The following is a 67,052-nucleotide window of genomic DNA, read 5'->3' as shown; positions in this document are numbered from 1 at the left end:
GTTTGGGCTTTTTAGTCACGAGCTCATGGCCTGACTTGGGCCGAATTCAGCTTTGTAGTCCTGAGCCCATGACCTGCCTTGGGCCGAATTTGGCTAATTCTTCTTGGGAAACTTACATAAATATACAATATTAAGAAAATATTTACCATTTATAGCAATAAAAAAATAATTTCACTGAACACTTATAATACATTTATAATACAGTTTTAATACATATTACAGAGAACTATTTATAAAAAATATATAATACAAGTTTTATAGATGGATAATACATTTATCACATATTTTAATAGACTTATAATACATTATGTTAGTTTCTTACTACACAAACATAATATATATTTTAAAACACTTATAATACATTTATATTATATGCATAATTCACTTTTAATACAAGTGTAGATTTATCATAATATTGCTATATATTGCTATAAATGGTAATAAATAAAAAATATCGCTAAAATCAGTAATTAATTTTTAAAAAGCACTCAATCAAGTAATTTTTCCAATTTTTTTTTGTAAATAAAAACATGACTATATTTATTATAAAGTAATTACTTTATTGTATATATTTGAAACTAGCCCTTAAATCTATTCTTGAAAAACAAGTATGTAGAGCAAGTACAATAGTAAATAATCCACATTGGAAATAATAAAGAAACGAATAGTAGCAATAACAAAAAATATGATAATTGAATCCAAGAAGACAATAGTACAAGTGTAATAAAATATTCGACCTCCAAATTCGACTATTTAGGTTCATATCCTCAATAAGTTGCATGTGTGACATGTTCTATCTAATCACTTCTTATCACTATTTGTTCGATCTACCTCTCCTCATACCCACTATAGCCAATTCCTCTTACACCTCCACACTAAAGTGCTTGCTTTTGTAGAAAGATGTGGTCCTTTTTATTTCTCGGGGCCAAAGATGATTGATGTTTTATTAAATAGGAGCAAACAAAAATAGGAAAACACCAAACTTGTCATTTTCTTATCACCTCAAAATTGATTGTCACCTTCAAATTGAGATAAAAGGACTCACTAGAGCCATAAATTTATATAAACGACTATTTAAATGGTCTAAATCTTAAATTCATGTTCCATAATGTGACTTGATCATTCAATTAGATTTTATATTATGTAGATATATCACATGAAATCTAAATCAAACAATATAATTTGGAAAGAAATTTTTGCTTTTTAACAAATTAATGGAGGGGAAAGCAAGATGATAATCCCATGTTCGATGATTAATATCCTTTCATTATCGTAAGTTCTTTTGTGATGTGACTGAAGTAGAGGTGACAAATGGGTGGATTGAAATGAATTTGACAGGTTATTGAGGTGCTCAAAAGTTATTTGGACTGAAATGAATTAAAAAGTGAGTAAAAAACCTCAACTCGTCCAATTTTTTTTAAGTTTTAATCATTTCATTTGTTCTTTTATAATCTTTTAATACCTAATTAAAAAAATATTTTTTTAATTATATCTATATATAACATATTTATCTTTTTATAAATATTTTGATAAAAAATTTCATGGACCAATTTAAGCTAGATATCAATCCAAACTAAAATGAATTGTATTAAGTTAATGAATGAATGGATAAATAATGTACCCACATTTGGACGGTAAAACAAATGAAGAAGCAGAACTTTTGTTGTGACAACTGACAAGTATAAGCAAATACTTAAAAGGACGAAAAGGATAGTGATTATAAACTACAAGTCAAAACCGATTTAGCTAAGGTTGTATAAATCTATCCTATGGCATTATCAACCTAAAATTTAGGACTTACTCCACTAATATGTCATTTCAATTTCAACTCATAAACCCTTTATCTCAGTAGCAAGAGATAAATATTTCAAGACCACAGAAATGTGCTTATATCCTCTTTCTTAAGGCAGACATTTTGTTTTCTAATTAAAGTCCCTGAAATATAACTTTGTTGACTATTAAAAAAACAAAAACAAGATTCAACCTTACTTAACAGTTTCGTTTAAGCGTTACGTTATCACTCTATTTTTGTTTTGAGTGAATTGTGTGAAGTTGTTTTATTTGATATTGTGTACTCTCCTTTTATATAATGGATTGTTTATCTCCTGTTATGAATGTAGATCAGTTGACCGAACTATGTTAAATGTTTGCGTCTCTTTTGCTATATTTCTTGTTTGTCTTTCGAGGTCTGCATTGTTAGATTTCGCATGACACCTAATTATTCGGTCCTACCATTCTTTCATCTATATTCTCTTTATTTGAATGAACGTTAATTCTTAATTTCTCAAAATACGTTAATTGATATATACAAGAAATAGGCTAATTCAGTTGTCTTTTGTTTAATTTCTTTCTCATCAGTAGTAGGGGAGATAAGAATTTTCTTCTTTTTACATAGTTGTATGAAATTAATAAAAAAGTTTGTTCTTTGATTCCTCCCAAATTTGAATCTAAAAAAATATTGAGAGGTCTCCTAAAGAATCGTCAACCTAATTTTCTGGAGGAATCAAATGATCCAATTTAAGTTTTATTTTGCTAAATAATTATAAACCTAGGAATATGTATTATTTATGTTTTTTTTTCAAAAGAAAAAATTAATTGAGGATGTAACCCAGGACGCGATAGCAGCGATCTTATTTTCTTTCTATGTTGGCGTACGTGTTTAATTGCTACTTCTTGTTTGCGTCAATCTATCAATTTCTACATTAAATAAAAGTCTTAATAATGCTAATACATAGTAGTATATTAAAAAATTGGTATGTTATTTTTAGAAGAAAAATGACATTTGTAAAGAATTATAAAATTAGTCGACACAAAACGTTGTTACGTATGTTTATTTCATCGAGAGTTTTCACAGCCACCTTTCATTCTTCATTTTGTACTTAACAAATGAAAAATTCAACTGCTGTTGTTGTTGTTGTTATTATTATATTATAGTGCAAGTGAAAGTGTTCCATACTTTAAATTAAAAGGAACTAATAAATGATATGATGCACATATATGTCCAAGTTGGATGACATTGATTCCCAATAAGGTCCCATATTGGTTTAAGAAATTGACAGTTGGAATTGACAAAAATAACTTGCATCCCCTTTTGAATACCTTATAAATGTGGCCTTTTATATTATACACATTGTTTGAATAGGAAGTGGGCTCTTCGATTATCTATAATTCACTGCCCAAAATTCGTAAGATGAACATGGACTTTAGACTTTACCTTTAGATATACGTAAGATGATGAAAATGCAAAAGCCACAAAATCCCCTAAATTATTGGGTGGGCTTCAATCACACCACTGTAAAGCACAGCGATATGGTAGGCCCTTGCCCTTATCAATTTCAATCGAATCCAAAATTTCTAATTAAGAATGAAAAAATACTTATCACTCTATCATATTTTTTAATCGTTATGTTTTCAGTACTAGTTTTTGTATCAAACATCAAATAAGTAACGGACTACTTAAGCCACTAAAAACTACTAAGTAAACTTCAAGAGTTCAATTTTTCTTCCGGAGTAATGACCAAATCCTGACGATATAAACTTTTAATGTACTTTTGACATTTTCTTTTTTTATTAACTATTACATTATTTTATAATTTAAAAGACATAAAATTAAAGATTATAATCAAGCTTGTGTCTCATGTATTAAGATTAGAGTAGAGAATTAGTAGATAATGGAATGATTTTTTTCTTTTCTTCGAGAGAGCATAATTATAGTTTAGAACACCGTATTTGTTCCCTCTTATCTTACCACTTACCAATATCATTATTATTGTTCTATTATTAGTATCTTTTTTTACAATTGTATTACTAATGTTATTTCTTTTACGTAACTATTTTTGTTGTTTGTACTTTTCTTTCATGCAATATATTTTTTGCCCATAACTTTTACTCGTTTCATTGTCAAATTTGTTTTTAAAAATGATTTTCTTATGTTGAAATCGAAAACAGTCTTTTTATCTCACAAGATAATAAAAGTAAGATTTGCATACACTCTCCATTCTCTCCGAACTCTACTTATAAAATTGCACCAAATATTGAATATGTCATTGCTATTATCTCATAGTTTATGCATCATTCTATATTCAGTAAAATGTCTCGCTTAAACTGTCGCATTTATACCATGGAATAGATCCATTGTGCATTATAGGCTCGCGAGTCTAAATACTGCATTTTCGTATCTCAAATAAAAAATTATTTTGTTTTTTTTATTCTAATTATTCTACATACGCTCAAAATTTGGACGATATGGTTTGAAACAGTGAAAGTATTTCAGAGAATCAAATACCTTTGCAAAACAAGAAGTCGTTTTTTTTTTGACGATATGGTTTGAAACAGTGAAAGTATTTCAGAGAATCAAATACCTTTGCAAAATAAGAAGTCATTAATTATTTAGTTTTTTCAAAAATCAAATTGCTCTGCTAAATTTTATTGAAATTAGTTTTATTTTATTTTAGCAAAATAGGAATAAAATTGTGTACACATTTTCCTCCGACTTTAATGTTTAGTTCATGGAAATACATTAGATATATTATTGTTGTTGTTGACTTGCTCTGCTAAATTGAGTGTTTAAATGAAAGATAATTAGTTTTATTAAGTAAATATTCTATAATTAATGCTACAATTATAATATAAAATATCTTTTTTTAAACGTGAATTTAAAGTTTGGAAATGTAGTTAGAGTCGTCATTATTTAGTTTTTATATATGTTATCCTTTTGGAATTTGTTTTCATTTTGTTGGGTACTTGGAACAAAAGTACAAAAGTTTGCGTCTCCATTAAATTTTCACGCGCTTTACCGAAAACAAGAGAGACAGCGATGGCACTTTATTTCGATATTTCTCTTCTGTGCTTGTGACGTGCCCACCATAAGTTCCTTCTACTTTCCGCCAGAAAGTACGAGCGTTTATCTCACGCCATCAAACTAGCGAGTGTACTTTTTATTTAAGTGATATTTCCTTTCAATTTAGCCAAGTGTTTCCTTGAGATAGAAATCATGATTTGAAATTTGAAATTATAAAAGATAAAATTGAAATTTTATTTTTAATATGTAATTTAAAATTTAAAATTTTATTTTTGCTCATAAATATAAAAAGCATACATTGTAAAGATTATTTCAATTTTTTATATAATATTATTAAATAAGTAAAAGTTCATAACAAATGTATAATATATTATCACATAGTTATTTTTAAAAATAATATAATATTTATTGATTGAATTTTAGTTTAATAAAAAGGTAAAAATTTGAACATTAATTATAGTTTAATAAAATTGAACATGATCATTATCATTAGTAGTTATATCTTCATATTCATATTTAGTGAATATTTCATTATTTTTTTGATATCCTCGCAAAAAAATATGTAAATATGAAATGATGGATCCTTTTTACAACATATAAACTTATGGTCAATTTTTGTATTTGAAAAATATGAAATCATGATTTAAAATTTAAAATCAAGTTTTTTAAAAAAATTTAAAACTTCGTCTCATGATTTAAAATTATGTGATAAAATCACATGTTTAAATATTGATTTCATCTCATGATTTGAGCATTTAGATATGTAATTTTGTCTCATAATTTGAAATTATGTCAAATTAAACTGACTCATATAAATTATTATTTTAAAAAAAAATTATTGCCGCATAAATAATACACTACTCTAGTCTAGCATATTAAATAGACGAAGTAGAAAGGTGGCATGACCTTAACATGGGCCCCACTTTACATATCTTCCCTCTATCTCGCGATACATGAGAAATTATCCTAAAAGTGATATGATACTTTTATTCATATCTCATTAATTTGTTTCCACAAGAAAATTATTTATTTAGTATTTGTTTTTACTTTTAAAATAGAGGAAAAGTACAAGAGACGTATTCATGAGAAATTATCTGCTGCGAACCGGGCTTACGTTCTTAAGGACTGTTGGCCACTGTGAAGCTGAGAAACAACATGTCTAGGGTACGAGGTTGTTCCTTTACTATGGGGTGCGTAGTACATAATTCAAACTATTACAACTCCTTGTTCGATTGCTAGAACTAACATAATAATTTCAAAATAAAATAGGAGATTATTTTATTATATATTTGAAAAATGTAAAATTAAAATCTAAATAAAATTAATCTATTTGATTGATTTAATTTATTTTTTAATCTTTATCCAAAACGTAAAACACCTCTATTTACACTAAAAGGACGAAATTAGCTAATCATCTGGGATATGTCAATATGTGGCGTCACACTTAGGAGTGTGCAGGGTTCGATTTGAATCGGTTATTGATTAAAATTAAAATTAAAATCAAACCAATTTAGTCAATTATTAAATTTTTAAAATCAAACCAAACCGAAAAAAAATATTGATTTGTTCATTATCGGTTTGGTTCCATTTTTGTTTTTTTTATTTTATTTTAAAAGAATAAATTTGTTGAGAACATACATATCTCGATAAATATAAATATCTACTACATGAACAATCCACAAAAACATTATTGTGAATTCAATTAAGCAATACAAGAATTATAATTACACGAACAAAGTAATTTAGTTAAGTAATTAATATTAAAGTAATTATACATCAAATATCAAATCTTTATAGCAATAAAATAACTCCAAGCTCAACAATTGAGGAACTACCTATAGAGTGGGTTATAAGAAAATTATATAACAACATTTAAGTGTTAAGATTGAGAAAATGGTAAAGTTAAAGACTTAAGATAATTAAGATTTTACAAAATATCTATATTTTATTTATGAATAATATATAAATAATTATAAAATTTTTATATATAATTTCTTGGTTCGATTGGGTTATTTTTGTGGATTGTTTTTAGTAAAATCAAAACCAAACCAAACCAAGTATCGATTTTCAAAATTTAAAATCAAAACTAACCAAATCAAATCAAATATTATTTTTTAATCAGTCTGATTTATATTGGGGAACAAGTTATATTAGAATTAATATACCAAATTAGGATGTAAAATTAAATAACAATAATATATTTAATAAAAATACTTTTTATTGATGTTTAGTTTATTGGATTAAAAATGAGATCAATAATAGATGGTGCAATTTATATGTTCAACTTTACCTTAGATAAACTTTAAAAATATTTATTTTAAATTTTAACCTTAGCCCTCTTTAAAAAATTACGAGAGAAGTGCTTCGGTCAAGGGTAATATTGTCAATGTATTATTTTACCGTGGGATTAGCAAATTTGAAATTGTCATTTCACATTAAATGCTATGTAAAATAGGGTATGAGATATTAGAAAAAAAATGAATTCCGTAAGTATCCTTATCCCTCCAATTAAATTCCGTAGGTAACGTTCGCCAAATTTGAATATCGAATTATATCATTGTTGTAGGACTTTAATCATTATTTTTGGATTTATAATGTTTTTCTTACTTTTACTTATTATAAGTGGATCAGAAAAATATAGTGTGTACGTAGATCTTATCCTAATATTTTAATTAAAAGTTGTAGGATGTTATTATACTTCTTATAATAGAAAACTAAACTAATTATTTCAAAATATACATTTAATTCCAGATGAAGAGGTAATTAACAATAATGTCCATCGAATAGAAAAGGAAAGTTGTAGCATTATCATCACATCTTTGACTGAATGGTGGCTTTCACATGGAAAAGCCAAGCTTTGTGAAAAGTTCCAGAGGAATAATGATCTAAAAAAATTTCTACCAAGTTTTGGTAGCTCAAGGGCCAATTTTTATTGTTTTTATTTTATGTCAACTCCTTATATTTTCTTTTTTCAATTTTCCTAAAAGCGGCAAAAGTAACAACGCATACAACCTTTTTTCGAACTAATTCCCTAAATCATCATTTAAATATTGAAAATTACCTTCAAATATCATTTTTATTTTATTTAAGATCAAAATATCACTCAACTATCACTATTTTTCTCAAAATATACTTAACGCTTTAAAAGCCTTCTTCTCTCCTAGTTGGCATACCATGTCATTAAAGTCATTTTTTTTAATAATAAACTTATTTAATTCATCAAACTCATTTAACTAAAATTATAATATTATTTTTTAAAAAATACATTAATTTATTAAGAATTAAATCTTAAGAATCATTTATCATACTTAAACTTTATATTTTTTCTATTGTGAAGAATAGCTTTTTAACACTTACTATATATAATTCTATCAATTTTGTATAATTATAAACATATATATTCAAAAAAAATATTACAGTTTTAAAAAAATCAATTGAAGTTAAACTAAACTATGATGTACAAATCATTTCATGAACGTTAACTTATATTATTTAATCATTATTGTATAATAAATCAATAATATTAAAGGTCAATTAACCACTGGAAAAAAATTAAGTACTTTGAAATTCATACTTACAATCTCTTTTTAAGAAAAAAAATAGAAAGTGAAACAATATTTATAGTAGAAAATAAAATTTGAACCTTTATTAATGAGCATATTTATCTCATATAACCTGTGTAATATTAACTTAAAATAAGCAACCCAACTAATTAATTGTGTTTCATGAATTCGGGATGAGTTAAGGATATATATTGGTGATTAATTGTATGATTCGATAAAATATAATATAATAGTCATAAAAGAATAAAATAAAAGTAAATTATAAATAAAAGTTAAATAATAAATTTCTCTTTTTTACCAACTTTTCTCTATGTCAACCTTACAAATATATTTGAATATTTTTATGAAAAATTACTTGCTTAAAATTTTTAGAAAATTTACTTAGGGATTTCAAAATCCTTATATAGTAATTACTTGCAAATATTTTTTCATTGAATTTTGTTTGATAGAAAAATCTGCAGGAAATTAGATTATCTGTGACCTTTTTTTGTATAATCTCCATAAATTCCTACACGATTTATAATTTTTTTTTGTAGAGACATAAGTTTGATTAGTTAAATAGCTCTATTATTTTTTTTAAATGATGGTTTAATGATATGACATGTCTACAAGAATAGAAGGAGATTTTTGCGGTATTTTGTATTTTTTTGAGGAAAAAAAATAGTAATAGATCTTTAAAAAAATAAAAGTGATTTGTATAGGCAATTTTCAAAAAATGAATAACTATTTAGGAAAATAATATAAATTTTAAGTACCTAAAAAGTTTCCTAAGCTTGCAAATTTCTTCTTAATAAACTAATCTATTTTTTTACAAAAAATGAAGAATTAAATTAAAATTTTGTTAAATAAATTAAATAAGTCTATTATTAAAAAAAATGAGGCTATAATGACATGGCATGACATTTAGGAGAGAAGGAGGCTTTTAAAGTGTAAAGTATTTTTGGAGGAAAATAGTAATAGTTGAGTGATATTTTGAGAAAAATAGTGGTAGTTGAGTGATATTTTAGTCCTAAAGAAAACAAAAATGATATTTGAAGGCAATTCCAAAACTTGGATGGCCATTTAAGGAATTGACTCCCTTTTTTTCTTCCCATTTTGTATGGTTGCTTTTCGGGTTCGTAATACAAATTATGTTGGAAATAATTGTATTGGGATTACTTATCGTGATATTATTTTTTATTAATTATTTGATTTTGTATTGAAAATAATATGTATTATATAATTTTTAAGAGATTATTTGTTTATAAAAATATCCTTTATCTTATTAGTAGCATGAAAATTGAGGGATCTCTCAGGAATATTTTGCTATTTTTGTTATTTTATTTTAAAATAACTAATTCGATATCATTATTCCATTCTCTGAAAGAAATAACTTATGTCCGATACTAATTACTAATCTTGTCATAACTTATTTCATAATTAGTAATCAAACAAGAGATAACAACAATGCTAAATTTTTAGTAAATTTTACCTAAATTTCATAGTGATTCTTCCCAATTACACTCTATCCTTATTCTTTTGAAAATTACCCGAAATCCCTTTTTTTGGTGTATTTATCGCGTAAAGTGATGTATCCAACCAATACATAGCATAAAGTGATGTATCTGACGTCCTGATATATCACGTAAAGTGATATATCTGATCGATATATCTCGTACAGTGATATATTAGATAATAGGAAAAAGTAGGATTTTTTGAATTTTTTTCAAATGGTAGAGAATTTTAGAGAATATGATTAAATAAATTGTGTATTTAGATAATTTTTTCAAATTTATTTATATCCCAAAATTATTTATGCTTGTCCAACATGCCAAAAAATTGAGGTATCTACTTTTAAAAAAATAAATAAAAAATGAAGGTAGAAAAAGGAGAAATAAGGAAGAGGAATTATAAAATAAAAAACCAATCCAATTTTAAATTAAATTACAAAGATTTCCCAATATTGAGGTATCTACATTCTAATATTGAGTTCATTCTTTGTTTAAATCAACTTTGTACGGAAGAACCTCTTATGCAATACAAAGTTTCGATTCTCAAGCAGAATTCTTTTTGACCTTATATACTATAAAGAATGGAGTATATTTAATTTAATTAATCAACAAGTTTGAAATAATATTGTGTTTATCTCGAGCTTCTTGTGCCTCATAATTTAATCATTTTTTTTTTTAAAAAAAAGAACCAATGCAAAGTGTCCAAGTCATGTGCCTGACGCAGTGTGTGTGGACAGCTATCCCCACCAAGGCGGCTATAATATAATAATATAAAGACTCCCATCACTCATCAGTCTTCATATATTTTTTAATTTGATATCACATATTTGTATTGAAGTCAATTATATTCGATCGGTGGATTTAAAATTTTGAATTTTTCTGTCATGCTGCTTTGAATTTTATCAGCAAATTTATATACAAAATTTAGATTGTTTTATTAGTTTAGTCAACATTTTACTTACAAGAAGTCTAATGTTCTAATCTCTTTATTCACGGTTTTTTTACAATAAATATTTGCATCCCTATAGTAGTAAACTTGAGCTTTGACCATTGACACCACAAACTCATTATTTCTAAGGGTGTCACATTTAATATTTATATTTTTTTTATAAATATATATACAAATATACATGTATATATAAATTTTCAGTTGAGACCGTTAAATGGCGTGACACCCCCTCCCATCAATGTAAATCTGCTCCTAATTATATTTGAATTTCGTATATTATATGATTTATTTTTTAAGGAAATACTTCGAATAAAAACTTCTCAGAAGCTTAAAATAAAAACTTCTTATTGAAAAGGGATGAATTCTAACCGTCCACAACATCTCACATTGGTGATAACTCCCATCCGTTTTGCAAATTAAATTATAGCATTAATGAAAATTGATTAAAAATTGTCGTTTCCTATTAAATAGTAGTTTCAAAACTATTAGATAGTTTTATGTACTTTATGACTGGTATAAAAATAAACTAAAAAAGAATATAGGAACTGAAACCGATCATTTCTCTATTCCGTCAGATCTTTTATTCAAGAAATATATATATATATATATATATATATATATATACTATATTTGTAATATTTCTAATATATGAATTCAATTAAATTTATATATTTATTAAAATTTTAGTGATTTTTCACTCGGAAAAATGTGGTATTTGAATGAACTCATTACTAAAGAGTTGCATCCATTCCACGTTTGACACATTGAAGGTGAAAGGTATTTACCATCCGAACTCTTGAATAACTTGCTTCATTATTAGCTATCAAACAACGTCTTACTTCATCAGATCACATGTTTTAAACACCTACACTTGAACGTAATACTCAATTATGCTGACAAGAATAATTAACGAGCACATACACAATGATAAAATAAAATTGATGATGCACCAAAGATAGTATAGAAAGATATTGTATTCACGAATAGTTATCAAACATAAATTTCTTCTTGGCTAAAGTCAAAATATAAAGATTTGATGATATGATTTTCTGAGACCTAAAATAAGAAGTAAATGTGATCTTAGAGTTAAATTTGTTAATCTCAAAGTTTACGAAAGGAAAAAGATATGAAATTTGATTTGAGATGATTAATAAAGAACTTGCAGCTCCTTGATTAATACTTAATTGAACATAATTATTGATTACTTCTCTCTAATATAATCGTTTGTCTCAAAAAATTAAACTAGGTCATATCTCGAATAACTATAGCTCGATGATTCTAGAAACACATTAAGAATTCAATGTGAAGTGCATGTTAATAAGATGACAACTTCAACAATATCAATTTTTTTCTTAAATATTTCAATTTAGTGATACTTGTACAAGAAATTCAAACGTAATCTCTAACTTCAAATAAAAAATCACATCAGATATAGTCATAAAACTCTACAAATATGTAACCATCAACAACCCGTCACATGATAAGACTTTTATGATTTGACATGTGTATTTTTTAGGCTATATTTTATTTATCAAAGGTATTACACATAAATATATCCGATCTTTTAAATTGATTTTTGGTATTTATGCTTTTTAATTTTGGGTGTGTGAATAGATACTTAAACTTGCATAAGTTGAACAAGTAGATATATATATTCTACGTAGTATAACAAAAGTAGGACGTAATGCAGGATGCAAATTGCCACGTACGTAGGACGTTTGTGTCTACTTATTTAACTTTATACAAATTTACGTGTTTACTTGTACACACCTAAAATTGAAAGATATAAATATTATATGAAACCTAATTAAAAAGCATATTTATGTATTATACCTATATCAAATTTGCTTTAAAAAGTCATCTTCCTTGTTTTCTTCCCTTATCTTTTTCCAAAAGCCTCATATTTGGGTCTCTTGTTCAACAAATCCAATACCACCGTTGTACTACCATAATGCCACCGATGCTTAAGATGATAAAATTAGCCTATAAAATCATAATTTGCAGTTGATTATTAATTCGTCCATTAATCCAATTCAACTTATTTCAGCTCATCAAAATTTGGTCTAACATCTAGATCAAATTGATTTATGAGAAAACTTGGCTCACTTGAACAAAAGATGAGATAATTCCATGATATTGAAATGTTTAGTTTTCAACACAGGAGTTGTATTGTCAATTCTTATTTATGCTCATTAAATAAAAGCTTAATAGTAAATTGATTATATACTTGCACGATTTTGTATGACAGCCTCTTACTTGGATATAGCCGGGGAATTTCTTCAACCTTCAAAAAGATAACAGTGAAATTTGTCTTTCCTCAATTAAACACTTTCTCTTCATTTCGTCAAGTACACGTCTAAAAGAGAGATATGTGTCTTATTTAAAGTTTAAAGATCAAGATTATCTTATATTAACATGAATCATAACCATAGTTAAGTCAATCAATCTTGGAAAACTACTTCCAAATTTGATATGATCCATTAACATCATTAATTTCTATCTTATATTTTTATATTCAAATATTAAAATTGTAGAACATGAATTTAATAATGATTTTTATTTAACATGATAAATAATAATCTTCAAAAATATTTTGCCTTTAAAACAATGTTTTCTTTTATTTCACAAAAAAAGAAGATAAAAGAATATTTTTTAAAAGCATATTTCTTTTTTCCCCTTCAAACACAATATCCACACTTCAACTTTGGAATAGTTTTGATATTTCACATTTAATTATGATAACTCTCATCTTTCTATTTTGTATTTTTCTTTCCTATTCTTTTATTTTATGTTTTTTGTCTAACATTGGTAATTCTTCACCTTTTTTTTTCTCAACATATATAATTTCATCTTATATTTTTATATTCAAGTATTAAATTGAACATTACGTTATCTCTCGGTTAGATGTGCACTTGACAAAATGGAGACAAGCAATAATGGAGAGGAGTCGGATCCTAAAAAGTATTGATGAAAACCTTATAAATTTCAGTTGAAAAATAAAATGAATAAAAATATATTTAAATTGATACGTGATCTCATTTTCTTTAAGGAGATTTAAGTCTATTATGTTGCAATCATCACCTATTAAGCATGAATATTCTTGACTTTTCTCCTCCTGAATAAACGCCGTGTAACTCAACAAACTCTAGACAAGATATTGAGTTCAAAGTTCTACCAAAAGAAAACCTTCATTCAATATAAAATTACTACTCTCTTTTTATAGTGAATCAGTTGAAACTTAATTATAATATTTTTCTTTCTCACAATTATCTTTCACTACTTCAACATAACTGCAATATTTTTCACACTTTTCATCCTTCTCATACTCCAGCACAAAAGAAAAAGCACAATTATTTATAAGTGTAAGATTCCTCCATAGATTTAATACTTGTAGAATATGGATTGGTTAGGGGTAATTAATGATAGATCATGACATTAATTATTATAAAAGTTACACCAAGTATAATTGATCACTTTCTTGCTAATTTATACCTACAAATATAATACACTTTGATATTAGTCTAATATTAAAATGTCAATTTTAACATACTGTGCATGTTTATATATGATTATATATAAATTCAAGTAAGCATTTTTTCTCCTTTTTCTATAATGTAAACAAAAATAATCCATGTAAATAAAATATTAATAAATAAAACGAAAAAAAAGAGATAATAGACCCCCCTTCTAGGATGATAGCTTTAATTCCTTATTTGTGCATGCTTTAAAAGTTAAATAGAAAATTCTAATACTTCTAAAGTCAAATAAGGGGCGTAAACAGCTATATAAAATCTTTGAGTGTTTTTCCTTCAAACACCAATTAAGGCAATTTTAATTGAATGTGAAATTCCACTATTGATTTAGGTTGAACATAATGCATTTATTTACGCTTATAATTAAAAACGTAAAATTAGATTAAATAATATCTTTAATATAGCGGTTAAAATTAAACAAAAAATATAAATAATCATTTCTATCGAACATTAAGTTAAAAGCAACAACACATAAAGAGGTCAGAGATGATATATACTTAATGATGTTGAACATTTTAAGTATATGATTTATCTCAACAGGATGAGATTTTTAGTGAGTTGACATTCTTGCAATTGAATTATTATATGTGCAGTAAAACAATGTCACTATCAAATTTGCATGTAATATAGATAAATGGTACATATAGAGACAAAATAAATTATCTTTTAAAGTGTGAATAAAGATAGGCAATACGATGACCCTCAAATTCCATGATCTTCTATTGTGTCACATGAATAATTCTTGAATTGTGCAATACTTGTGGGAGAAAATACTTTTCTCTTAGAAATGATTTGTCTTCTCGATGAAAAAGAAACCCTTTATATAGACATCCAATTTAGGTTTTAAAATTATTTTTCAATTGTAATAATTTTTCAACCGCAAACGTTTCAAAAACGTAACTGTTTCCTAACATATATGTTTCTAAAACATATCAGGTCTTCTTTTCATAAAAGAAACTCCTAATTATTTCATTAAATTCTACTTATTCGTGCACAATAGAGACCATATAATTAATTAACGTGGCCCTCTATTAAAACATTAATTTATTTCTTGATGAATTAATCTTGTCATGATAGATCATAAATTATTCCACTAAAAAAATTATTATTCCATTAAGTTCAATTTCAATTTTTTCTATTAAATGTTATTTAACCCCTGATGTTAAGATTCATATACTAATCAATCAAATTAAATTATGAATAATTTAATTTATTTATTATTTTTTAAAAATTTCACTTAACTTATTTCATGTGCAAGATATAAAATTCACATGCGGGATTTGCCATGAAAATTTATAAGTTTTTATAAGAAGTGTCATCAATTTCTAGATCAACACATGGATTTCATCAACTAACTACTACTTCACCAATGTATATTATTATCATCGAATTCCTCAGATATATTGACCCACAAAACAATATCACATTTTAATAAATTAAAATAAATAATGATATACACAACTAATAATAATTGTATCAAAATTAAGAGAATAAATATATTTAATGAACTAGTGAATTTATTTTATTAGTCGGTATAAAAGACTTGTCTCTACATGGTCTATTCAATACATATTAAATGCAATAGTACAAAAATTTAACGTTATATTGCTCTCATAATCAAAAATAAATTATACTTAGTCTTCGGTTATAGTCATACCGATAATTTGTCCAATTTATATCTTAGATCGTATACATAAATTTTATAATTATAAAAATTAATAATTTAATCATCCTTGTATAAACTAAATTATGTACACTAAATCATCTAATATATAAGTAAATGATATACAAACAAATACATGATATATTTAAATCTTTATTAAAATTAAATAATTAATTATTTATAATAAATATTATTACCATTGCCAAACTAACATTAGATGTTGCTTCAATCATATATAGGTGATAGTAGCTAGTACATAATAAATTCATAAGAAATCTAATCATGTTGAGATAAATCAATTGTGTATAAATTAATTCTCTTTATGATTATTGTGTTTACCTTAACGTTTGATAAAAAAAAGTTTTATTGGATATTATTTCACCTAATTTATGTTTCTTATAAGTGAAGAGACATGCATTTTGTACATTTTAGACCTACGTCATGTTGGCATAATCAACATCAAAAGCATTTAAACTTTATATTTTGTTCAAGATCAAGTGTCTAGTTCATAACCAAATTTAAAGGGCTATCATATATAAAATCAACCACATACTGGGCCCCAGACCCCTCTTGGTGGGATTATACTGGGCTTGTTGTTGTTGTTGTATTATTCCCAATGCACATTATGGCTATTTTTTTAATTTTTTTTTGTGTTGCTTAGCTTGAAATTTGATACACTTGTGAAGACAACATCCCATTCTCTTTTATCGATTTCAAAAATCATGCTGCCATTGATAGAAGGTTCCCAAATATCTGCAGAATTATCTGTCTGGGTCCAGCAAACTCTCTCCGATGAATTTGCTGAATCAAAGTAAAAAGGAATAGTAATTTTCTTTGTTTTCGAGATGGTCTTCTTCTTCTTTTTGCTTTTGGGGGCCTCAGATGGTGTACCATCAGCACTGCTGCTCTCAATGCTTTCCTTCTTGCGCTTGCCATCCGTTTCTAGAAAATAAAGCACCTCATTCTTTGATCGAAATTTATCTTCGGAGATTGGTTCATAATAGTATTTATCAATAATTTCAGTAGTGACACCAGCGGTGCGAAGTATCGCTTGGAACGTCCAGTCCTCTGGCAACCAACTTGGCCTCTTAGCCATCAGATGAAGTTACTAGTGAGGAAAGTATTGAAAGAATCTATTTAAGTATTTTTTATTTATCTGAGTTACTTGAAAAATTATATTTATAGTCAAGTATTATACGAATAAAAAAAATCTGGACAATGCAATTTATTTTTATTTTATAGACAATCAACTTAATTTATCATTATTGTTTAAAAAATACGATGAATGTAGTCACTTTGAATTGAATTTCTTACGAAATTCATCTTATTTTATAATTTTTCTTTTCTTTTCTCCTGAAATTATAGATTATTTAAAAAAAATCTAAATTAATAAAATCTGGTCAACGGAGAGCCATTTCTTTCAAGGTGCCTTTAACTCTCCTTATCCTAGTCCTTCTTCCAAGACTTAGATTTTCAAAGTTGGTTTACTTTTAATGACTTTTCTGTTGGGATTGCATTCATCTTTTCCTAGACTTGTTGTTTATTTAGAGTTTTGGTACTCCGACTTTCAGGTCCTAGGTGTTAAACTTTCATTTGAGTTGTTGACTAGCTTTTGCTGAGTTATGGGGACTCAACCTTATTTCTTTAATTAAACTACTTCCACATCTCTAAATCGCTTATCTATTGTGAATGTTGTTATTTTGAGCTTTAAAAATGATTCTTCCAATGTAGGGTTAGTGCGGGTGTCAGTTACGGCAGATCGGGATTGTGATATTAACATATCTTATTAATACTCTTATTAAGAGATATAACGTTCGGTGATTTTATACCCTATAAAAGAGATGATTCTCATCCTGTCATAGACATAAGAAAGAAGTAAGAATGACATTCTTCTCATAACTTTTGTCTATACATTTTATTTTATATTTTAATTATTTAAAACACATTTGAGTTTGCTTAAATCTGCCTCACAAATCAATCACTTTACCTATTGTACATCTCTTTAAAATTTTATTTTTCTTCTAGTTGAGCCTCGCTTCATTTGTTCACTTTATACATGTTGTGTTGGCTTTAGGCCTATAGAAAGCTAGCTGTGTCTTTCATCAAAAAATTATTGTGGTTACTGACTTGTTGAGTGTTAGGGTACTTAATTAAGTCATATTCAATTATCTATGATGGTTCATACTTATAGACAAAAGTGTGGCAACCTCGATGATATTTACAATGTTGAATGTATTTCTTAGCACGATTCATTTCATCATCTATATAAAAATCTTGTGGTAGGTGTTGGTTTAATTTCACAATGGCTAATTAGGCCGGCTATACTTTTTTGATTGTCAAATAATGGTATTTTAATATCTCTATATAGTGGTAAAAGTTTATAGATTTACTATGACCCATAAGTATATGGCTTTATAAACTTTAATTCTTAAATACAAGATCTCACATGAAGTCTGTAACAACCTTTTCTATTGTTATAGATGAGCCAACCGTAAAAGAAATTGAGTGAGAAAACTTTTGGATTGAGGAGTTGAAAATCATAGGCTAGGCTAAATTCGAACAAAATCTGAGTAAGGTAAAACCTATAACAATCCAAAAAAGTATTAGGTAAAATTTCTTAAGTTGAGGCTAGTTTTCCTTTTAGCTAAACGTTAAAGAGTCCATAGAATTTTCAGAAGTGAATTTGGATGAGTAGAACTTCCGATATCGAACTTGATGTAAAAGGGTTGGTCTGGGATGTGTAAGCTTGAAGGTGTGTTGCGAAATAAATAATTTTGAGAGAATTTTTGAAGTTCTTTCCTATATCAATCGCTATCGCGGTTGACACACTATTATAACGGTCAGAAAAATATCGGCTATAGCGAGCAGTTTTTGCTAAGACAGAGCCACTATAGGGGAATTTTGCTCCTATGGCTAGATAAGTCACAATAAATGCAAAAAATCTTTAAAAACCGCTCATTCTTACTCAAGATTTTTTGGGGAAAGTATAGAGGCGACTTGGGGTGAATTTCATCAATTTTTCATCAGGATTCTTTGTACGGTAAGTATTTCATTTTTGCAACTTGGTACTTTGATTCCTATGCTTTGGAAGCAGTAATTGTGACCCTAAGGGAGAATTTGGCTTAACCTAAGGTGAAAAACATTCAGTGTAATAAGAATTGTGGGGTGTAAAGCCTTGAATTTTGATTAAAAATTGTTTATTCATGATCTTATTACCATAATTCATTAAAGTAGTCATAGAATTAATAGTACTAGGTAAATTATTGATGGAAAAGCCCTAGATTGGGTGGGAAGATCATGAAGTTGGTCTAGAATTTGGAATTAAACTATAATCCGGGGATTTTAGGTCATTTAAGACTGAATGGATGTTGGATTATTGCTTTTAGACCAAGATTAACGCTTCACAAATGGGGTAGGCTAAGGTTCAATAAAGTATTTAGGCTAGATTCGAGGTAGGTGATAGTTGAATTGTTTTCCAATTTATGTGATGTTGGCATGTTAACTACTTTTTAGTATATATGCAATCTGAGTTAGGTGAGGTTTAGGCCAATCCGATTATGTATTAGGGTTGATTTTCACATGTTTTTTGATAAATTACCCTAGTTTATGAGAACCCAACATTAAACTATATTTAAACTGTTTCTGCACTTATTAAATGCTTGTGTCTATTAATATCATGTTGTTGTTAGATTAGTATTAGTTCTCCCACTGAATGATTTGTGTGGGTGGCACTCACAACAAGTTAGGATCGTGACAAATGTGTGTTTAGAAAACATAAGTGATGAGTGTGAAATAATATCTTGCCGTCAATCTCATGCAATGAACTTGTCTTAATTGTTTGTGGTCTTGCAAGTGTGGTTGTATTTATTGTGATTGCGATTGTGTGATATATGTGATTCATTGATTGCCTTGAGTACCAACCTGGTACAGATCATCGATTGCCACACTTGGTACAAAATATCTATTGATTGACTCAATATAACATCTGATACATATTCTATTATGATTGGCTCGGATATCACGTCTGATAAAGGTTACTATATGATTGGTTGGCCATCATGCTTGGTATAAATTTGATTGTGCTTTTGTATGTTGATTCATTAGTGTCTAGATTGTTGTCTTTGAATGTTGGAGTGATTTTTGTGTAAATTGAAATTACATGTTAAACACTATAGATAATGTCTTAGGGATCGTTGGATGGTCCGAATTATTTGAAAAGTGTGTGAGGTCATATATATTGTTGTTGTGGTGGGTTAGAACATGTATCATATGGTTGTTAAGTCAGGTTGATGATTGAGAGTGTGGTTTATAATATTTTATTATGTGATACAAAGTTATAGTTATATATTCATATTCGTATCTTTGGATCTGGTCGATGATCCTATCAGTACACTATAATTTTGTGTAATAATACTACACTTGGTCTTTCTTTATTCGTACATGGCATATTCAGGTGGTTGTTGCGCTACCTCAGTTGTGACTCACACATTATTCGAATCTAAGGATGAACTACTTTACCGGACTGTCATATATTTGTCTTTTCTTTCTAGTCTATTTTCAAACTTAGACTTTCTATTTTTGCGATTCCATCTCTGTATTCTAGCTATGTACATGTTTTGATACATGACTTTTAGATTCTAAGGAGACTATTTCTGCCGATGTTGTTAATGATGATTCTTAGTTTTAATATTTGACTTGATTCATGAAATTGATTTTTTTATAAGGGTTAAAATGTTGACTTGGGTAATTGATTCTCCTACCAGAAATTTTATATGGGTACCTTTTACAACGATTTAAATCATGACAAAGTTTCTTTTAGTGTAGATTAATTTATAAACAAAATTTAAGAAAATTAATCGTTGTTTAAATTAAAATCAAAGTGATAAACATAAAAGATATATCTTTTTATTTAATGATTTTGTCACAATCCAAAAATTGAGTGTGATGACACCTGTCCTATCACGCCTAATTAGGTAAAAGCCTAAACAATATTCAACAAGAGTAAATGCAAAAATATGAAAGGAAGTAAAGAACTAAGGACAACATTGCGCATTAATCTATATATATCCCAAAAACCTAATGTCATATGTACAAGCACTAATAAATAATACATATTTTTTAAAAATATCAGTCTGAATGTCTTAACTTCTGAAATGGATTAAAGACATAAATAAAGGCATGTGATGTTTTCGAATCAACTAGCAACTACCTCATGTACACATCAAGCCACCAAGATTGGAGTCAGGAACCAAATAATTCTCATCTAAAAATTTGATTGTGCGATGCAAGATTCAATTGCCCCATCACAATGCACAAAGATAGATCTAAAATTAGAATTATTGATTAATATTAGAAAATCTAACATTAGAGGGATAAATGGTTAGCAACTGAAAATTATGTGTGGGATGAATTATGTATATCCTCGTAAAAATGAACTTGAAGTTCAAGAGACAATTCATTTGCAAATTATTATAAATCAGTTGTAGATGTATTTGTTGATTCTATATTGTGATTCAACTGCAAATGCTTCAACGAAAAGTCTTTAAAGGACGGAATCTATGACACGCCTAAAGTGTGATAAACAGATCAATTTGAAATATAAAATTTCCTTAGAAAAATAGGAGAAAATGATCATAATAATGAGCAAATGCTTTGAAAGAGCACAACAACATAACACTTCATAAAATCTTGATAAAGATTCAGGTACATGAAAACAATAAAAATAAAGTGATCTCAATAAATTATGTTGCATTGAAATCAATATCAAAATGACCATCGACGGTTTGTGATATAATATAATGCATAATATTATAAATGATAACAAGCATCTTGAATTTAAATCTGTCAAAAATATTGAACGGATAAATGATAGGCCAAATAAAGTTATCAAATTTTAGTACTTTGTTCCACTTGAAAAAGTAAAATTTAAACTTATAATCCAAAAATCAACGTATAATGCCAAAGAAGGCATACAATAAATTGGCCTACAATAAATCATCGTTCAAAAACTAAATTGCAATATGTAAATCATTTCTTGTGCCTTAAGCGTAAATTTTTTCTCAGTATTCCTGATATTATTGCATAGAGAATGTATTCTCATGTGATAGATGCAACAAGATTTTATTTAATCTAGTAATACATGAAAATTTAAATGCGTATAATAAATTTATTACTATGTTTGATTAGTTATTGAAATTTAGATAGATCTTTGAAGGAGATTTGGATTGTTATGAAGCATATAGAGGTTTTCAAGACTTTATTATATAAAGATTTAATAATTTTTTATATGGATTAAAGTGATTCTATTAAGTGTCATAATAAATATATTTCACTGCTAGATATAAAATAAAGATCTATTATGATCTTAAGAAAAGGATGAATTATTTTTTGGTGATGAAATTTCATATTTGAGTGCTATCGAGGCATTATTGTATCTTGCCAACCACATCGATCAGATATTTATTTTACAGTAAATTATTTGCGAAATTCAACTCCTCTTCAATAAAAAGACACTGAAAAGGTGTTAAAAATATATTCATATATCTTTGAGGAATAACTGATACTTGATCAGAATCAAATACTAGTTATATGGGATTCACTAAAGGGACACTTCCTTTTAGGTATCTTAGTGTGCCACTAACCACTGAGAGGCTCTCTATTATGAAAACAGACAACTACTTGAGAAGATGTTAGGTAGGATAACCAATTGGACTGCAAAGTTGTTGTCTTACGCTGGTAGAGTTCAGCTGATTATAACAATTCTATTCTCTATCCAAGCGTTTTGGTCATAAGTATTTGTGTTACCTAAGAAGATAGTGAAATTGATTAAAGTTACTTGTCGAACTTTCCTATGGACAGGTGGCACTGAGCTGAGCAAGAAAGCTTTAATAGCTTGGGATAAACAATGCTATCCAAAGATGTCTGGTGGTCTGAATATTCTGGATGTGACGGTGTGAAATCGTGCAACCATTATCAAACTACTATAGAATATCTTCTCTAAGAAGGACAAATTATGGGTGAAATAGGTGCACATTTATTATGTGAAGAGAAGAAATGTATGGAACATAGACCCAAAGCAGGCTTCATGGATGGTACGAAAGATCTTCAAAATGCATAAATATGCAGAGTAGGTGGGCATACGAGAAGATGAACTTCAACGGATAGACCAATTCTCAATCAAACACATATACCAAACCATGAGAGGTGATTTCCCTAAAGTTCGGTGGAGAAAACTGGTTTGTAATAACTATAGACACCCCAAATGAATTTTCATCATGAGACTAAAAACTTATAGTCGATTATTAACGAGGGATAGATTGAGCAAATGGGGAGTACAAACCTCACTGGATTATCCTTTATGCAGCATCGAATTGGAGAGCATTGATCATTTACTGTTTAAATGTAAATACACTGGCAAAATATGAAAGAGTGTTCTTAACTGGCTTGGCATAGATAGAGGACCACTAGTTTGGCGAGAGGAACTACTATGGGCAAGCAGACATGGTAAAACCAATAACCCATAGGCCAAACTATATAGGATTTCCTTAACAGGGTGTGTATATCATATATGATTGGCAAGGAATGAGAGGATCTACCAATAAAAACTACAACAGTGGACAAGTATAGTAAGAACAATTATCAAAGAAGTGCACATTAGGGGATCTACGAGGCCACGACTTCGATCACATTTAGATAAGTTGAATTTCTATCCTAGAATGTAACAACCTGGTAGAGAAAGGATAGCTTGTAGACTGATATGTAGTACTGTGTTTGGGTCTGTCCAACACAGTCTATTATGTACATAACGTCCATTGGTATTAATAATATGTTTATTTTTACCAAAAAAATAAAAATAATAATTGAGACTTATTATTTTATTCTAATGTATTTAAGTCATAAATGATCAGTTGTGCAAATGCGGGTTATTGATTAACCCATATAAAGTTCAATCTCAGACTAACTATTTATTCACATATAGAGATACAACTATATCTTGATGTTCAATGAAACAAACAATTAACATCACTTTTACAAATCATGCATAAACAATAGCTCTTCATAAAATGAGTCGATAGTGTGTTTGTTTGAGATCAATAACATAACATATTTAGAAAATGTTGCATATATAGCCCGATTAAAGAAAGAACACATCAAAAAGATAAACAAAACATATTCACAAACGTTCCTTTTCACTCATCATCTTGAGAAGAAAGGTATGGTTAGATGTTCAACAAATTCACTCGGCTGGTAATTTGACGAAACTGTTCACTAAAACATTACCAACCTCCATATTTGAGAAATTGATATACAAGATCGAAATGTGTCGTTTCTAAAAAAATAAATAATATTTATATCAAGGAGGGTAAAATATATTTTATACTCATTTTTTTATAATAAAATTTTAACGAGACACATTATTTTTTAAAGGACATTAATCATTATACTTATTTGTTATGCATATACAATATTAATACTTGTTTAATATATCTTATTAACACTCTTATTACGAGATATAACATTAGATGACTATACCCTCTAAAAAAATATTTCTCATCCTATAATAGGCATAGAAAAAAACATAATTAAAAATGACATTTTCTTTCATTTTTAAAATCTATATATCTTTTCTTACATTATTCTATATTCTAATACTCTCTCTGTTTCTATTTATATATCATCATTTTAAATTTCACGTACATTAAAAAATTAAATAAATTTTTTATTATACTCTAATTTAATATCTTTTTGAAGTCAAGTTTTCTATCAATGAACATGAATTAATTTATTTTGATTAACTAATTTGACAAATTGACATGAATTATTTATTTAGTTTTTCTTCAAATATATATCTTCAAGGCTAATAACTTATAAAAGTAAAATAGAAATAATAATATCATGCATTAATTTTATAAAATGACAAATATTAAGGACCATCTATTCCTCGTAAGAATAATATATATAGATAAAACTGGATGAAGTTATTTAAAAGTTACAAGAAATAAAAAGGTAAAAAAGAAAAAAAAAAGGATTGAAAAGAGAAAGGACAAGTTAAAGTTGCTGTGGTGGGACCCATAAGGCACATAATAATTTCAATTAAAAAATTTCCTTACACAACCATAATAAAAATTTTCTTATTGTAGTCCCTTTAAATTGGATTTTATATTAATTTGTTTTTCTCTCCTACAATAATTATAAAAAAAACAAAAAAGAAAGAAAAGCCTAAAAAAACCTTTAAGAGATCACGCGCCTTGCTTGTTAGAAAGAACCACGTCTAAGTGAGACAAAAATACAAATGGACCCACCTTATCTCACTAAATGCGTGAACACGCGCTGTTTCTCTGAATTCATTCATTTTCAAAAACAAACTTTTTTTTTCCCTCTGACATGACCAAAGTTCATTCCCATTCGTGATACAAAAAGGAGAAATCAATATATCGCGATAGATTAGACGAGTAAATTAAATGCCGCCGAAAACCAAAGAGTACCATTCTTATCAAATAGCACACGTAACCCACGACGAAAATCGTAATTCAACCGGAATATTCAACTCTATTTGAATTCCCCATTTCAAATCCGCAAGTCCAGTCACATCCTACTTATCGATAAGGAAAGCCAACTTCCTTAATAAGGGAACTTCCTTTTTACAACGAACTTATCCACGAAAGTGATAAGTAAGTTAACTTATCAATGATAGGTCAGTATAAAAAAGATAGGCTACTGCTTAACGCATCGAAGATAGCGAGACCAAGTCCTCCCCCACCCACCCTATTTTCCATTCTTCTTTACTCTTCTCTTTCCCCCACTACAAATACACCCATCCTCCCCTTTTCTCTCTCTCTCTCTCTCTCTCTCTAAACCTATTCTTTCTTTCTCTCTCTAAATATATATAACTTCTCTTTCTCTTCGGCTTTGGAAATCAAGCACTGTTTTTTTTTTATTGTTTTTGTGGGAGAGGAGGAGCTGAAACCCTAGAAATCGTAGCGCGTGTGGATATCTAGGGCTTGGATCTGTTCAGTTCTGGAATCGGAGATTGTTGGATTTGGGGGTTTTTCTAATTGTTGGAAAAAATGTCTTCTCTAAGCAGAGAATTGGTGTTCCTCATACTCCAGTTTCTCGAAGAGGAAAAATTTAAGGAGTCCGTTCACAAGTATGTTTTTTATTTTTTTAATTTTTTATATGTTCATTTTTCTCTCACACACATATGTATGTGTTAATTTTTTATTTTGGATTTTATTGTCATGTTATTTGTGAGTAGTTTACTATTTTTACTTGGTTGTTGAAAGTGAAAAACTTTTTTATTTCTTGAAGGTGAAATAAGCTGTGTTTAGTTTTAGGGTTGTTCTGGTAATTTATCTAAAAAAGGAAATGAAAAACCACTTGATGTAGCTACTTTTGCTGTGCTTTTTATATCCTTTGCTTTTTTTCATTTTTTTTGTATTTTTGTAAATTCTGGTGCAGAGTTAATGAGATGCATTTAATGTGTCTTAAATGATACTAATAATCTGTAAAGAAAAAATGACCAATTTTTAATTATTTATTTAGTGCTTCTATGAATGAGAAGTCATTAAAAGATGAGGTTTAAAGTATGTAAAGAGATTAATTTGCGGAATGAAAACTTTCTGGCATCATTTATTTATAAGTGTTTGAATAGTATAAACTTTCCTATTTTTAGTTGACATGAATTAATCAGTTTGTGAGGAATGAAAACTTAGGTAAGTATCAAGTGCAATTGAGTGTGTCCAAAGCTTTCTTTTCATTTTAGTGTTGACATCAATTATCAGTGTGTGGGGAATGAAAACTTTGATGGAGTAGTATCAAGTTTAAGCGAGGGTGTTTTGAATCTCTCTCTCATTCTTTTTCTGTTGACATCAATTTTTCCAGTGTGGGGTGAGTGAAAACTTTTGTAATATTAAAACATCTTATTTCCTTCTTATTGTTGATTTGTAAATGTAAGACTAGAATTTAGAGTTTTCTTGCATTCAACCGTCTGTTTATCTCTGCTTGAAAATGATTAACCAAAAAAATGTGTCATTTTGTTTGCAGGCTAGAGCAAGAATCAGGATTTTTCTTCAATATGAAGTACTTTGAGGAGAAAGTACATGCAGGTGAATGGGACGAAGTTGAGAAGTACCTGTCTGGATTTACTAAAGTTGATGACAACAGATACTCCATGAAAATCTTTTTCGAGATAAGAAAGCAGAAATATCTTGAAGCTCTTGATAAGTATGTCCATGTTGTTACTTTACAATGCCATTGATACATTTCTGCAGTAGGGCTCTGATTTGAACTTTTTTTCTTCTGTGTGCCATGTTGTTTGTTATTTCAGGCAAGACAAAGCAAAGGCAGTTGAGATTCTTGTGAGTGATTTAAAAGTGTTCTCTACATTCAATGAGGACCTTTACAAAGAAATCACTCAGCTCTTGACACTTACCAATTTCAGGTAGCTATTTTCTCATGTTATGTGAAAGGAATATCCATGCATAGCCACATTGAAAGAAGAACCAACTTTTGCATTGTTAAAGGACATATAATTAGACAATGAGAGAGAATAAACCAAATAGCTTTTTCATTCTTAAGAGGCTTGTTATTGCATAAGTAGACTCCAAATTCTCATTGGTGTCAGTTCTGTGATTCTGGCAATCTTGAGGGAACTATTTACTGGTTTCAGTGTTTCTCTTACAGTCTTAGGTAAATCGTGAGAATAGTAGAATGCTGTTTAATAGTAGTTGATATCTGCCTAAAACTTTCATTGCAGTAGAACAAAGAAATAGAAATCCTGTTTAGAAGACAAAGTAAATTCTCTTTAGAACTATTATTTCAGTCCTAATGTTGTAGATAAGAGTAAAATTTTGAAAATTGGTCTGTTAGGTGGAAGCTAAAATGTTGCTTCGTGTAGTCGAATATCCTTCTTTTCTAAAGCCATGGTATGACTGGTTAACGCCCTCGACAAGGCTTGCAGACCCCTCGAGAAGGACCAAATCCAAGTCCATTTATTGCTGTTTTGATCATGTTCTTTGACTCATGGACTGTCCTCTCTGCAAGAAATCTAGACAAGTTGACTATTTCTTTATAGTGTTGGAAGTTCATATACTTCAACTTGAACCAGATTGGGAAATTAATTGTACGATTTAATTTCATTTTAATGCAAACCTAATGACTAAGAGCCCGTTTGGATTGGCTTTAAGTTGGTCAAAAACCAACTTAAAACCCCTTTTCAGCTTTTGGACGTGTTTGCCTAATGCTAACTTTAAGCCAGAAAGTTCTTAAAGTCAGTCAAAAATGAAAAGTTAGGATTCCTAACTTTTTTTTTTCTAAGTGCTTAAAGTCATTTTCTTTAACCATGGAAATTACTTTTATATCCCTTATATTTTAACTAAATTCCCAAACTACCCTTTTTATTCTTTTAACCCTAAAATTCACATAATTTTCCTCATTTAAGCACTTTTATCCAAACACTCAACTGTTTATTTATAAAAATAACTTTCAGCACTTTAAAGTTCTAAAAACACTTCATACATAGAAGTTACTTTTTAAAAGCCCATCCAAACGGGCTCTAAATGCATTTTAGTAGTAGCTCAACTGGCAAATATTTCAGAATAAAACAATTAGGCTTTTATATTGGGAGGAAAAGGCGAGAAGATAAATATATGCCAAAAAAGCTCATCATGGAGTTGGAGGAGACTAAATGCACAGTGGTATATTTTCTCCCTTTGCTTCCTTTAGGAATACTAATAAATGAACTGTAGTTGCAATAATTCGCCTCATAATATAGTACTGTGATAAAGTTGTAATATATGAGGTAATTTACTTATGGGCTTTACAGGGATTCTTTTTTTGGTCTCTTTTTTCTTTTCTTTTCTGGTTTCTGGTTGTGAACCAAATAGGAAGTAAATTTAGACTAAATTTTTTAGATGGAAGGAGGCAAAATGCAGAATTTGGTATCTGCATGCTTAGTAGTAGATTGTCTGAGATCCAAGGCTTCTATAAGTTGCATATTTCGAATTATTGAGTTGCTGGAATTTCTTGTGAGCCAATAGGTTTTCTGTGAATGACAATTCTGCGGTGAATGCTTGTAGAATGACTGTTTTTCTTTTTCCATGCTTGATATTTATCTTTCCTGAAATGTGATTTAACAATTCAATGTAAGTCAAGTAATGGCCTTCTAAATTACTTGGTTATTTGGTTTCAGAGAGAACGAGCAGCTTTCGAAGTATGGTGACACCAAGACAGCACGTAGCATAATGTTGATAGAGCTGAAGAAGTTGATTGAAGCAAATCCTCTTTTCCGTGAAAAGCTTGTCTTCCCGACTCTGAGATCTTCGAGATTGCGTACATTAATCAATCAAAGGTGAAGAATCTCTTATGTTTTTTCTGATACTAATCTATCAAGAAGGATAATATCAGTTCTTATATTTGGTGCCCATTTCTTTAGTTTCTTTACGTCACGGGAAAAAAGAAGATATTTTAGTGCTGACTGCTTGGTTAACGTACTGGCATTTGTGAACTTTGTATTGGCTCTATTGGCTTTACAGCTCCTTTCCTCGGCAGAGGAATGAATCATTCTAATTTTGTCCATATTCGAGTCAACAAACATGCATGGGGGGATGTCATTGGTCTTGACCTTCACTTGTCTTTGTTCCCTGTTAACAAGAAAATTGTCAATTACCTTGTTACTTTTTTGGCTTTCGAGTTCCTTAATTCTTAAGTACAATGAGCGGAAGTGAGTGCTAGTTTATAAAATGGTCTGTTTTCCCACGACTTGACTTAGTTCATAGATTGCAAGATAACCTAGATGTGTTGTCTTCTCAGATGTGTACTTCTCGTGATTAATACCTTTTTTGCGTTGTCTAAAGATTAACTGTATACTTGGAATTGAACATGATGCTGTTTATGTTGGCAGTTAAACTTGGAATCATGTCTTTTGATTTGATCTTTCACTTTGGCATTTTCTGCAGTCTCAATTGGCAGCACCAGCTTTGCAAGAACCCAAGGCCAAACCCTGACATTAAGACGCTGTTCACAGATCATACATGTACTATTCCAAATGGAGCTGTTGCACCCACACCCGTTAATCTTCCTCCTGCAGCGATTGCAAAACCTGCCACTTTTACAGCACTTGGGGCGCATGGGGTATGATTCTTTGTGGTTACTCTAGTTATGATACTTTTGGTGATTTAACTTATTTATTACTTAATGTCCAGTGACCACGTCTTTGCTTGGCTCACTTGGTCAAATCATGTATTTTAATTTGTTGCTTGTAGCCCTTTCCACCCGCTGCAGCAGCAGCTGCAAATGCTAATGCTTTAGCAGGCTGGATGGCAAACGCCGCTGCTTCTTCATCTGTCCAAGCAGCTGTTGTTACAGCATCATCCCTGCCTGTTCAACCAAATCAAGGTGAGTTTTAACTAGTTTTCTTCGAACAACTAGGGGCCTGGCTTCTGGTGGACACCATCGATTATGCTTCAAATATTTGTTAAAACTTAAAAAGAACAACTCATATTTTGAGAGGTCAAAGAAATCCATGAACATACTGTGTAATTATATTAGCAAATTTCTCAATGTTTATTCTAGAATGCATGTCAATAGTATTCTGGTAAAGAAGCACCAAATAACTAGGCCGGAAGAAAGCATACTAAGAGCCCATTTGGATTGACTTATTGCTTTTGGCTTATAAGCCAAAAGCCACAAGTTAGGATTTCTAACTTATGGTTTTTGGCTTATTTTTGCTATTTTGACTTAAAAATAAGTGCTTTAAAGCACTTCTTTAATTTTCAAACTCTATAAAAGTTCTTAAAAGCCATTTTAGCTTAAAAGCATCTAAAATCAGCCAATCCAAGCAGCCTGTAACTCTTGTTTTCACCTACTCTATAAAAAGAAAGAACAGTAGCTCTTATTTACTTGAGGATCAAAATGCCTCATCAGTACTCCGGTACCATTAAATAGGGTCCAAAATTGATGTGTTCAAGAATAAGATTGCTCGCCTTCTGACTAAAAAGATCTAGATCTTGCAAAATATAACTTTGAACACTTCGGGTTAGTTAGCTTGAACATGATGCAATCAAGCAGACAATTGATACTACTGTGAGTATTTGGTCCAGAGATGATATTCTCCACTTCTATTGACTATGTTTTTCTCTTGAACAGTTTCAATTTTGAAGCGCCCCCTCACACCTCCAGCTACATTAGGTATGCTTGACTATCAGAGTGCTGATCATGATCAATTAATGAAACGTTTACGACCTGCACAGTCTGTTGAGGAGGTATTACTGAAGATGGATCTTTCTTAAATGATATATTTTCTTTTTCTTTCCTCCTGCAGAATTCACCCTCAAATATATTATCATCACATCAGATCATATCAAATTTATGAAATGTGTTTCATCTTTTTTCCTTTTCAGGTTACGTATCCTACGGTTCGTCATCCAACCTCTTGGTCCATTGATGACTTACCAAGGACAGTAGCTTTTACTTTACCTCAGGGATCCTCGGTCACCAGCATGGACTTTCATCCTTCTCATCATACATATCTACTCGGTATATTACTGTTTAAGATCTTCTGTCCATGTATGCTATTGTTGCTGTGTCCTTGTGCCTATTCTGCATGGACTAGCAGTGATAGAAGAGTCATAGCTGTTAAGATATCTTCTTCTTCTTAACTTTATGGAGTGTGCTGAACAGTTGGATCCACCAATGGTGAAATAACGCTCTGGGAAGTAGCAACACGAGAGAAGTTGGTTGCGAAGGCATTTAAAATATGGGATATTCAAGCGTGTACTCTGACATTTCAGGTTAATCAATACAAATTCATTAAAAATTGATTCGCTGGAAGTGAGAGCGAACATTCAAGTTTTGATTTTTAATTTGTTTCTTCAATATGGTTGCTTTTTTATCTGGCATATAGTTGTAAATTCAAATAAAATCTTCAGTTGTATAATTTGGGAGATTGGTCTCTTTACCAATATGCACTTCTGTGGGTGAGTCTCTGGTTTGATGTCTTTTAAGATTTTTCGAATGGTAGTACAGTGCACTATTTTTCTTTACTGACAACTGAAAGTTTCCACAGGCTTCTGCTTCCAAAGATGCACCATTTTCTGTAAGCCGTGTTGCATGGAGTCCAGATGGGACCTTCGTTGGTGTGTGCCCTTCTTTAATTTTGTTATTATACAGTTTCTTGTGGATGTTCATAACTGTACTTTGTATTGCAGGTGTTGCATTCTCTAAGCATTTGGTCCATCTGTATGCCACTGTTGGAACAAATGACTTGCGCCAGCATTTGGAGGTAGATTTTTCTGTTGTTTCTTTCTTTTTCTTTGAACAAGTTGAACCGTATGTTGTGGCTAACTTAAAAGCTATTTTCATAACTCAATCTTACCTGCACCCTTGTGATTTAAGATGGATGCCCATGCTGGGAGTGTCAATGACTTAGCATTCGCTTATCCAAACAAGCAGTTATGTATAGTAACATGTGGAGATGATAAGTTGATAAAGGTAACATCTGAAGCTTCATTATTTCAGTTGGAACTGCAAACTCATTTAGGGAAATGCTGAATGAAAAATTTGAAACAGGTGTGGGATATAACAGGAAGAAAGCTGTTTAATTTTGAAGGACATGAAGCTCCTGTATATTCCATATGCCCTCATCAAAAGGAGAGCATTCAGGTATTTCCAGACATGGAAGAACTTGCATATGTTGCTTGTCATTGCTTCAGGATTGAATAACGCTTGACTAATCCCCTCCACTGGTAGTTGGAAAGTTTTACAAAATGTAGGTGCAGAGTTCTGCTTAGTGTTGCTAGTGCTAGGAAAAATTCAATAACTACTACAAAATAGGATAAGAATTAATTATCTACTGTTGCTAGTGCTAGGGAACATTCATTGGCATTCTTCTTACCTTTTACAGTGTCATTACAATTGGGTGTCAGTTGTGATTACTCAGTTATCACCATCATGCAACCTTTGACATTCTATCTAGATTCATCCTTCTCGGAAATAGCATAAATAGTTATTATTTGTGGAAAGAAGGGGAGCCTTGGAGTAACTGGTAAAGTTGCTGCCATGTGACCAGGAGGTCACGGGTTCAAGCTTTGGAAACAGTCTCTGGCAGAAATGCAAGGTAAGGCTGCGTACAATAGACCCTTGTGGTCGGGCCCTTCCCCGAACCCTACGCATAGCGGGAGCTTTTAGTGCACAGGGCTTCCCCTTTTTTTTAGTTATTATTGGTGGAAACTGGGAGGGTTTTGGTTGATCACTTTGTAAAAATTTGCAAGAAAGTCCAAGGAGGACATAATCATCTTCTGAAAGCCAGACCACTTGTGGGATTCTGCATGCATTTATCCAACCATATTCTTCTATGCACAAATTGATCCATGAAATTAGTTAAATGTTAATTATCTTAGTGCTGATGGTCCACTGTACCATCTGAGAAGCTATTGCCTACCTCAATTGTAGGCATTTGGAGATTCTGTCATGATTTGTACGGTTGTTGACGATTCTGAAAATGTAGATAACATATTAGCTTTTAGTTTTATGTTTAGACAGAAATGCTTTGAACTCGATGCAACTCTATTGAGAATGAAAGGACGTTAAGGCATTATTGATGCATTTTCAGGAGTTTACATGCCTTGTAATGGTGTTTGCCACCCTCAAATAACATCTTGTTTTGTATTCTATGTGCAGTTCATTTTTTCTACTGCTATAGATGGGAAAATAAAAGCTTGGCTCTATGACAATATGGGTTCTCGAGTTGACTATGATGCTCCTGGTCATTGGTGTACCACCATGCTTTATAGTGCTGACGGAACTAGGTAGGGTTGCATGAGAATCCATTATTTACTGTATATTGGTCTTTACAAGTATTGCTGCCTCCACTGACTTTTATTAACTCTTTGATGTTGATTTTTATGCTTATAGATTGTTCTCTTGCGGAACTGGTAAAGAAGGTGATTCTTTTCTTGTGGAATGGAATGAAAGTGAAGGAGCCATAAAGAGGACTTATTCTGGGTTTAGAAAGAAATCAGCTGGTGTCGTGCAGTTTGACACCACTCAAAATCACTTCTTGGCTGTGGGTGAAGATAGCCAGATAAAATTTTGGGACATGGACAATTTAAACATTCTTACAACTGTAGATGCTGATGGTGGTCTCCCGGTCAGTGCTTATCTTAGTTCTAGTATCATTTGAGCAACCATCCCCACAATATACCAAAAAAGAAAAGGAATTGGAAAAAAAAAAGAAATATTAAAATTATCAAACCAATCGGAACCTTCTGTATATTTTGAAGATGGCTTTAAATGTGGTTGTTGTTGCAGAGTCTTCCACGCTTGAGATTCAACAAGGAGGGGAATCTTCTTGCTGTTACTTCTTCTGACAATGGGATTAAGATACTGGCAAATGTTGCTGGTATGAGATCCTTGAGAACAGTTGAAGCCCCACCTTTTGAAGCACTAAGATCACCCATTGAAGCAGCTGCTATTAAGGTATTGGTGGTTGTTTGCTTCTCCCACTTATTCTGAGCGTAGTTTATTATGTTAAAAAGTAAAAAAGATCTCCCTGTGCTTTTTTTAGCAGGGTTCTGGCTCTTCTATTCCAAATGCTACTCCTGTCAATTGTAAAGTTGAAAGGAGCTCTCCTATCAGGCCGTCTCCTATCCTTGTATGTTGTATTTCAATTTTTTTCTTTCTCAGTTTAATCTTCCACAATCTGTTAAATAAGCGCATATTTTAGCTTCAAACATCGTCTGTATTTCAGTTCAGTGAATTTATCCTCTTGTATTACCTCCTTGCAGAATGGAGTTGATTCTGTGCCCAGAAGCATGGAGAAACCAAGAATATTAGAGGAAGTTTCAGATAAGGCCAAACCCTGGCAGTTGACTGAAATTTTAGATCAAGCTCAATGCAGGCTGGTTACCATGCCTGAGAGCTCAGATTCGAATAATAAGGTGTGTTGTCTAATTTGTGTGCACTTATTCTATATTGTGATTCACATGTAACTGGATCATTTAAATGACACTTCTATATAGGTTGCAAGGCTTCTTTATACAAATTCCGGTGTTGGTATCCTGGCACTTGGTTCGAATGGTATTCAAAAGCTGTGGAAGTGGATCCGCAATGAACAAAATCCAAGTGGCAAGGTAAAATGTTAACTGATAATTGTCTCAGCTACATGTTTATTTTCAAAAATGTTATACAAACTAACTTCTGAAATGTCTGGTGTCTTATAAAAGGCCACTGCTAATGTTGTTCCACAATATTGGCAACCGAACAGTGGTCTTCTTATGACTAATGATGTCGTAGGTATCAATTTGGAAGAGGCTGTTCCTTGCATCGCTCTATCAAAGAATGACTCTTATGTAATGTCAGCTGCTGGTGGAAAAGTGTCACTATTCAATATGATGACGTTTAAGGTAAATCTATAGAAGAGGGTCCTGTTCTTTTAACATACTATTTGAGTGGTTTGCTTTGTGGATATGATAATAACTGAGATGTATAGGTAATGACAACATTTATGCCACCTCCGCCGGCTTCAACTTTCTTAGCGTTCCATCCTCAAGATAACAACATTATAGCCATTGGCATGGAGGACTCAACAATCCACATTTACAATGTTAGAGTTGATGAGGTAATTTATAAAACTACTTCAATATTCAACGATATCTGTGAGTTGGTTAATTGACCCATTTTTCATGTTTACTGCATTTGATCTATAGGTAAAATCTAAGTTGAAGGGCCATCAGAAGCGCATAACTGGTCTTGCTTTCTCCACCAACCTCAACATATTGGTTTCATCAGGTGCTGATGCTCAGGTAAGTCACTGTTCTATTTCTTTTACATATTCCTTGTGATGCCTTGTCTTATTTCTTTTGAACTGTAAAAGGATAAAGGAACAGATATAGAACCTACATTTTATTCAATTAGCTTTCTGCTAAAGGAGAACGCAACACGAAGACTTCCCAAGTAGCTTTCTCGTAGTGCCAGCCTCAACCTTCATTTTTTTTTTGGGGTGGGGAGAGGGGGTGGGGAGGGTGTCTATTGCTTGTTACTTCTTATTTTGTATGAGGAAAAATACACCAGGTGTAGCAGTCCTGATTGAATTGTGATTGTGAACATCATGATAAGTTGTCAATCTATAGAATTCGTACATTATTGCCCCTTTGGAACTTGATAATGAACAGATCCATGGCCTGAAGCCTGGAATTGAATGCACCTGCCAATTATGTTTCTGTATTTTGTTTTCATTTATGGCAGCATGTGCATATCTACTAATTCTTTGACATGCTATAGATACCTTATTTCATATGTATTAACATGGAATTTAACCATTGCAGCTCTGTTTATGGAGCATTGATTCATGGGACAAGAGAAAATCAGTTCCCATTCAGCTGCCTGCTGGTAAAGCACCTAGTGGTGACACTCGAGTACAATTTCACGCGGACCAAATCCGCTTGCTAGTATGCCATGAAACACAGTTAGCAATTTATGATGTATCAAAGATGGAAAGAATTCGCCAGGTAAAACAAATCCCTAAACATCTTCAAATTATAGACACGTAAAAGTTTGTTTTCTTATTGATTCTGTTTCTTGCAGTGGGTCCCTCAAGATGCACTTTCTGCACCAATAGCTTATGCGGCGTACTCCTGCAACAGTCAACTAGTTTATGCTTCCTTTTCTGATGGCAACATTGGTGTATTTGACGCCGATACCCTAAGACTCAGATGTCGTGTTGCTCCCTCGGCTTATTTGTCCCAGGCAGTGTTGACTGGGTAAGAACAGATATAGCATCCGTCTTTTGAATCTGACTTGTATTTATTCACTTCTGCAAATCCATTTTTTTATTTTCATTCAGCTAACATGTTAAAATATGTTATCGTGCACTTTGTAAGATGTTGATTCATGTACTAATTTTACTTGTTCCAATCTCATTATCTTGTGATGGTTCTTTGATCTAAAAAAGTCGTGGCTTAATGCATGTGTCGTATGTCTCAGGAGTCAAGCTGTGTATCCGCTTGTAGTTGCAGCACATCCACAGGAACCCAGCCAATTTGCAGTTGGGTTGACAGATGGAACTGTTAAAGTGATTGAACCCCTGGAATCTGAAGGGAAGTGGGGCGTAAGTCCACCTGTTGATAACGGGATGTTAAATGGCAGGGTGGCCTCCTCTTCAACCGCTAACAACCATGTTGCCGACCAAGTTCAAAGATGAAACATACTGTATTCTGTCAGTGACATTCTTTTTGTGTATCTTATCCATATAGGTTTTAGTCCACATCTCCTCTCCCTTTTCAAAGTTATGATGGCACACCTCTACACTTTTAGAGAGAATCTTAAACTTTGTTATATGTGCTTTTTTTTTTCATTTTTATCATTTTTTTTTCTCAATAGTCGAAATATTTAGGGGATGTTCTTCTTTCGGCCATTGGCTCTTGGTTGAAGGTCTTGAATGTCACAGGAAATAGCTCAGTTTAAAGGATCAGTTAATGGATGTCAATACTCTACCCTCTCTCTCAGTAGCTCGGTGTTTCTCTTTTAATGATATAATCCTTGTCCTGTATTTGCATTGTAGATTTCGATTTCATACTAATAGCGTTTGTAATAAGGTTTCTTTTATTTGGTCATCTATATGGTAAGTTTGAAATTTTAGCACTTGCTGTATCAAATCTCATCATTTTTATGGTAGGTGGTCCATTAATGGTAATTCTCGTCTCTCTTAGATGCATTTGTATTGATTACTTGATAGTTGACTGAGATATTATCTTTTAATTAATACTGCTGTAGTGCAATAAATGGAGGTATCCAACTTAAAATATTGACGCATATAATTGCTGTGTTGGAACAGATTTACCTGGAATGTTGATCAATGTAGTCTTTTGCTGGTCAAGCCTTTCTAACGAGAAGCTTGAGGGAAGTTATTTCGTATCTAGTCAAATAATAAAAAGACAGCTATTTACATATTCTTTCTCGTGTTTGTTTTGTTTATTCTTTTATGTTTTTTTTGGTCATTTGAAGAACAAGCAGGTACAGCAGCTCTGAGGCATTCGAATAAATGATGTGTCAAATATGTAGGACCAAGTTAAAATTTGGGAGTGAAGCTTTGATAGTACATCTGCTATTTTTCTAGAAGTGGTTTATTTTCAGCTCAAAATTTAATCAAAAGAGGTCGTACAACTTCAATTTAACTTTGTTATATAAGAAGCTTTTTCATACATACGTTTCAATTACTTGAAGTGAGAGCGGCATCCAACAATTCCAGAAGAATGTTCGGTGTTGATTGAAACTTCAAGTGCCAATGCACCAGTTACATTAGAAGAAAAAACAACAATAAGATGCCTAATATAATTTCACAAGTAGAAAAAACAACAATAAGAGATCTTCTATAATTTCGCACATGGGGATTATTTCTTGGTTTCGTCCAGTTATTAATAACTTGATTATTTTTAGATAATAGTAGATAGAAACAACGCTTGTAAGAAATTATATTAAAATCAAGAATTATAGGCCTGTCTGCCATCCACACCAGAATAAATAAAGTTTTTCGAAAAAACTTGCTAGTGGAGGAAGACCTCCTAGGAATAAGATACATAGGGCTAAAGAGAGACAAAAAAGAATCTTTATAATCCTACATAGAGAATGTGTTATCAGTTCCGGTAAGTAGACCAAATAATACAATGTAAGCAAAAGTTTCTAGATTCCTAATATAATTTTATAAGTGGAGTCTAGAAGGGTGATATGTACGCAAACTTATCCCTACCTTGCGAAGGAAGAGAGAATGATTCTGATAGATTTACGACTCAAATAAAACACATCAAAAAAATCAAGTAGGTAAAGCAAATACATTATGAAAAGTAACTAGTTACATTAGAAAAATACAAAAAAAGTATCAAGTTTCGCTTAAAAAAAGTAGGCTTATATTTCCTCAAATGAGTGGATACCCTTTCTTAGAGTACTGTTCTATATATAGCTTTCATTCTAAACAAAACTAGTTGATCCATCTCATCATTTTAAAGGGTGGCTCTCCCGTGAAAATTTAACAAAAGTTGCTTTCAAGCCTTGTTTTTAATATTGATGACTTTGATTTGGTCAAATAAGATTAAATGAAAAGTAGGCTTGATTAGAGCAATTAAAAACTTTGGGAGGTATATTAACATTTTAAAAAAATTGAAAAGTTTTCCCTCCCTTTTTAAATTTTGAAATTTCCCTCTTCATTTCTCTTTTCTTCTTTATCTTTTCAGATTTCTCTCTCCCTAGTCTTTTTCTTTTTTCTCTTTCTCTCTTCCTCTATTTTCTTCTTCGTCTTCTTCTTCTTTTTTGTGGTCTTTGTTGCCGTCTTATCGCCGTCATCGTTCATCGTTTTTCATTGCTCTTTTTTTGTCCTTATTTTTATAACTTGTTGCAGCAAGTTGCATGTTGCGACATATGATGCAACAGTTTGTTGCAACATATCACTTACTTGTTGCAACAACTTTAGAAGCTATGAGGTGAAGAAGAGGATGGTTATGGTGGCAAAAAAGGTGTTGATATTTGTGGTAACAACGAAGGTGGAGACGGTTGTGGCGGCAAAAGTGGAGGAGAAGGAGTGGCAACAATGGTGGTGAGCGACGACGAGGTGGTAGTGATAGAGGGAGTAAAGGAAGAATTGGTGGTGGTAGAGGTGATAACGACAACGAAGGTGGAGGTGGTGGTTGTTGTGGCGGTGACGGTGAAGGAGAAGCAGGTGGCAACGGTGGTGGGAGAAGAAAGTGGTGGTGGTGGTGATGGAGGAAAAAGAGGAAGAATTGATGGTGGAGGTGGCGACGGTGGCAGAAGGGGAGGGGATAACGGCGACAGAATGGTAGGGTGGGAAGGGGGAGGGGGAAGGGAGGGATGAGAAAGATAGAGTTTTTGTATAAATGATAAAACTTGAGAATTTTAAAATTAATGTCATTAAGACTAATCTTAAAATCATCACATATACTCAATAATTAAGACTTGAGTCACTTTTTTTTAATTTTAAAACTCTTATGTCACCCTTAATTAAAATTTCCACCTCTCACCCTGTTTGGTAAGGTGTTAGTCTCCATGAAGGTAGTTGATGATCTTTTTTTAAGACTCCAATTTACTAAAATGTTTAGCTATGCAATTTTCTTCTCTAAAGCAAAAGTAATGTAAAAAGAAAAAGGTTTTCCTTCTTTTTCATTTTAATAATTTGATCCACTATGTGTGCAATTTGCCAAGGGACAAAGGAGAGGTTGTTGATTGCCTTTACTATAATTTGGGAGTCTTAGTCAGTCTGGACTTATTTGCAATTATCATTGGTGCACCATTTAAGTTCAAAAAAAAAATTGGCCTAGGGTTTTTCTAAGGTTTTGTAATTCTTGTGACTATAATGTTCAATTTTTGATTTACTCTTTTTCTAAGGTTGTTTAATTCTTTAATATTCAGTGATAATTTTTTTTGAAAATCTCATAAAAATTATGACCTAAATCAAATTGATTTTTTTAAAAAGACGTGCGTGTTTATTTGTTCAATTTTATACAAATGTAGATGTTTACTTGTGCACAATCAAGTTGGAGGGTATAGATGTCATCTGAAGCCAAGTTAAAAAACACTGTCTATATATTATGCCTTGTTAATTTGGATAACCGTTAAATATGAAACCTTTTTTTGTATACATAATGGATCATATTTATATGTATGTATATACCCCATATATACTGGACCGCCTCACAGGTCCAAGAAAAGCCCAATTAGATATTCCGCTCCCCGTCTGTTCTGTTCTTCCCATTTCCATATATTCGGGGTTTTCTCCCAGAAACTTCCAAACCCTCTGCCCCGGTTAGGGTTTCAGAGATGGCGAATCGCACGGATCCATTGGCGAAGAGCATTAGGGGAACGAACCCACAGAACCTGGTGGAGAAAATCCTCAGGTCCAAAATATACCAAAACACCTACTGGAAAGAACAATGTTTCGGGTTGACAGCAGAAACACTAGTCGACAAAGCCATGGAACTTGATCACCTTGGTGGAACATTCGGCGGTAATCGGAAACCCTCACCCTTTATTTGCCTTGTCATGAAGATGCTCCAAATCCAGCCTGAAAAAGACATCGTTGTGGAGTTCATAAAGAACGAAGATTATAAGTATGTTCGTGTTCTTGGAGCTTTCTATTTGCGTCTTACGGGTACAGATATTGATATATATCGATATCTTGAGCCTCTCTACAATGATTATCGGAAGCTGAGGCGTAAATTAGCGGATGGGCGTAAGTTTTTATTGGTTTTATTGAATGATTTAACTAAACTTATGATTCGAGTCCTAATTTTTCTTGTCTTTTCTTTTCTAGAGTATGCACTGACACATGTGGATGAGTATATAGATGAACTTCTTACGACAGATTACTCTTGTGATATTGCTTTGCCCCGCATCAAGAAAAGGTATTTGTCTATTTGAGTCTTTTGACATTTTAATCTTATTTTAGTAGATAAGGTATTCTACTTCCTGTTGACGTTTTAAGGGTAGAGCAATAATGGGGAAGAACGTTTAAACCATTGAAGCTCCATAAGTTTTCAGTTCATTGAACACAATTACTAGGAGGTCTAAGCCAAAATTATATTGGTTAAGTTGACGGGTCGGTGTGCTTAAGATGATAACACAGGAAAATCATTATTAGCCCAAAACACGTGGTCTAATAGTAATTGAAGAAAGAAAAAGAACTTCCTTAATTGTCTATTTTGTCTGGTGTTTTTCCTGCTATTTTCCTGTGGTTGCGAGTGTTGGTGCTGTTAGATCTCTGTCTTGGCTGTTATTGCCTCCAAATTATTTTACAGTGCATGCACTTCTAATTCTCTATTTCTCCTTTACTCTTTATGTGTGTGTTCATTTAGTCTCCAATGTATCATGTGTTGCCACCAGATGGATATTGGAACAGAATAAACAGCTGGAACCTCGGAGAAGTGCGTTGGAAGATGACTTTGAAGAGGAAGAGGAGAAGGATGAGGATGAACCACTTGCCACTGGATTAGATGATGAGCATGAAAAGGTTGATATTTTGATGTGTTTAGTTTCGACGAACATCATTAATTTAAGGCTTGTTCTGGTTATTGATTTATAATAATGCAGGATTACTATCGTGGGGGAAGTCCAGCTAGGGAGAGAGATCGGGATAGAAGACGAGATAGTCACAGATACAGGTAGATTTCAGTCATCTGTTGACCTCTTCTTTATTAATTAATGTGTTGAGGTTTGGATTCTTCATTTGCCTCACAACTCACTCTTGTGAAGTGGAAATCATGGGTGAATCCTACAAATGCAATGACTCCTATTAGATAAGGAGTGCCCATCTCCACTTGATACCAGTACCCAATGTTCATTCCAGAGCACCTGCATCATTACATATGGTTTTAATTACTTTGAAATTCTTCAGCAAAACTGTAGCTTGTCAAGCTTCTGTTTTTGGGGGTTCTTTTTGGGTGCTGTCCCTCAGGGTTGTAGGTGACCCTGACTTAGAGTTGTTAAGTGAAATGTTACGTGAAATTTTGTTTATACTTCATTTTAAGTTGATTGCTGTTCGAGTGGAAGCTGATTGTTGAAGTACCCAGAGATACTCTGGAACTATTACACAAAGCACACACTTCACATGCTTCAAGCCTTCACCAATATGGCATTTTAGGCCTTTTGGTGACTAGTGCAGCTTCCTATATAAAAAAATTGTGATCTTGCCAGGTTTCTCTGCACTGACAGTGTGCAGTTGAGAAGTATGATAGATCATACATTTCCACTGTCCAATTGTTTCAGTTGGTGGTAATGTGGTTGGTTTGGCTATGTACTGTGTTATGCTAGTTGAGTAGGAGGCTCTTATTTCTAATTACAGTTAGTGATTTAACATTTTCTGCAGTGTAGTGGTATCGATATTACTTCTCAGTGACCAAACTTTATGATTAGAACATTCTTTTTTTGATTTACAACACGATCCACTTTATGCCTTTTCCTTTGTTGGTTGGGGGCTCTCTTTTTATTTTTTGATTTGAGCTTCTATACCTTTTTTTTTTCAGGGACCGTGACTATGATAGAGATCGAGATTATGATAGAGACTATGAAAGAGAACGTGATTATGATAGGGAACGTGGCAGACGTGACAGGGATAGGGATAGGGATAGGGATAGAGACAGGGAGAGAGACAGGGACCGTCATCGCCTCAGGGACGATAAGGACTATGGTCGAGAGAGGGATCGTGATAGACGTGACCGTGGTCGACGCAGGAGTTATTCCAGGAGCAGAAGTAGAAGCAGAGACCGTAATGATCGTGAGGATGACCGTCGTAAAAGGCATGCTCGCAGCAGTGCTAGTCCTGCTCGGGATGAACCTAAGAAGAAGAAGGAGAAGAAGGAGAAGAAAGATGATGGAACAGATCATCCTGATCCAGAGATTGCAGAAGCCAACAGGCTTAGGGCATCGCTCGGATTAAAGCCTTTGAAGCTATGAACATGTACATCTGCATTTGTTGTTTTCGATATGTTTGGTGATGTGTGATCTTTTGGTCTTGTAGCACCTTTACTTCTTTTCTTTTTGCTCTTTTTTTAGTGTACTTAATAATCTACTACTCGAAGCTGCAGTTTTGTGCTGCTTTTTTACTGCTTGCAAATTCTTTGCACCTTGCTTTTCACTAGTATTATTAGCAGATGCTAAAAAGTGTGTACAAATTAATATCATTTGAGTTCTCTTTATGATTTGACATATGTTTAGCTGCATAATCATGAAAACTTGAATGTTCATGCTTGCTCACAGCTAATGATGCAGATCTGCAGTTAAACAATTGTTTTCTCTACGGATGGCAATTACAATAAAGTCTTAACTTCACAAATGTACAGGACATCTGAAATACAGGGAGAAAGAGTTTACCCTTCCTAGAATGTGCAGAAATGAGCTTCAAACTATCAACTACTGAATGGTTACAACTCTTGATATGGAAGTTCTGGTAATAGAATGCCATTCTGATCATAGTGAAGGCTGCCAGATGCACTCAGCGGTCGACATTTTCCTCCCATGAGTATCCTTTTCTTGCATAATTCCAGTTCAACTTTCTCTTGTTCTTCCTCATCCTGATGTTTGTATTCTCTCCCCTGTTTCACCATTCTCTGGTGTATGGATTTCACTCTTCTAATCATGCAGTAACCAGCTGGCTGCCTCTTGATTGATGCCCAGTTAGCGGTTTTCGACATTTCCCCAGTCTCTGCGTTAGTAACAGCACCATAGTCTGCACCTTCAATGTCTGTTCCAGGATCTGCTTTGTTGGTCTTCCAGTTGGTGAAGCAAAATCTAATCCTCTTTCTGAACCTGAATTCGAACAGCCCTGAGAGATTTCGGGGTAAACTCTGTTGTTGCTTTCTAGCGCCAGTTGATATTTCTGAATTCTCCTCGTCATTCAGCTCTACTGGCTTCCCCTTTTTGTCTATTATCCTCAGTATCTTCTTGAATGAACATGACTTACTCAGTGTTAGCCGCTCCACTGAATCTTCCAACGAAGTCTTAAACGTGTTGCCTTTCTTCCCGGAGACAATCAGTTGATCTCGTTCTTCCGTGCATTCATCCAAAGCATCAGCATCACCATGCCTGTCATTTTTAGAGCTTGAAGAGTCCCTTTTCAATGTTTTCTTGTTGCGAGAAGCATTACAGAAAATTGGACCAATTTCCTTTGGCCCAAGTCCTGCAGGTTTAGTCCATTTGATCTTCTTCTTTTTCCCCTCGACACTCTTTTCAGTTTTTGGCATAGGGTTCTTGACAACTAGCAACTTGGGTAATTTTACTCTCACCTTTTGTTGCAGGGACATGACATAGCCATTGATTTGTGAATACCTTAGGAGTGAGTTGGGATTTTTCAATCTTCCAATAGTATCTAAACTTCCCTTCTCCATTTTAACTTTCTTTGAAGAATTTTGCTTTCCTCTTGGCAAACACAATATCCCAACATTTACAAGAGTTTGGGATTTTCCTTTTTTTTTCATTGTTGTTGCTCCTACCTTTTTGTTTTCAATAGACATGGGTGGGTAATGGGATTATGGCCAACTGGCAAGTGCCCTATTCATACGCCAACATTTTGTTGCTTTTTCTCAAGAATGCCCTCAATTATCATTTCTAGAAGTTAAATTAGTAAAATTATTATAGCACGAAAAGAGAATTAAGGGATAAAGTTGGTTACATATTTTCTCATCAAACTCATCTGAAAGTGATTGCTTATTTCACAACATTAGAACATAACCTCTACTCCCGTTTTCTTTCCAAACTGCGGAATTGCTCTTTCAGTCTTCAAGGGGTAGTTAAACAAATAATATCTGATTTCACAATTAGCCAAAAAGAGTCAACAACTCCACTTTGTTTCTAAAAAAGTCTGTATGGAGCATCTATAGCAATTACAAATTTAAAATTATGGCTTACGAGTGATGATAATATCATGGAGAAATAAGTCGAGTTTTTTTTTTTTTTTTTTTGGCATCAATGATGTTATGTATGTAATGCTTTAATTGGGTTTTGAGAAATGGTTATATGATATTCTTTGGCAGGTGATCATTCCACGAGACCACGACCATAGTTAATTTATGTTGTTTGAAATAGGTTTAGACATGAAGCTCAGCTACATCGAGTTCTATCAGTTTTGCTATGATATTGAGGTCAGTTGAGTTCAATCAAGCTCTGTCCACAAACTAAAGTTATGAATCGATTATTTGAATCTAAAACTTATTAATATTACTCATACCATGTTAAAATATTTGTTATTATTGAACAAAAAACTTTGATGATATATATATATTTTGATTATACCAAACAATAGTTAAATAGTCTTTTTATTGAAACACTGTCTGTTATATATATTATTAAAAAATAATTAAATAGTATTTTCTACTTCTCTTTCATACTAGTGGTGTTCATGGTTCGGTTTGGGTCGGTTATTGATTAAAACCATAACCAAACCAATTTAATCGGTTATTAAATGTCTAAAACCATAACCAAACCAAGTAAAATAATAACCACGGGTTTGGTTATTGTCGGTTTGGTTCGGTTTGATTCGATTATTCGGTTTATGACTAGCCGAGACAATTCAAATATTCTCTCTCTACATTCTTCAAATTCTTACGAAGCTCTTTTTTCCTCACGGCCCACAGAGGTTCGAAACAAAAAAGAAAACAACTTAAACATTCTAAACAAAAAAGAAAACAACTTAAAATCAATTTAAATTTTGAAAAACTTCTTATAAACCTTCTCAAAATTTGACAATCTTGTACTTGGGGTTGAGGAGTTAAGGTTGCTTTTGAGCCTTCACTGTTAGTTAGTCTATGACTGTGAGTCTGTGACTTTGTGAGAAACCAACGTGAGAGGAACAAAAATGTAAAAGAAAAATAGATACTAGGGTTTTAATGTTTTAACTTTTACCTTATGTTGCTGCCTGCTGCTTAAATGCTTAGTGCTTATTTGGAATTGAGGATTTAGAATTGGTCTTGAGAGTTGGGCTAATGGGCTTGGATTGTTGGACTTGGACTGCTGTTTGGTGTTTATTAGAATTTATAATTGGGCTTGAGAGTTGGGCTTGGATTGTTGGCCTTAAAAATAAGTAAATTAATATTAAATTAATAATTAAAAGGTATAAAATATCTTTAATTATTTATGTAAAACAAATATTATAAATATATATAATTATAAATTTTAAGTATATAATTATCGGTTTGGTTCGGTTATTTATTCGGTTATTTTTTTCTATAACCATAACCAAACCAAATATTATCGGTTATTCAAATTTAAAACCAAACCAAATCAAACCAAACTTAATGTCGGTTTTTTATTCAATTTGGTTAAATTTTCGGTTTGATTTTGGTTTTAATCAAAACTGTGACCAGCCCTATTTCATACCATTAAAATATATGTATACTATCAGGCTAAAAAAGTAAGAGGCAGATGCAAGTGTTTTTTTCCCCCTAAATTGAAACAAAGTCTGACCCAAGGTGCAAACTCGACCCGTATTATAGTGCATAGCGCTAAAACCCTCCTTGTCCCCTAATTCTCTATCGCTGACTTCCGTTCACTGCAAAATGAATTCAATGGCTGCTAAACTTGTCAAATTGTTACGCTTCTCTCCAGCCGCCAGACCAGGTTCTTCTCTTTCATAACAATCAATTTCATTGTATTTAGAGTTATTCTTTTAACGCTGGTCATATTGATTGAGGCATTTCAGGGAACAAGTGGTGGCCATTCTGAAAAAATAATGTTTTTCTTATGATTACGGTTGTTTTATTACAAATTACAGTGATCGGTGTGCAAGGAAGCTCTAGGTTTTGCTATTCAACTGGTACATTTCTTAGTGATGATAATGAGCCTGCAAGTAATAATGAAGCTGTAGAAATTGATGATAATGATTTCCTTCCCGAAAAACCTAACTTGCAGCTGCAAGGTGTGGACCCTAGAATGGGTTGGAATTTTCGGGGTGTGCACAAGGTATATGTTCTTGTTCAAAGCCCTATAATCATATTGAAGATTGAATCATAATTGCGATACTTGTACTGGGAAGAATGACCAGAAGCTAACAACATGTTGTATCAGTTAGTGTTAGTTTGTTGAGCAATATTGGATTTGATTGGATGTTGTTCTTTAAATTTTTAATTTTTCCATTATCTTATTTCACCGACCTATGTCTAGCTCTCTTATCATTGTGAGTCTGCTAAATTGTTTCAACTGATTCTATGTGCTGTGTAAGGCTTGGGTGAGCTCACCCTTTTGGTCGAAGTTGTTGAAAACTTGGTTGAGAATGAAGCTATATGAGTTAAAGATATTTTTAGGACCAGAATGATAGAATCTGGAAATTGATATGCGATTTCTGTTGGAGTTCCACATCGGTTGGTTAGGGGTACTTGGTCTCTCTTGGGCACTTCCTCCCTTCATGAGCTAGCTTTGGGGCCCATCCCAATTCTATAGCTTTCGGGGTTGAGTTAGGCCCAAGACCCATTTATTTAACAACTTCTGGATATGTTCTTTTTTGAGAAATCTCACAACTCCAAAACCATTGCCAAATAAAGGAAGCTGATAGATCATCTATTTTAAACTTTTAACCAAAAATGTCAAGGATAGTGACATAATTTATCTTTTTAAATTTTTTTGTCTGTTTTGTTTTTGGGGGATAATGGATAGACCAACATAAAGACACAATTTGTTTTTGACAGGCTATTATATGTGGCAAAGTTGGGCAATCTCCTGTGCAGAAGATATTGAGAAATGGACGAAGTGTCACTATCTTCACAGTTGGAACAGGTGGCATGTTCGATCAGAGAATCCCGCAAGACAGAGACTTGCCTAAACCTGGTCAGTGGCATAGGATTGCGGTGCATAATGATATGCTTGGGCAATATTCCGTTCAGCAACTTACCAAAAAGTAAGCACTCCCCCCCCCCCCCCCCATAATCCATATTTCATTTCCATTTTATTCTCTAATATATACATACTATCAGCTCGTCAGTCTACATTGAGGGTGATATTGAAACCAGAGTCTATAATGATAGTCTCAGCGGCGAAATTAAAAGCATACCAGAAATCTGTGTGCGCAGAGATGGTACGTCCTTATGTTTATTATGAGCCCCCCTGGTTTGTCATATTTGAAGATTTAGGTGCTTACCATGGAATTGAATGGCAGTCCTTGCACCCATTTCATGTTATGATTTCACTGGAAACAGATATTTGAACAACATCTTTTGAAGTTTTTATCAGGCTTGCATATTTTACTATTATTTGTTGAAGGAATGATTTCAGTTAATTGTTTTTTCTTTGTGAGGAAAAAATCAAACAATGTTTTAGCTTCAAAAACCTTTCATATCTTTAAATTTTGGATGTTTTTTATATTCAATGGTGTTGTCAAATCTTTTATGGTTTACTGAAATTTTTGAATAGAAGGAGTGTTAACTTGAGAGGCTTTCTTACTAGTTAGAGCTGCAATTTCATTATATCTTATATCTTTTCCCCTGTTCATAAGCTTTAGTACGCAAGTTGAAGAATGTAGAGTAAGATATAGTTAGTAGACTCATACTAAGATATAGTTAGTTAGTAGACTCATACTTCTATAATCGCTATATTCAATCCTTGTAGCTATACCTATCAAAGAAGGATAAAGCCAGCAATGCATTGCCAGAAGAGTAACAAAATGATGCAAAACACAAGGCTCGAGGCAGATTTTTATTATACTTAGAAAGTGGAGTATAGGAAGTCTGTTAGCAAGATGAAGGAAATGTACCAAGTTTTAGGTTGGGGGAGCAACTGTTGAGATCCCACTCCTGTGGGTATGAATTGTGCCTAATTAGTTTGGTACTCATCATTAATGTTCGAAGAAATAGCATCTCTGTCTACCACACCTATATCCTGGACATCCAAGAGTAGTACCCACAAAAAGAGAGGGCGTGGAGGATGGTGGGGCAGATCTGTACTTCCAAAACTTTAATGTTTGGATTTTCACCAAAATTAGCAACACAAGTAAGATCCGTTAAAATTAGTAAAACTTCTCATTACTCCCCTAAGGTTTGGAAAAAGTGGACCTCATCCCAGATTTCGAATTCAAGTTCATTTTGTTCCATTCTGTTAAAATTAGAGCTCAATCAGTTCTAATTTATAGTACGATGACAGAGGCACTGATATAGTACTAGGAAAAAGTATAAGTAGGATCTTTCTAAGTTCCTTAGGAAAAAAAGAATTTTTTTAATTTAAAAAGAGAAAAAGAGATTTATTTTTAAAAAAAGAGTAGAAAAAGAGCTGATTAAAAAGTAACCCCACCTATAACAGCCCCTCCATTGGTTGTGAAGGACCTCAACAGTGAACAGACAGTCTGCTTCACTTTTTTCTAGGCACTGCTGAACTTGGAATATGGCAATGGCACCAAACCGGAAACGAATTCCTGTTGTTTCAGCCTTTCCCCCCATCACTGCCACTAAAGGAATGCAATGTAACTCCGGCCTTGCTTTACAGGAACAGTATTTTGGATATTTGAAGTGAGGAAGCGAACAAAAACAAGAGTTCAACTAGGGGACTGAAGAAAAATTAGCAAGTGTTAATTATAGTGATGTCCAAGTTATTTAATTATTGAAAGGCCATCTGCAGTTTTGCTTGATGCTGATCTGATATTTTATTTCTCGAGTGTGGACAAGAAAAAGAGAAGTCTTATGTTCAGATTTGAACCTTTCAAGGAAAAGAATGTAAAAATGAAGGGAAGAAATGTTTGATAACGTATGTGGGGTAATGAAAAAACATCCTTATTATATTGATACTCATGGCTAAGTTCAATTCATGTGCATGTTTAGTATTAAAGTACTTCCACAATTCTGAATCAAATGTTATTGTTGATTTTACTTGTTCTTTAGCATAATGTATTTCACTATGTTGGAACTTCAAATAAATAGATTGGTTTTATCATTTATGAAAGGCAAGCCAAAAGATAAGGTGATATATCTTCTTGTTTGTTATTTTTATTTTGGGAATTAAAAGTTGATCCATTAAATCAATCTGGAAATTGTGGAAGTGCGAATCAACTATCAACTGGTACAAGTAAAATAGAAAGCATTACATTGAAATCTAGTTAGAGGGAGTAAGTGTGCTATATAGTATATATTGCTCTGTTTTAGATTCTTTCTGTATCCGGTAACCTGATAGTTTTGTAGATTTGAGATAACTGACTCAAAAATATACTGCAAAATATTATGTAATATTACTATTATTATGCATGGCTGCCTACTGCTGTTGCTGTATTATTATATGAAAAACTGCTTTGTCAGCTAAACAGATGATAAAAGCATGATATGTTTTCTGATGTTATACAATTTCCCACAGGGAGGATTCGGCTTATAAAAGGTGGTGAAAGTATCAGCAGTATCTCTATTGATGAGCTCCGTACGTTTTCTTCTGTTATATAAAATTGTCTGTTCTCGAAATTTATGAGCTTTGGATTACAGTACCAAATTTATTTCCTAAATTAGATCCCCTTTGTATGTATCACATTTGTTTTCCATGAAATATTGGTTTTTTTCCTCTGTTGCTTTTGTTGGACTTATTTTTTTCTGTTATTGGTAGGAGAAGGGTTGCTGTAGAAGCTCATTGGTAAATTGTCGAAATACGTTAGGCGGTTGGGAGCAGAAGATTTGGGGGGTTAAGAGGGGAGGAAGCAGCTGAGGAGTAGTGACCTATCGTCTGAAATATACTCTGCAGTAACACAAAACTTTCCTTATTTCCATCTGTAAGTTTTGAATAATTTCAGTTATTAGTTTGCCTTCAACGACTAGTGTCCATCTTCTCGCTTGTATTTTGTTAAGAAGCAGGAAGAGTTGTTCTTTTGGATCCTCATTATTTAGTGCGTAGTTGCTTCATTCACCAAAGCTGTGCAAAATGTTGTTTGAATGATCGAAATAACTATAGGTGAAACTGTGAAAGAATAGGAATACTTGTGGAATGAAGTGGCGTCTGCTAATTCATAGTTTATCTTTTATCCCCGTCTATTGTATGAAGTTGATACTATGGTTACTAGACGGAGTGTGAAAATTTGTGTTTGTATAATCTTCAGCATCCAGTATACTGGTATTAAGTTAAAATCTAAATTAATGTTGTTTTTTGGTAGCATACTCTTTTCAGATTGCACTGATCGATGATGGGGTATATACTAGTTAACTTTTGTTTTTGTTTCGCTCATTGCACACCTTAAACTCAAAGCTCTTTCTATCTTCTCTAGTTGTTCTATCTCAATCTCCAGTCTTTACACGGCCAGTTACGATGAAAAGCTTCTTCCTTCTGGCAAAAAAGCCTTGCTAATTTTCTTTTTTTGTGACAACAATACGAACTGGGTTTTTCCGATCCATCAATTTCTTTTGTTACTTATTAAGTATTTCTCCTGCTTCATATTGCCTTCACATACATGGAGACAACAGACAAGGGTAGAAGTTAAAACTATATTTTGAGGTTGGTTATTTCTCATACTTCAGAGAAATTTGCAGGGCCATTATCTCTCAGTTAACTTTTTCACTATAGTGTATAGTCTCTTAGGCGAGGGAATGTATACGAATAATGGAGAACTTTCACTTTTAACATTTCTGTCTGCTTTATTTACTCCAACACAATACTCTCTAATATAATTTGATATTTCGATTTTCCTTTTAACACTCCTAAAAGGTAAAACGGTAAAGGGTGAAATATACCCTTTACCATTAGAAATAGTTTAAAAATATACTCCTCGTTATACTATCGGTCCAAATATACCCTTAATTTTAATGGAGAGACACATATCAAGTTTAGAATCAAATGACCCACCCCAATTTTGAATACCTGACTTCTTTAGAAATCTACCCATTTAACCCATCCCGACCCATTTTCTTGTCTCTTTATAATCGCCTTCTTCTTCTCTTACATTAATCTAATCTTGTGAAAGTATCTGCTAGTCTTTGTTAATTACAAATAATGAACCAGGAAGTACAACAAGTTGTTAGTTTTAGATATCGCTTTGTTTTGGTTACCGCGTGACAACTCTATAGAGGTTTTGGTTCTCTCACTTGGAAATGATACTGATTTGAAATCTAAAGGGAGTATGAGAATCAGTTAAATTTTACTAGCTTTAAATCCTCCTCCTTTAGTTCAATTGTTTTGCTATTGGAAGGTGCATGTTGCTGGAGCTTAACTTAGCAGGGCTTTGAGTTGTTGGAGCTTAGCAATGGAAGGTGCAATATTGATAGAGAGAATGTTCTTTTTCCCGGGCTAAAGAAGAAGAAGATGAAAAGAAAAAGGAAATAGGCCGGATCGGGTGAAACGGTGTTATTTTAAAGAAATGGGGTATTTAAAATTGGAGGTGAATCATTTGATTCTAAACTTGACACATGTCTCTCCGTTAAAATTAAGAGCAAATTTGTACTGAAATATAATGAGAGGATATATTTGGATCCAAAGTATAAGTGAAACTTTGAAAGGGCATATTTGGGATCAAAAGTATATTTAAACTATTTCTAATAATACAAGAGTATATTTGACCCTTTTCCGAAGGCAAAATGATCCCTAAATCTTAGCTGTGAAGAGATAAGATGTCATTTTTGTGGTGACTTGGAATTTTATATTACTCTTTTAAGTCTCAACGCTGCTACGCGTTCGCCTATGAAAACGTTTGATTCTACGAAAAAAGCAATCTAATAATGTCTATGAAACCAGCAGTAGTGAATACACGATTCATGGACCACTTCAATTGAGCACTTTCATTAATTTTAGGAGTATTTTTTTGCCTAACATTATACAATCCAATTACGAAGATTTTTTTTGATTCATCTTATGTTAGTTTAACATATTTAAAGTATTTGTGCTTTTTAGGCTTGTTTTGGGAATTAGCAATTGTTCATATGCCATTGGCTACAAATTATACCAATAACTTTACACGAAAAGGAGCGAATCAACAAACATAGTTATGTACTCTTTTGGAAATCCAACTTTCAGTACGATAAAAGAGATTGAAGAGGGAAAGAAATCTGAAAAACGTCTATTTCATCTAGTATTGAGTTGCGGAATGTTCAAACAAAAGTGGCAGAATCCTTATGAAATAAATACAAATTGGTCCGCAGGGCGATTCGGATTTAGTCGGGTTCCGTGGGAAATCAAAAAAATAATAATCAAAATATAGATAATTGGAGGCGACCAAATTAACGTGTGTGTATGTATATATATATATATATATATATATATATATATATCAGAGAATTGATTTTGTAGATCACTTAATAATTTTTTTTAGTTTTATATCTTTTTTATAAAAGATCTTTATTTTTACATATACAAGATATGAAAATATCATTTTCTTCTATTCATTTTGTAAGTGATCAAGAGGTCTTAAATCCTGGAGCGAAGAATAATGAAACTGTAGTGGCTGATGTTGGCTTCCTTAAATAATTGGAATATGAGCACTAATTTTAGTGATGCTATAAATTTAGATACTACGTTAATGACACTTGGATACCATTGCATATACGCAAATATTGGCAAAGATTCTGTTTTTCCTTAAACAATAATTCTCACTATTTTGCCTAATTCGTGACATGACATGCATCCTCTTAGCCCCCCTTCAATTTTTTTTGTATAAATAGATGCACAAGTATTCAAGCTATTCATAAAAAAAAAACTTATAATTTAATAGTATACTTAAAAGTAACCATGATTGCCTTGGTACTTTTTCTTTTTCTCTTTCCATTTGCTTGTGTCTCATCATCTCCTAATAATTGTCCAAAATGTGGCACAATGGATGTGCCATACCCTCTAAGTACTAGTGATAATTGTGGTAACCCTAACTACAAAGTTTATTGCAAAAATGATACCTTAGAGTTCTTGTCATCTGTGGGATTTTACTACAAAATCCTTAATATCAATCCATATACATCTAGGCTTATTATTAGCCCTCCTTCTATAAAAAAACACTCTTGTCAATCCTCTGATCTTTCTTTAAATGGCTTTAAGATTGATGAAAATTCTCCTTTCAACATATCTTCGCGTAACACGATCATGTTATTCAACTGTTCTGAGAATATTCTCTTGTCCCCATTGAACTGTTCTTCTAGCAGCCCGTGTAGGCGGTTCGAGGAGGCTAATGAAGGAAAGAACTGTAACAACACATTGTGTTGTAGTTACTTGAAAGATGCATCGATGACTTCTCATAGAATTAGGATTAGAGATCAAGGCTGCACTGCTTATATTTCTTTCGTGGATTTCAAGGCTGAAGAGTCTATTAATGCATGGCGTTATGGCATTGAGCTACAGTGGATACCCCCTAACTGATCATGCATCACCCGTTGTGTTGTTCGGACTTTTATAAAATGTTACCGCAGATCCTTCAAAAATATATCACTTTTAAATTAAAAGATCCGTCACCCCAAAAAAAAATTTTGAAGAAAATCCGAACAACATAGATATGAAAACATTATTCTCATAACAACTTAATTATATGTCGTCGCTAAGACTTTTTCGTACTGTGTGCATGAAAGTAGTACGTAGTACTACTAAATAATTTGAGAGTAATGTTACGTATGTAATATGTTGCAACTTTAATTTCGAGTCTATGTGGTTGTGGTCTGTCTTTAATTTGATCATATTTTGTGTGGTGTTGTAGTACTATATATAAATCCATGTATTTACTGATTTAGAGTATCTTTTCTTGTAGTACTGTATGCTTTTTCATTTATTCACTTTAATTAAAATGAACCATGGATGATCTAGAATAAGACGCAATGGATTTAATTAGTTGAACCCAATTCACATACACATATATATATGAAAGAAAATAAAATATACATATTGTACGTGAAGAACATAATTCAACTAGTCTAAATCCAAAATCAGCCATTGTGTTTAATATTTTGTTTTTCGGTTAACGAGCTGATATATTATAGTATTGATCATCTCTAAGTAAATTATGGTGACTCAAATTAAGAAAATTATGAAGCAAAGTTGCTTTGATTTGCTTTGAATTATATTAGTAAAATCACTGAACTTGTTTTTTATATCAATAAAATCACTCAATTTTATGTGATTTCAGATTTGTGTTCTTTTTATAATATGATTTCACTAACAGAGGCTGAAAGTATATTTATGTCCCGTCAATCGTCATCCACTAGTTAAAAAATGACGTAGAAGTCATGATATGGGGATTTATATTTAATTAAGGAGTACTTATAATTTTCTCTAGCCAAACAGATGTTAGGAATTGGATCTAACAATAAAGTTTCTAGAGAAAAAAAAGGGGGAAACCTTAGAGGTTAAAAATCAATAAATTAATTGGTGAACATTAATAATTTAATAGTCCCATTTAAACTAATCAAAATCTATCTGTTAGATAGTTTCTCGAGTCACCTTTTAATGATTGTATTTTAATTTATTGTTAGATGGAATTAATTTGACAACTAACAAGCTTTGACGTCAACTCCCTTTTATTTATTTATTTATTTATTCATTTATTCATTTCTTCAGCTAGATGTTCTTCAGATATTTGAATGGAAATTATAGATAAGAGAAAAATTAGAGTTTAAGGAGGACAACTAAAGAGGACACTTTTTAAAAAATATAATTAAAGAGTGGAATATTGCTGAAGCCAACTTCTGTTTTTGACATTAATCAATTTTGTACATGTTTGAGGTAATGATAGACTTCATGAGCTGACATTTGACCTTAGAGAATCTATGAATAACAGAACATGGAAACAAATTTAATTTATAACATTAATATTGCTTAAAGAAATGGTTTTTAAAATTTATAATGTGTTCTGCGCACATTTAAATATTCAAAGGTCTTCACATCACAAAATCTAACGGGGTGCCCAACCTACAGATGCCAATCTAACATTTTTTAAGACAGGAATAGAAGGTGCTGTAATTTTTAACAATTGAAGGATTTATAGTAACACTCATCTATTCTACTGCTAATTAGTAACTTATTGAAAAAATAAAATAAATGTTACTATATAAATTTAATTAATTAAAGCTCTTTGTGCGAAGTTTTCTGCCCCCTATTTAATTTCAAACATTATAACTTTTAAAAAACATTGCTATATTTTATTGCTGTAACGCTGCCGCCCGTTGGCTTGAAGAAGCTAGCATTTGATTTTACAAAAAGAAGAATCTATTGAAACCAATAATAGGAGAATAATGGAGCACTTTCATTATCTTACTAATTAGTACTCCATCCTATATTTTGTTTTGTGGGCACCTTTTGCTTTTAACCTATCACCTGTTTTCTGTCTTCAGTACTGATGTTTTGTTCTCTTTTTTAATTTAAAAATGGAACTAAAAAAAAATTAAACAAAACACCCAAGCCTAGGCTCGAACCTAGGCCACTAAGGCAACTTTAAATAAAGTTAACCATTGATTTAACTTTCTTTATTATATCAAAAATGTTCAACATTTAATATATATTCAAAAATATCGATATTTAACATATATACTCGTAAAAAAATTCCGACGAAGATTTTTACTAGCCTTGCTAAGGTGTGTGTATATAAACTATTGAAATACATAGACTCAATTTGGACAAGAACGAAAATCGTATTTACTTTCAGAAAATAATTGTTCTGTTTCCTAATCCAAACTTCAATTATTGTACTGAAGAAAAATTCAATTCTTGTTGTTTTGAAAAAGTAGGTACTAAGTGATTCTTTCAAGTTAATAATACTAGTTCTTCCAACGCATTAAATTGCTTTTAGGAAGTCAACTAAACAAAAAAAACTGTCTTGCAAAACACCACTGACTCTTGACATTATTACACTTTTTGTGTCACACATTTATTTTAATCTATATAAGGGGATCATTTTGTTTATAAAATATTGATAATAATTTTGAGATAAAATGAGAGATTATAAAAGTCTCTTTTTTTCCCATTAAATTAATCTAACCCATGCTAGCTTCTGTCAACACCTATAGCGAACAACGTTATAATGTTATTTTTCTTTAATTTTCTATTTAATTATAAATAAGGATCAAGTTAAAAAGACACTAATTTAAGCTGCTGTGCAAGTGAACTAATTCTTATGATCATTACATCATTTTTTTCTGGTTAAAATTGTGTTTTTAGTTGATTGATTATTTCAACTTGTATATTAATTCCTTATCCATAAATTGACTTTTTATGATCAATATTACATTATTATTAAACCGACCCTCAAATTATTTTGAACCCATTTGGTGTTCTGCCACTAGAATTCAACATTTGACAGCTCTCCTACTATGTCGACATTACTTGTAACTTATATGTATTACTTAAATTTTGAAAAATTAAATGACCGATATACAAATAAATAAATTGTCCAACAAAATATTGAATTATTTCGTCTTTTTTTTTTCCATTGGTAGGCCTCGTAGCTCCTTTTTCTTGTACCACCTCTTCATTATTAATATTTTATAAAAACGGAACAGACATCATTAATTTTCGACGTACTGCTCATTTTAGGCCACTTATGTATATAAAAATAAAAAGATTAAAAGTGGGATTGATTATTAGCTACTGATGATTCATGAATATGTGATTAACAGTCCTCTTTTACTATATTTAATATTTTTTCTCTCTTGATGCTCGAACAAATAGAGACGTTAGCTAGGAAGCTAAAAAGATAATTTAATACTCCGTCCGTTCTTTTTTACTTATTCGATTTGTACGTACTTTTTATTAACTAAGCAGAGATGTTAGCTGGTAAGCTAAAGAGATAATTTAATACTCCGTGTATTTGCATTTGCTTATTCAGTTTGTATTTTGTATTCCTCTTTAAAATAACTAGTTTTTATTTGAGTAAATTATCTTTATTAATGTAACTTTGAATAATTAAATATCAATACTCTATCAATTTGCTAAAGTGACAAGTAAAAGAGTATGGAGTCATAGAGGTAGTACGATAGAAGTTCAAAAAAAAGATGCAAAACTCTATATTTGTATTTACATAAGAAACGGTACACCATCAGTCCAAAAAAAAAAGGTATTGATCAACCTACGTGCCAAAAAAAATGGTACACCAGTATAGTCCAAAGACTATTTATAGGTGTTCACCATATGTTGCACGCTCTTTCTTTCTTTTAGCCAAATATATAGCTAAAATCCAAAAAAAGGAGGAAGAAATCATGAAAGGAAAATCTTTTAATTACTCTGTACTAATTAAACTCTCTCAAGAAGAGTGTTAATTAATTAGATCTATCATTTGCATGGAGATGGTGTGGTGCGATGGATGAGGAAAGATCGACAGAGAGGGCAAGTGAATTGGCACCTAAGATTTATGCAGTCCATAGAAAAAGAAAAAGAAGAAAGTATTCTGAAGCCAAACCATTTCTCTATACATTCCATGTGAAACATGTGATTGCATCTAGGTAATTGACACACAACATGTTCCTTCTCGAACTCCACCAAACAAATCGAACATGTTTCGTCAATATGGCCGTTACAACTTGATGGCATGTCTAAATCAAGAAACCTACTTGCTGGAAGAATTAGCCTGCAGTTCGAATCCTCAAGAAGATCGTCATTACATGGTTGCAAATAAAAATATACCCCAATAAACTCCGCGATTTTGCGAATAGTTTGCTTTAGTTGAAAGAACGGAATGTATACACAAGTGTAAAAGATTATGGTTAGGGTAGAAATATGGGATGAACCGTACTGCATAAAACTGATCATTTTTTTTTTCTTCAGGTTTTGACTGGTAATAATAGATATAGAGAGATGAGAAAGAGCAAAGAAAAGGTAAGGAATTGATGTGAGGAGAAGTGAAGGGGGTGGCCTATATATATATATAAAGGCTGCTATCATGAAGTCAACTAGTGTGCCGTGGCATTGAAATTATCTTGGTGTTTTACAAACATTGATGTGACATTTGACTTTAGGAACTCTATAGTGAACCTGATCAGTTAATTAAAGGTAGATAAAGAATAAGAGAACATGGAATTAATTAAATGAATTTTATACGAAATAAAGGAGTAGAAACATGAATCGTGCTTGGAAAAGTATAATAATATCATGTATTGTGTGTTTTAAAATATAGTCAAAATAAGGACTTGATATGGAACAATCTAATGGGGTTGTGTAAGGCCGGCGCCGACCCTACACATGACAATGTAACTAACCTTAGTCCAATTATTTTTTTTTAGTATATAAACATAAATAATAAGAAAGGGAAAAGGTGCAGTGATTTATAGGCGAAGATTATGTATCTGACCACCTGATCCATTTTTTGTTTTATTGTGTAAATGCCGACGAATCTGATATTTTTGTTTATTACATTCGGGGTTAATTAAGAGTCACGAAATAATCCATGTGACAGCCACGGGATTTTACTGTAGCTAATTGCCTGCTTGGATGGCTGAGTTCTCCCTCTCCGCGGCACCATACCATGTTTTCCTTCGAAACATTGGGTTCAATGTCTTTACTACTCTTCGTGTGTAAGAGCGAGGAGACTGAACTGGTATAACAAGTGGTATCGATTCTCTATGGCAACTTCTTCTTAGTTAAGTATGTAGCGATATTAAATATGTCTAATACGATTTACATCTCCTATATAGTTTTTAAGTTATTGCACCTAAATGAATTTATCAGTGTGCACTTGTAAAATAGTGACCTCAGATTTTTGGTGGTTTCCAAAAATGAAAATTTCATTTATGTTATCAACCAAATTAATGGTTGTCCACTTTGCATTAGTGGATGATCCTCTATCTTTTTTAGTGGGCAACTTACCCATTAATGTTTTGTTTTCTTCCATTTACATATGGCTATAAATAGCCTTCTTCAATGTAAAGATGATGGAGATATACTACATATACATAGTAAAATTTCTCCTTTGTTCTCCTTTCTTATCTTTTACTCTTGCTTCCTTGTTTTGTTGTATTTCATAACACGTTATCAGCACGAAGTCCTAATTTTCTCCAGAAAATTAATCTCTATATCAGGTATATCTACTAAAGAAATTTTATTTTAGTTGTCTTTTCTATTTCTAAAATTAATTTCTATCCCAGTTTTATCATGTCAAATTTATCAAAACTTGAATTTGTGGCACTTGACATTTCTGGAAAAAATTATTTATCATGGATCCTTGATGCTGAAATTCACCTTGACGCTAAGGGTCTAGGTGATACTATTAAACAAGATAATAACGCATCAAGCCAAGATAAAGCAAAAGCCATGATTTTTCTCCGTCATCATATTCATGAAGGATTAAAAACTGAATATTTAACTATAAAAGACCCTCTTGAATTATGGACTAATTTGAAAGATCGGTATCACCACCTGAAACTTACGGTGTTACCAAAAGCCCGATATGACTGGATTCACCTTCGATTTCAAGACTTTAAAACCGTGACAGAGTATAATTCTGCGATCCACAAGGTAAGTTCCATGTTAAAATTATGTGGAGAATCTATCACCGATGATGACTTACTTGAGAAATCTTTTTCCACTTTTCACGCTTCAAATGTGTTGTTACAACAACAATATCGTGAAAAAGGATTTAAGAAGTATTCTGAATTAATTACATGCTTACTTGTGGCTGAGCAAAATAATACTTTGTTGATGAAAAATCATGAAGCCCGTCCCACTGGATCTGCTCCATTCCCTGAAGCGAATGTTGTAGCAGCGCATAATCAGTCTGAATCAAGACAAAATAATTATCGCGGCCACGACCGTGGCCGTGGGAGAGGACGTGGTAGAGGACGAATCAATTATCGTCATCATGTTGGAAATAAACATGAGAACAATAAAGGTCCTCAAAATAATTCTTCCAGAGGTAAATCCAATTTTTGTCACCGGTGTGGTATGAAGGGTCATTGGGCAAGTGAATGTCGTACGCCTGAACATTTTGTGAAACTTTATCAAGCCTCTCTCAAAAGGAGAGATAATAATGTGGAGGCAAACTTGAGTTTTCGAAATAATAATGATGAAGCAACCCCCTCAAATAAACATGAAAATATTGAGGCAAATATGGCTTATAAAGATGATGATTTCGCAGATCTTCCAAATATTACTCATTTGGATGCTGAAGACTTTATGAGTATTGATTAAGGAATTTATCATCTGGCGGGGAATATATCTTATAATTAGTAACTTTTACAAAGAGACATATAGTTTGTACTAATGTGTAAAAGCTGAAAGCTCTATATTATGTAGTATGGTCTGTTATTTATTTTTGTTACTTATTTATCATTTTTATGTAGTATTATCACACAATATTACTTGATGTTTTTTTTTTAGTTGTATATTTGTACCATTCAAAAACCTAGATTAACACTTCTCACTATGACACCTGTTACCAAAATAAATTGTCAATTGAGTTTATTTATTAAAAGTTTTAGTGTATTGAGTTATATAAAGAAATATGAACCGAATTTCAAGCGTGTTAACATAGTAATTTATTTACGATCTGCAGCCAGTATCTGATGAGCTTTATTAACACATATAATAATACATGATCGAAGATGCTAAAATATGTTAAATTAGCCATTAAGTTATAAAATTAGTGTATACTGTGTATATATGATTTTCACATCATTTGATACTGGCACATAGCCATCTGCATAGACATATGTTATCGCATGTGTTATAATTATATTCAATTAAGGTCATATTAATACTAATGCTGTTTTTTTTAGCTAATACTTTATATATACAATATTGTCAAAAATACATGTGAGTAAAGAATATTTTTCACACACATTCATGATATTATAGTTACTGTTTTTATGTTTTTTGTTTCTTAAAGCAGTTCAATATCTTAAAGTTTTTATGTTGTTAGTTTTTCACACTCTTATAATGTATCTCTTTTCATTTATGAATAATATGGAAATTTTCCAGTCATCAGTTGGATCCAAAATCAATTATGATGATATGTGTCTTATTGATAGTGCCACAACACACACTATTTTAAGAGATAAGAAATATTTCTCTTATTTGATTATGAAAGAAGCTAATATTAATACAATATCTGGTAGTACAAAATTAATTGAAGGATCCGGAAAAGCTAAAGTTGTACTTGTTGGGGAATAAATTTAACAATTAATAAAGCATTATATTGTAGTAAGTCTCAAAGAAATTTATTAAGTTTCAAAGATATTCGTCAAAATGGTTATCATATTGAGACTACAAATGATGAAAAGAATGAATATCTTTATATTACTACAATGATGTCGGGCAAAAGGTTTATTCTTGAAAAGTTACCCGCTCTTTCATCCGGCTTATACTTCACAAGTATTAGCATGGTTGAAACACATGCCATAGTAAACCAGAAGTTTACTAACTCAAATGATTTTATTATTTGGCATGACCGGTTGGGCCATCCCATTTCTAATATGATGCGCAAAATAATTGAGAGTTCACATGGACACTCTTTGAAGAACCAAAAGATTCTTCAGTTTAAAGAATTCACTTGTGCTGCATGTTCTCAAGGCAAATTGATTACTAGACCATCAGTAATCAAAGTGGGCATTGAATCCCCAACATTTCTGGAACGAATACAGGGTGATATATGTGGACCCATTCACCCATCATGTGGACCATTCAAATATTATATGGTTTTAATAGTTGCATCTACAAGATGGTCACATGTGTGCTTATTATTAACTCGTAATATGGCATTTGCGAGATTACTTGCTCAAATAATTAAGTTAAGAGCACAATTTCCAGATTATGCAATAAAGGCAATTCGTCTTGATAATGCTGGTGAGTTCACATCTCAGGCATTTAATGATTATTGTTTGTCCACTGGGATAACAGTTGAGCATACGGTTGCTCATGTTCATACTCAAAATGGTCTAGCGGAATCATTAATTAAACGTCTCCAATTAATTGCTAGACCAATGCTTATGAGAACAAAACTTCCCATTTCATTATGGGGTCATGCTATTTTGCATGCAGCAAGTCTTGTGCGGATCAGACCCACAAGTTATCACAAAGTCTCCCCATTACAATTGGCTTTTGGTCAGGAGCCAAACATTTCCCATCTTAGAATATTTAGATGTGCGGTATATGTTCCAATTGCTCCACCAAAACGCATAAAGATGGGACCCCAAAGAAGATTGGGGATATATGTTGGGTATGAATCTCCTTCTATCATAAAATATTTGGAACCTATGACTGGAGATTTATTTACTGCAAGATTTGCTGATTGTCATTTTGATGAATCAGTATACCCAACATTAGGGGGAGAAAATAAGCAGCTCAAAAGGGAAATAGATTGAAATGCATTACCATTATCTCATTTAGATCCTCGTACAAATAAATGTGAACTGGAAGTTCAAAAGATAATTCATTTGCAAAATATTGCAAATCAACTGCCAGATGCATTCACTGACCTATCAAGAGTTACTAAATCTCATATCCCAGCTGCTAATGCTCCAATTCGAGTTGATGTCCTAATAGGACAATTAAATAATGCAAATGAGTCTAAACCACATTTAAAACGTGGTAGACCAATTGGTTCCAAAGATAAAAATCCTCGAAAAAGAAAAGGAGCAAATAATCAAGATGGTCATGATATGAAAGAACCTGCTCAAGATGAGCGAGGAGACATAACAATTGATAAAACCTTGGAAGAGGTTAAGGCGCCTGAAAATGATAAAGAAATTTCAATAAATTATGTCTCATCAAGAAATATATGGAACCGAAATAATGTAATTGTCGACAATAGTTTTGCTTATAATGTTGCTATGGAAATAATGCAACAAAATGAGGATCTTGAACCAAAATCTGTCGATGAATGTAGACAGAGGAATGATTGGCCAAAATGGAAAGATGCAATTCAAGTTGAATTAGCTTCGCTTGAAAAACGCGAAGTTTTTGGACAGATAGTCCGAACACCTGAAGGTATAAAATCAGTGGGGTACAAATGGGTCTTTGTGCGAAAAAGAAATGAGAAAAATGAAGTTGTAAGATATAAAGCACGACTTGTGGCACAAGGATTTTCGCAAAGATCCGACATTGATTATATGGAAACATATTCTCATGTGGTGGATGCAATCACTTTCAGGTATCTTATAAATCTGGCAGTTTATGAAAAACTTGGCATGCATCTGATGGATGTCGTTACAGCCTATTTATATGGTTCTCTGGATAACGATATCTTTATGAAAATTCCTGAAGGATTTAAAATGCCTGAAATATATAAAGATTCCCGGGAAACTTGTTCAATAAAACTTCAAAAATCTTTATATGGGCTGAAACAATCAGGGCGAATGTGGTACAATCGTCTTAGCGAATACTTGCTAAGAGAGGGATATAAAAATGATCCAATTTGCCCTTGTGTCTTTATGAAAAGGTCTGGATCTGAATTTGTTATAATAGCAGTGTATGTTGATGATTTGAATATTATCGGAACTCCTGAAGAACTTTCAAAGGCAGTAAAATGTCTTAAAAAGGAGTTCGAAATGAAAGACCTCGGAAAGACAAAATTTTGTCTTGGTCTACAAATTGAATATTTTGCAAATGGAATATTTGTCCATCAATCAACATATACAGAAAATATTTTAAGGAGATTTTACATGGATAAAGCACACCCACTTAGTACCCCAATGGTTGTGAGATCTCTTGATATTAATAAAGATCCATTTCGACCTCATGAAAATGATGAAAAACTTGTTGGTGCTGAAATACCATACCTTAGTGCAATTGGTGCATTAATGTATCTTGCCAACAATTCTAGACCAGATATAGCCTTCGCAGTAAACTTGTTAGCAAGATTTAGTTCTTCCCCAACGCGAAGACACTGGAATGGAATTAAGCATATATTCAGATACCTTCGAGGGACCATTGATATGGGATTGTTTTACTCGAATGAATCCCCGTCACAATTGATTGGTTACGCAGATGCGGGATATTTGTCTGATCCCCATAAGGGTCGATTGCAGACAGGCTATTTATTTACATGTGGTGGTACAGCTATATCATGGCGTTCAACAAAGCAAACTATGGTTGCCACTTCTTCAAATCATGCAGAGATAATAGCCATTCATGAAGCAAGTCGAGAATGTGTTTGGTTAAGATCAATAACTCAACACATTCAAGAAACATGTGGCCTTTCTTTGACAAAAGACGCTCCAACAATATTGTATGAAGACAATGCTGCATGTATAGCTCAACTGAAGGGAGGATACATCAAAGGAGACAGAACAAAATATATTTCACCAAAATTCTTTTTCACTCATGATCTTCAAAAAAAGGGTGAAATAGATGTCCAACAAATTCGTTCAAGTGACAATTTAGCAGATATGTTTACTAAGGCATTGCCAACTTCAACCTTTGAGAAAATGAGATAAAAATTGGAATGTGTCGTCTTCGAGATGTTAAGTGATGTTTTCATCAGGGGGAACAAAATACGCGCTGTACTCTTTTTCCTTAGCCAAGGTTTTATTCCACCGAATTTTCCTGGTAAGGTTTTTAATGAGGCAGCATTCAATGCGTATTATCAGATGTGTGTACTCTTTTTTCTTCATTAGGCTTTTTCCCACTGGGTTTTCCTAATAAGGTTTTAACGAGGCACAACATCTATGGATGTTCAGAATAACTATGTATATTGTTTCTTGTAAAGTTTTTAATGAGATACATTTTACGTGGACACCCAAGGGGGAGTGTTATCAACCAAATTAATGGTTGTCCACTTTGCATTAGTGGATGATCCTCTATCTTTTTTAGTGGGCAACTTACCCATTAATGTTTTGTTTTCTTCCATTTACATATGGCTATAAATAGCCTTCTTCAATGTAAAGATGATGGAGATATACTACATATACATAGTAAAATTTCTCCTTTGTTCTCCTTTCTTATCTTTTACTCTTGCTTCCTTGTTTTGTTGTATTTCATAACAATTTACTCCTTTTTACTTATATAACTACCTAATCCATATATATTTGTTTTTTGCTTCTCCTTGACAGTATTTGACCGGACAAATCAATTAGATTAATAGTAGAGACAAACTTTTGAAATATTCGGTAAATATAAATTATATCAAAAAATTCTTGACAAAGAATTGGAAAAAGATATGTAAAATATGAAGTAATAGTGATGCACCTCCATCAAATGATCTCAAAAAAAAAAAAGACCTATACAAAAATAAGAAATTAAAATGCCAGAAAAGGAGTAGCGTGAAAGTCGTTAATTTGTTATAGGATAAACATGACTCCTTAACATAAATTAAAGCTGTTGCTGTTTAACAGTACTACTGCACATAACTTTGGTCCTGATATAAGTCCCATTGACCAAATGTTATCTTCCTTATGCTTGGTATCTTTTTGACGATTGACTTGTAATCAGAAGCTTTTTTTGAAAATAAAATGCTTCCAGTCCGCCTAATTTCACATTTGATATTCTAGTAATCAATAAATCAGATTAGATCGTATGCATCACGCCTTCTTAGTTCTTAGGATGCGGCACTTTCTTAAATCTTGCATAAATACTAAATATTTTGTGCAGCTGGCAAAAAGCATTGAATCAGAAATTAGATTCAGAGTTTGACGCCTTTAGGGTCAGTTTACAAGAATCTTTCTTGTGACTCTTTTCTTCTAAGAATGACTTGCCTTTAAATTGGTAAGAAAATGAGCTAAGAAGGC

At 32.0% G+C, this 67,052-nt stretch overlaps 3 protein-coding genes across 6 annotated transcripts; all 3 read left to right on the top strand.

Annotated features, from left to right (window-relative positions):
* The first annotated feature begins 25,824 nt into the window (after positions 1–25,824).
* LOC129886124 (topless-related protein 3) lies at positions 25,825–37,543 on the top strand. Of its 3 annotated transcripts, none has more exons than XM_055960673.1 (25): positions 25,825–26,146; positions 27,043–27,222; positions 27,326–27,439; positions 29,189–29,347; positions 29,955–30,129; positions 30,261–30,393; positions 31,144–31,259; positions 31,398–31,533; positions 31,678–31,787; positions 32,063–32,132; positions 32,205–32,278; positions 32,392–32,487; positions 32,566–32,658; positions 33,676–33,803; positions 33,910–34,144; positions 34,306–34,473; positions 34,565–34,648; positions 34,782–34,934; positions 35,016–35,126; positions 35,220–35,399; positions 35,486–35,614; positions 35,703–35,798; positions 36,321–36,503; positions 36,580–36,755; positions 36,979–37,543. In XM_055960673.1, exons 1-25 carry the CDS (start codon positions 26,067–26,069, stop codon positions 37,193–37,195), a joined length of 3,396 nt encoding a protein of 1,131 aa, XP_055816648.1. In that variant the 5' UTR covers positions 25,825–26,066; the 3' UTR covers positions 37,196–37,543. The 3 variants fall into 3 exon arrangements, with proteins under 3 accessions (XP_055816648.1, XP_055816647.1, XP_055816646.1); XM_055960672.1 differs by having other exon boundaries at positions 34,562–34,648; XM_055960671.1 differs by having other exon boundaries at positions 32,063–32,278.
* A 3,166-nt stretch (positions 37,544–40,709) lies between these two features.
* On the top strand, positions 40,710–43,703 carry LOC129886122 (pre-mRNA-splicing factor 38). Its single transcript, XM_055960670.1, has 5 exons — positions 40,710–41,230; positions 41,312–41,402; positions 41,881–42,007; positions 42,088–42,158; positions 43,020–43,703. Exons 1-5 carry the CDS (start codon positions 40,819–40,821, stop codon positions 43,447–43,449), a joined length of 1,131 nt encoding a protein of 376 aa, XP_055816645.1. The 5' UTR covers positions 40,710–40,818; the 3' UTR covers positions 43,450–43,703.
* A 3,206-nt stretch (positions 43,704–46,909) lies between these two features.
* On the top strand, positions 46,910–51,589 carry LOC129886121 (single-stranded DNA-binding protein, mitochondrial). 2 transcript variants are annotated; one of them, XM_055960669.1, is made up of 6 exons: positions 46,910–47,106; positions 47,261–47,448; positions 48,171–48,379; positions 48,456–48,556; positions 50,815–50,874; positions 51,061–51,589. In XM_055960669.1, exons 1-6 carry the CDS (start codon positions 47,046–47,048, stop codon positions 51,069–51,071), a joined length of 630 nt encoding a protein of 209 aa, XP_055816644.1. In that variant the 5' UTR covers positions 46,910–47,045; the 3' UTR covers positions 51,072–51,589. The 2 variants fall into 2 exon arrangements, with proteins under 2 accessions (XP_055816644.1, XP_055816643.1); XM_055960668.1 differs by having other exon boundaries at positions 46,911–47,106; positions 51,055–51,589.
* Positions 51,590–67,052: the final 15,463 nt, after the last annotated feature.

This window comes from Solanum dulcamara, chromosome 4 (genome assembly GCF_947179165.1).
Source record: "Solanum dulcamara chromosome 4, daSolDulc1.2, whole genome shotgun sequence".
Classification (NCBI taxonomy): domain Eukaryota; kingdom Viridiplantae; phylum Streptophyta; class Magnoliopsida; order Solanales; family Solanaceae; genus Solanum; species Solanum dulcamara.
This window is presented reverse-complemented; position numbering and strand designations above follow the sequence as displayed.

Coding starts and splice junctions, on each gene's coding strand:
- LOC129886121 (XM_055960668.1), top strand. CDS start 47,046: ATGAATTCAATGGCTGCTAAACTTGTCAAATTGTTACGCTTCTCTCCA. Junction 47,107..47,260: donor CTCTCCAGCCGCCAGACCAG/GTTCTTCTCTTT, acceptor TACAAATTACAG/TGATCGGTGTGCAAGGAAGC. Junction 47,449..48,170: donor ATTTTCGGGGTGTGCACAAG/GTATATGTTCTT, acceptor TGTTTTTGACAG/GCTATTATATGTGGCAAAGT.
- LOC129886122 (XM_055960670.1), top strand. CDS start 40,819: ATGGCGAATCGCACGGATCCATTGGCGAAGAGCATTAGGGGAACGAAC. Junction 41,403..41,880: donor TTGCCCCGCATCAAGAAAAG/GTATTTGTCTAT, acceptor TGTTGCCACCAG/ATGGATATTGGAACAGAATA. Junction 42,008..42,087: donor TAGATGATGAGCATGAAAAG/GTTGATATTTTG, acceptor ATAATAATGCAG/GATTACTATCGTGGGGGAAG.
- LOC129886124 (XM_055960671.1), top strand. CDS start 26,067: ATGTCTTCTCTAAGCAGAGAATTGGTGTTCCTCATACTCCAGTTTCTC. Junction 29,348..29,954: donor CGTACATTAATCAATCAAAG/GTGAAGAATCTC, acceptor CATTTTCTGCAG/TCTCAATTGGCAGCACCAGC. Junction 34,145..34,305: donor ATGCTGATGGTGGTCTCCCG/GTCAGTGCTTAT, acceptor TTGTTGTTGCAG/AGTCTTCCACGCTTGAGATT.